This window comes from Chrysemys picta, chromosome 8 (genome assembly GCF_011386835.1).
Source record: "Chrysemys picta bellii isolate R12L10 chromosome 8, ASM1138683v2, whole genome shotgun sequence".
Taxonomy (NCBI): Eukaryota; Metazoa; Chordata; order Testudines; family Emydidae; genus Chrysemys; species Chrysemys picta.
Genome location: NC_088798.1, coordinates 29,031,306 through 29,086,600, shown reverse-complemented (window position 1 = coordinate 29,086,600; position 55,295 = coordinate 29,031,306). Strand labels below are relative to the sequence as shown.

The 55,295-nt window shown below is 44.9% G+C and overlaps 1 protein-coding gene across 2 annotated transcripts; it reads left to right on the top strand.

The window, feature by feature from the left end:
• Positions 1-12,753: 12,753 nt before the first annotated feature.
• On the top strand, positions 12,754-49,941 carry LPAR3 (lysophosphatidic acid receptor 3). 2 transcript variants are annotated; one of them, XM_005294453.4, is made up of 3 exons: positions 12,754-13,244; positions 28,305-29,061; positions 47,087-49,941. In XM_005294453.4, the coding sequence occupies exons 2-3, from the start codon at positions 28,326-28,328 to the stop codon at positions 47,416-47,418; spliced, it is 1,068 nt and encodes a 355-aa protein (XP_005294510.1). In that variant the 5' UTR covers positions 12,754-13,244; positions 28,305-28,325; the 3' UTR covers positions 47,419-49,941. The 2 variants fall into 2 exon arrangements, with proteins under 2 accessions (XP_005294510.1, XP_023959592.1); XM_024103824.3 differs by lacking the exon at positions 12,754-13,244 and adding an exon at positions 13,568-13,725.
• Positions 49,942-55,295: the final 5,354 nt, after the last annotated feature.

The following is a 55,295-nucleotide window of genomic DNA, read 5'->3' as shown; positions in this document are numbered from 1 at the left end:
CACAAGAGATAACTTTTTAATGAAAACCCAGCTAAGTTCTGCCTGGTTTACCCTTCAGGTTTGACATGGTAGTTCCATACTGAATAAATCCCTTTTAAAAGTACATTACTTGGGGCACTGACTTACTTATGTTTCTGTTCCAATCACATGTTGAAAGAAGGAGAATATATAGTGTCACATTCAAAGATGGTTCATACAGGCCAAGATTTTCAAATGGTTAGTGATTTTGTGTTTATATGAGTGCCCATCCTGAGACACCTTAAAGCAGCCTGATTTTTCCGAGGGGAGGGTTCTCAGCACTTTCTGCAAATCAGGTTTCTGAAGGTGTTTCAAGTTTGGTACCTAAAAATTGAGGCATTCAGAATCACTATTCCTGAAAATCTTGACTCTAACAGCTGTCCCCAGATGAGATGGATTACTGCTTCAAGCATCTTGATTAATCTGAGCAAGCATACACTGCCTAATGGCAAAGGTGGTTAGTCACCAGTTAGGAAGACAGTATGTTCTGATGATCAGAGCAACAAACTGGGACTTGAATTTTCTGCATTCTGTTCTTGGCTCTGCTATTGAGCTTAGGTCCTCTTTCCCAGTGGAAAGGAAAGTGCTTACATCTGATGTAACGGGAGTATTGAGACCCCCAAAAGCATTTGTAAAACACTCTTTGAGAGCCTCGGATAAAAGATGCTATTAAAAAATGAAATGTTTTATAGGCAATGGGCACTTTACTATGAAGCTGTCTCCCCCCAGTTAGACATACCATCCTCTTTGCATTAAAAAGCTTTGTTACTAAAATAGCTTCATAAAGAAGTGCTAAAATCAATATTCAGTGTATGGAACTTCTAGTTACTGTTAAAGTTCTCAAAAACAATGTTTATCCATATATTGTTTGACTATAACTCCATGTCTTGGTGAGAGCCTTTAAATATGGTCTAGCGAGTTAAGAGGAAATTTTGGCTTTGATTTATTTACAAATAGTTGTCAGACGAAGGGTGAAACTGCTGAGACTGTTAAATGGTGAATACATTAATTCTGGGGCTGGGCAGCCTAGACACCACATTTTCCATCAGAAGCACCTTGATTAAATAATCCCTGAAAATATGTGTTCCTTTGTACAAAGATGGTGTTACTGCAGGATGTGTTGCCAAAAAATCAAACCAAACCTGTTTTTATATTTTTTGAATTACTGGTAACTTGCACAGCACTTTATGAACATACCAGGTGAGGCGATACAGGATAAATTCTACGCTCAGTTATGCTGTGTAACTGGAGTGAACTCCCTTGATGTCAACGGAGTTGCACTGGATTTACTCCTGTAAACTGGATTTGAGCTACTGCCCCTCCTGGAAATAGCTTACAATCTACTGTTGGTAGAAAATGAATGGTAGCCGTGATGGTCTGAACCCAGGTCCTAACTGACGGATGCTCCTACGGCAAACCCATTACGGGAATTAGAAAAATAGCTTGATTTATTAACTTTACTCCTCACTCTGCAAAGCACCTTATGGAAATAGCTTTATGTAGCACATTCCATATTCACTAAGTTCTGTTCCTCCTAAACTGCAGGCTGGCACTCTGATCACAGCCCTGAAAGAATTCCGCTCAGGCTGTGGGAGCTAACCCTGTTGCAGCAGCATTCGCAGCTGGACCTTCCACTGAGCTACATTATCCATAAGTGCTGTGGATGCTGGTTGTGGGGAGGAAGGAGAGCGAGGCGGGGAGGGTTTGAAAATGAGCATAACCAAAATCCTGAATGCTTTGCTGGCCTATTCCCTATAGGCTCATCACCATAGAACAGAGAATTTCATTGCACCACGCATGGCCAGCTCCAGGCACCAGCCACCAAGCGTGCTTGGGGCGGCACCTGGAGGGGGGCGGCGCGGCGGGGCGCTCTGGCCCGAGAGCGGGACCCCGGCCGGGCTTGCCGCCCTCCTCCCGGCGCTCTGGCCGCCAGGGAGAGTGGAGAGCCCCGGCCGGGCTCGCCACCCTGCTCCCGGCACTCCGGCCATTCGGGGATTGCGGGCCTGCGGCCAGGCTCGGCGCCCTCCCCGGCCGCGGGGGGCCGGCGGGTGGCTTTTTTGCCTAGGGCGGCAAAAAAGCCAGAGCTGGCCCTGGCACCACGACCCCCTTTTGATAACAAAAATTACTACATGGCCCCAGGAGAGGGACCGAAGCCTAAGCCTGCCTGCACCCTGCCACCCTGGGCAGGGGAGCAAAGCCCAAGGGCTTCAGCCCCGAGTGGAAGGCCTGTAACCTGAGCCCCACCACCCAGGGCCAAAGCCGAAGCTCTAGCCCTGCTGCCCGGGGCTGAAGCCCTTGGGCTTCAGCTTTAGCCCTGGGCCTCAGCAAGTCTAACACCAGCCCTGGCGACCCCATTAAAACTGGGTTGCAACCCACTTTGGAGTCCCGACCCACAGTTTGAGAACCGCTGCCATAGAATGAGGGCATTGCAGTAGAGCATTAAGTAACATGCCAAGTGTCTGTCATGTAGTGGTGGTGGTTTTCTCATCCTTTCCAAATGGGGAGCAGAATGTGTGGTGGAGTTTTTTGTTTTTTGTAGGGTTTTTGGTTTTTTAAATATATATGTTGCTATGAATTTGTTAGGGAAGGCAAGGTCAAATTATATACAACTTTCTAACATGTCTTCGGCATTTAAAGACTGAATTAAAAAAAAAAGATCCATTTGTTGTACTACTGATGACAGTTGTTGCCATATAAAGTGGGTAAAATGATCCTAATGTGTGATAGTTCTGGCCTCCAAGCCCCATCTTATCACTCCTGCTACTTACCTGCTTGTGCTCCTCAACTCATCTGCCACACCAAACCCTTCTCGTATTCCTGACTCTAGACCTTTTCCCACCATGCTCCTGATACTTGGATTGCCCTGGGTGATTGGCTGCCTTCTGTGCATCTCTTATAAGTACAGAAATATAACAAACAAAGGTGGGTTGTTGGGTTTTTTTTGTTTGTTTGTTTGTTTTTTGGCTCTGTCATGCTGGATTGGGAAGACACGTAGGCTGGTTCTGGACATATTCCTGCCTTTGAGAGAGAAATTATCCAAATTAATAGGATTTCATACCTTACTTTTAAAGTGTCCTGAAAAGGAACAAAAAAACTGGGCTTGTGCCTGATTGCTGTACGTCTTAAGGCATCAAGAAGTAGCAAAGGGTGAGTTTTTAAAAAATAAATCCTTTTTTCTGCTTGCTTTTTATATTAGAAATTCAGATCCTGGCTTTGGCAGACTCTGATGGCTAGAACAGTAGTGCAAGAGTTGCAGCACAAGAGCCATGAGAGTGTAAACTAAACTACTGGGGGGGGGGGATTATTAGCCATACCGTGTCAAACTTCATTTTAACACCTATTTGCCATGATTAGCACATTAAATATAGGAAGCGTTACACATGCAGCCCTTCAATGACAGTGTTCCGAGCCCTCAATAAACATCGTTTCTACCTTCCAGTAGTCTGCTAGCAAAGACCAGACTTCACATTCCTGAGTTTAAGGTAAGAAAGCCACACAGAATCATAATTTTGTTGTTTTGTTATTTTTGGGCCTTCTTTATACATCAGAAAGATGTATACAAACGCCACAAGGCCAATATTTAAAGCAGTCCTTTACAGGCTGAGTGTGTGTTACACCACTACTGTTAATTGCAGGACAGTAGCCCTCATGATAATCTTACCAAGGCCAGCCCTATGCTTAGAAGGCTTTGCCTGGATACGGATATTGGTGTACTATGCCAGCAAAGTGCTTCCAGTGTAGACCTGGCCTAAGGGTGTCAACAGAGGGTTATACCAGAATAACTGTCCATTTAAATTCAAACCTGTAGATTATACTGAAAAAATTTCCTTTGCAGACAAGGTCTTATTCTCCAGCAATGGTTGGGTAAATATTGAAGAGGTGTTAACAGTAACTTCTGCAGTCTCCAGTGGCCTTGGCTGGCAGGTGAGTACAATGATGGTTGCGAAGCAGGATGAAGTGATGGGTTTCTCTAGAGGTCTGTGGGTGGGGTGACAAGGTGTAGGTATCCATATTTAATTGCCCCTAGTTGGGGAGGGATTGCTGGGCAGTGTATAGCTAAGAAGAACGGCAGCTTTCTAAATTCCTGGTTTAGTAAGAGTCTGCATTTGACATTTGATGATGTAGTTTAGCATTATTGGGGCTTTTTTTGGTTTTGTTTTTTAAGTGTACTTCTAGGATTAAAATATAATGGATGAAGTCATCATAATGTAGAAGTAAAATGCCGATGATCCTGAAACAGCAAGCAAGTTACTCTCATCCAAGCAAGGTAACATTATCCCAAAGCTACTTAGGATGTTACTTAGAAAAACAATAAATAATTAAAGTTAAAGAAATGCATAAGGTTTGGCACACACTCCAAAGCAAGGAAGGGCAGTGGTAGGACTGAAAGCTAGCACCTAGATATCATGGTGATTGGTGATCTACAAATATCAGCAAGAGATAAACTTTTTAGCTCACTGCATCATGCCCAGGTATGACACTATCTACAATGAAGTGTTACATTGAGCTGGTGGACAAGGAATCCATGTGCTCGGATTTAGAGTCTTTATGTGGTGTTTGCTGTATTACCTCATGTTCTATGCTGATGGCACAGGTGTAAATGGGACCTTTTATTTAGAATTAACCTATATTCATGTCTCAGTGGTGGTCGGTCATGAATCATGACATTTTTGGAAGCAGAGCACAATTTATATGGGCTGTAAACAATCTTTTTCATGAAAATCTCCCTATTCCTCACCTTTCTGGGAAGGAAGATGCCTTCATGCTGCAAATGAATGGTCTGCTCTTTTGTTTTGGCTTCAGCAGGGTGGACTATAGAACTGGCAGCTTTTGTGTAAACTTCCCCATTCATCTTATGTCTTGCATTAGCAAACTCCCAGATTTCTTTGGCCCCCAAGCCTCTGCTTGCTGTGCAAAGGGGGGAAGAGGGGTGCTAATGTCAGGGTGCCCCCTCTCCCCGCTTCTTTACCCCATCTCCACAGAGCGAGGGGGGATATGACACGACAGGGCTCAGGACAGAGGGCGCTTGCTGGCAACAGATGCTGTCTCAACTTGCTAATCTACTTAAAAAGTCAGTGTACTTAGAGTGGGGTCAGCATACTTAAAGGGGCAATGCGCGTCTCTCTCACACACACTCTGTGTTTGTGTGTGTCTCTCTCTCTCTCACTCACACACACCACTCCCCCTGGCACTTTGGAAAGTGGAGGGAATGGTGCGCGCCAGTGGGATGGCGTGGATTCATCATGTTCAGTTTCCACAGGGAATGTTTGCAGCCACTGCCATGCTGTGTCTCCTCCCTCCATTCATGCTGCCTTGTAGAGTGTGAGGTTACATTAACAACAATGTGTTAACCCTTGAGGACTCAGCTGAGTGCTAGTTCATCGTTTAGCAGTAAGGCATTCCCAGGAAATATCCCACCCTCTAACTTCACCATCTCAACCAAGCTTCACAATCGCTGTGTACAGTATTAAATTGTTTGTTTAAAACTTATATACACACACACACACACACACACACACACAGTACATCTGTCTGTCTGGCAAAAAAAAAAAAATTCCCTGGAACCTAAATCCCCATCCCCCCCCCCCCATTTACATTAATTCTTATGGGAAAATTGGATTCGCTTAACATCATTTCGCTTAAAGAAGCATTTTTCAGGAACGTAACTACAAAGTTACACGAGGAGTTCCTGTAATTTAAGGCCAGAAGGGACTGTTAGATCATCTAATCTGACCACCTGTATATCACAGGCAATTACATTTCACCCAGTTACCCCTGTATGGAGCCCAATAACTTGTCTGGCTAAAGCATATTTTCCAGAAAAGCATTCAGTCTTGATGTGAAGACATCAAGAGACAGACAGTCCACCACTTCCCTTGGTAGTTTGAAGGCGATTAAACATCGAAACAATATTAATTATTTGTGCCAGTGAATTTGTCTGGCTTCAGCTTCCAGCCATTGGTATTTGTTAGGCCTTTAACTGATAGTACTAAAGGCTCTTTAGTCTTGATATTTTTTTCCTCTGAAGGTACTTGTACATGGTAATCTAGTCACCTCTCAATTTTCTGTTTGATAAACTAAGCATACCGATCTCTTTATGTCTCTTACTGTAAGACATTTTTCTCCAGCCCTTGAAACATTTTTGTGGCTCCATGCTGCACCCTCTCCAATTTTTTCAACATCCTTTTTAGTGTGTGGACACGAGCACTGTACATAGTACTCCGGCATCAGTCTCACCAGTGCCCATATATAGAGGGAAGGTCTACACTTAAAACCTGTAGCTGCGCCAATGCTCTTCTTGCCCATTTTATTCCCAAAAGCCAACAGCTAGTGTCTGGCATCAGATCTGCTGCCAGGATGATAATTTATCAGTTATACTGGACTATGCTGTGACTAAATGAATTGGGCAAAAAGAGGGAGGATAACTCTGAGAGAAAGCAGTTTGTTGCTGCGCATGGGGTCAGGAATGAAAGGTTTTCCCAATTTTCTATCTTGTGTGTGGATTTTAAAACTTACTCTTTGTCAAGTCTCTTTTAAATATATTCTTTTGCTCATTAAAAATAAAACTCTGGAGAAGCAATGGCAAAAAAGGGGACGAGAAACAAAGTTTGTGGTTCCCAGTATAAATTTAGTCAGTGAGAAAAGAAAGACTAGGCACTTATAAAACAAATACCCTTCTCAGTGTCAACAAACATGCTTATTATTTTATGGCATTTGATCTGCCAGCTATGTACCAGGGAGGAGTTTTTATACCTGTGGCATGAGCATACAAAACCCTTTGCAAACAGATAATTGGCCAAGGTGGTTTAAGGTGGACCGAAATAGTCATGCTCATGGTTCTATGAAAATGTGAAGATGTGGTTTTCAAAGCTAACAACTAATGGAGATTTTGGTTCCTCATAACTGTAGCTGATATCCTTGTGAAAAATATCTGCATCACTGAGTTTTTTGGGAACCAGAGTGATGCTTCTGTGTATTTCATATTACCTCAGCTTCCTGTATGAGTTTCTACTGCTTCCTCTTCTGTGTTGTGCAGGTATTTTCTGTTGCTGGAGTTATTTTCTTCTGCATCGTTCCTGTGTGCACTGCTTTGGAGAACCTCTCTGCTCTATTACTGGTAAGTTTAACATTCACCATCTTTAGTGTTCCTGATAATTTTGGCTTGATGCATTGTCACTAACTGCCATATGGAATCAGACCAGTGGTTTGGTAACTTGTCTTTGACAGAGACCAGTACCAGATGGCTTCAGTAGTGTATTGTGGCAATGAGTTCCACAGGTTAATTATAAGCCAGGTCTAAATAATAATGATTTCTTAATCTTGAAGTACCCACATCCAAAGTGTCTCAGGCCTCAAAACTTAAAGAAGGCAGCATTTTTGAAAGTATTCCTGCAATTCAGCCACTACCCCACACTTCACAATTCATAAACCGTGCTGCCTCCTCTGAGCAGGCAGAGCCGCCTCCTGTTTTGAATCAAATACGTTCTGATCATTACCTGCTGCTGTAAACTGGCTCAGAGTGCACACCTAAGTGTCAGTTTCACCGAACAATTCAGATCACTTTAGCCTCCACTGCACATACACAATAGCAAATGGAACAGAAAAGAAACTCAGTAAAATAGAAACCTACCTCCTCATGCCCCAATGTGCCTCCATTTGGGGAATTACACAACATTTTAGGGAAAAAAGCCATGTACTTTGTTGCCAGAGTGAAGCCAATGTTTATCAGATGTTTGAGAAATTGGGCAGGGGGAGGGACAATCAAGCTTCTGACATTTTTTTTTATTATTCCGTATTATTTTGAAATTACAAGTATAGGCAGAAAGGGTTGACATTCTAACAAAGAGAGCTCTCCTGCGCACACTCCACCAGGATGTACTGTTACGCTGGGTGATGCACAGGGAATTCATTCAGACAGGAGCCCTTTAATAATAATATTTTGGAAAAAATATAAGATGCCCTTATGTCCACATTCAGAATAGTCATCTGATGTCACTAGAAGGTCACTTACACTTCTAAATGCAAACACTTAACAACAGTAGGTGCATCACAGATCCTTTGGCTGGATTAATTTTTGCCTTGTCCTCTGAAAGCATGAAAACAGCACAATTTTAAACATACCATTTAGCTGCTGCCTGCCTTAGTCAAGTCAGTTTATGCCTGAAGTGTTTGTTTAAGTCAAGGAGAAATGATTAGAGAACAATGAATTACCTAATATTGTGGGTAAAGCTAAGTAGATAACATGATAAATGTGATTCAACAACTACAATAAGTGGCTACTTAAAGGTTTACTTTCCCACTTACATACTGCCACTGTGTTCTGGGAGATAGGCAATGGCACCACCATTTATCAGCAGTCCCTTAATTTGGACTCCGTGATTCTGACCTCTCTTGTGCTCAATCCCATTGATATTAATGGCTGTTCCAAGCAAACGTCCAAAGGCAGAATGTGGCCCTCAGTGTTATTTTCCATAGGCCAAATCCTGGAGTCTTTACTGAGGCAAATGTCAATTGACTTCAGTGGGATTTTGCTTGAGAAAGGTCCTGGGACATTGACTCCTTTTGCAATTTGGCCAGAGTTAGTAGCTGTAGAATCAATTGCTGTTTTTGTGGAGAGTCTATTTAAAAGACACTTTGAGGTCAATTTCAGGCTTCTACACACATGTGCATTCTTTTTTGCAAAACCCAAGGACAAGTGAAAAGTTTCCATTAAATTGTATGTACGTATTTTTTTTTAAGAGACACTGCCAGCTCCATCTAGTTTTAAACAGACTGATGTTCTGAGGCCACTTGGAAAACCAGCCTATCATGCACGTACACATGGAACATGGTCCACTGGAATGCTCCAGACTTGGACTGTTGTTCATGCTGGATTTCCCACTGTGAACAAGAGAAGCAGCTCCAGCAGAAGCCAGGAGGATTAGGACACCACCTGATCTGAAGTAAACCCTAAGGATAACCTCTGTGTCTGTGGCATCTTTGCTACTTTGACTTTTGGACCTGAGTGAGGGGAGAAATCCAAGGTTTGGATTTGGAAGAGGGTCTTGAGCTGCCTTTTCCCCCAAATGGCCACCATCTAGAGTTTAGATGATTACTCAAACATTGGGTACAAATAGGCAGTTGTAGGATTTTCATCCTCCTCTTGTATTGTATGAGTAGATGCGTTTTTCTTTGCATATACCCTACTCTGTGTGCTTTAGCAGCAGCCACCGCACCACTCATCAACATTTGAGGCCTAGAAAGGTGATAGCATCTGTTGATTCTGTAGTCAATAGAAGACACACAATGAAAAACTGTAACCCAGTATGTTGTCTGCCATGGCGAGAGAACCTGAGGTCTGCCTCAATCTCCATTTTCCATGTTGTAGCACATTGATTGCTACCTGCCAAATCTTTGGCCTAGATAAATATTTATTTCCTTTTAAAGGTCAAGAAATGTGGGACTGGATTGACCTAAGGAATGCAGAACATTCTAATGGTTCTTTTCAGAACTTGATTTCTATAATGTGGTAATAAAGCTTTTTCCTCCAGTATTGATTTTTTTATTGTATTTGTTACTAGCTAGATTATTGTTTGACCCATAACACATTAGAGCAGGTCACTAATGTATTGCAGAAACCAATTTGTGCCTTTTACCACCTGCCCTTTTTTGTTTTAAGGAAAATATGGAATAGTCCTTTATCAATTGAGCTACATTACTGAAGCTCATCATCAGCTTTTTCATTTTGTGAAGTTAGAAACTGAACTCAGAACTTGGCACATGCCAGCTCTTAATTCTATACTTTAATATTAAAACTTTAAATCAGAAGCTGTACTATAAGTAAGTGCTCAGGCTGAATGCTGCGGAGGTGATGCACAGTATTGGTGGAGGGTGGGCGGGGCGACATTAATATAACCATTTGCTAGGGGCCTGGGAATGAGCTTTCATTTCCAGTTGTCTTTGTATGCTCTGGAAATAATGGATTCTGTTTATCACAGGTAGGAATTGGACAGGAGTGGGGAGGGAGAAAAATGGAAAGGAAGTGAGAAGATGGGCAAAGTGTAGAGAATTGGAAAGTAGAGAATAGTGGAAAGAGGGGGAGATTGAGGAAGGTGAGAGGAAGAGATGAGCATGGGAAAATGAGGGGAAAAAAAGACATGGGAAGTTGTGTGTGGTGGGGAGATAATGAGGGAAGATGAAGAGTCTGATGGATTAGCTCTTGATTTCCTCTAATGATGGGTAGAACTTGAAACAGGTTGCTTAAGGTTCAAGCATGATAGCTTTCATTGTGACCATCTGCTCTCAAGCTTCCACCAGATCTTTAACAAACTCTAGGTTTTTATAGTGTGCCCATCACCATCATGTCTGAGCACCTGAATTTAGAAAAGACATTCTACAAGACTTCCTTCTCTTCCCATGGGTGCTGAATAATTGAGAATTAAGGTCCCAATCCTGCAAATGTGCACGTGAGTAGCCCCATTGAGCTCACTGGGACTGTTCATGTATGAAGTTATTCACATGCATAAATGTTTGCAGGATGGGGGGTTATGTTGCTAACCTCTTAGTTAAATCAGATCTCCTTTCACCATTATGTCTCTGACGTATCCTGTTGGTAGATGCTTCCATTTTAGAATGCCAAAGCTTGTTTCTGTATTCATTTTAGCTGCAGGACTACTGTGGTTTGGATCTGATGGCTTCTCTAATTAGGTTTCTATGGTGTCATTTTCTCTTGCTTTCCTTCAATGTAATGGTGTTACAGAGGGAAGGAAGCTGTAAATCCAGCCCTTGGTATTCTAGCTTAGCTGCTCACAAGGTTTTCTTTTAAGTTAACTGTAACTTCTGTTTCCATGGATCTAATGATGTTTTCTGGAGGTGAACCTGTGGATTCCAGCTCTGGTGTCCGGTTAGGTTTCTTGTTTAAATACAAGGTCTTACTTATTTTTTTGTATCTTCTGAGTCCTGAGCAATAGCAAAGAGTAAAAACAAAAACAATGAACAAAGTTTGTCTTTCTTATGCAGACTTCAGTCATTGTTTCTTGTGGCTATATTGTTAGTGTTTTGATTTTTACAAGGTGGTATAAGCCTATGCTATGCTACTGCATTCCTCCTGCTGTCCTAGCCTGATGTTCAGAAAGGATTTCCAAGAGACACAACTTCAGTTATGTTGGGAGAGGTGTGGGGGTAGAAGGACTCTATCACGGTGCCCTTAAAAACCGTTTATATCCTAGATGCCAATGCAGGACCTACCCTGAATTCTTATTGCCTTAGAATCAATAGTCTCAGAAAAGCTTGGTTTATAACTGGATTGTTCTCTAGGGATGAAATTGAACCCAGGGCAGTAAGCTTATGTAAGAACCTTCCACCCTTTGAGCCCTTAACCTTGGGTTTGAGTGATGGATAGGGCCTTGCATGCCACCCTTGTTGTCATCACTCAAATTAAATGCAGAGTAGTAGTGAGCTAAGGGGTGAAAACATTATCTACATGGTAGTTTTATATTGCACAATAAGGTGACAATTCTTAGCCCTTCATCTCTGCCAAGTGCTTTGTTATGTTTGTAATCACTAACTAATTAAAAACAATACAAGTATCTTTTACAGCAGGGGATCCCACAACTTTTCATAGGGTGTACCACACCTTGATAGCAAGATTGCTGTGCATGCACCTCCCCTCCTACTGGAGATCACGTAACATCCCTGTGACAACCACAGCCATTGCTGACAGGGAAAGTAATATTAGCAAAGTGTTGAATGTAATTGTAGCATCTTTAAATGCAATTTAGCAGTGGGAAACAAGGAGCAGGGCCAGCACCATGTGAGCAGCCACCTCCTCACTGCAGACTACCACCTACTGTTTCAAAGGATAAATAACAGATCTCAAAGTAAGCCAGAACATTTTGATGTATAGTTTTTATTTTTCTAGTTGTTTAATTTCCAGGGAGTATGCATTTTCTCAGTCCCTCCTCTCCCCCACCCCCGTGTCAGGGCAGTAATCATGCCCCATCCATTTTAGAAATGGACTGGAGAATATAATGAAGGGAACAATCCTATAGGAGCTGGGGGGTAATGGACTTTTTCATCTCTGCCCTATGTTCTCCGGGTCAGGGCTAAGGCTTACAAATTAGCAGATCACTTTGGAAAACATAGGCTTTTATCCCATTTGTAAAATTAGTTGCTGCTAGGTACCCACCTTAAAGATCTACACAGGACTGTTCTGGAGTGGAAAGTATCTTCTTCCCTCCTCCTAGGTCCATAGATGGAGACCAATTGTTCAGTATTTCAATGAGAAGTCTTAGGCTGCCTCTACATACTGGAGAGACAAGGTGGGCGAGGTAACCTCTTTTATTGAACCAACTTCTGTTGGCGAAAGAGACAAGCTGTGGTGTTTACACAGGTCTCTTTCTTTACATGCCATTCCTTTGTGGTTCATCTCCCTGCAGTGGGAGACCTCCTTCACTACAGGCTCTTGCTGTCTTGTATTTTAGCAAAAAGTAAATTCCCTCTCATCCTAACTCTGGAGAATATTGATGGCTTTGAGTTTATGGAGCCAGCTCCCCCGACCTTACACCTCACATAGGACAGTGCTAGGAGCTCTGGGTAGGAGAGAGCTAGACCTGTTCCACTTTCCTGCTCTGCTCTATCTGACTCCAGCTGCCCCTGGCAAAGCCTGATGTCCCTCACTACCTTCACCACCCCCTGCAAGGAAGGCTGGGCTTTGGATACTTGGGCAGGGACTGAAAAGCATCACAGAAGCTGGCTGTGGGGGTGTCAGGGAACCTGCTGCCGGGGGAGGCCCATTTAACCTAGGGGCGCCAGGCTTGGCTTGGAACACCCTGGTGAGGGGGCATCTGCCCCGTGCAATGCCCTTGGCCACTAGAGAAGGTGCAGCGTTTCCCGCCCTCTCCGAGCTGGGTAGAACGCCCCGCGCTTCCACGGGCCAGGCAGCCCCAGCTCCCTGAGCGCTCCCAGAGAGCCGGCGTGGGCAGCGCCGCGAGGGTTAACTCCCCCGCCTGGGCAGTCAGCCCCGCCGGCGGGGCCGGGCTGCGAGGGGTGAGCGCAGCCAGCTCACGCCCCCGGCCGGAGCCGGGCGCTGCTGCCAAACGCGCCTGGCTCTGCAAAGGCAGGCGGCCCCCGCCCGTCCTGCCCCCGCCCCCTTCGCGGGATGCCCGGGCCGGCAAGGGGCGGGCAGATGCCGGGCTCCCACCAGCGGGGCACGCGGGACGGCGACTGAACCCAGCAGGTGGCCGGCGGTGAGTAGCGGCGGTGGCAGGGGGGTGCCGGGGCCGGGCCGGGCTGTAGGATCCGCTAGCACAGCTGCGGAAAGTCCCTCTGGGCAGGGGCCGCGCGGCGTCCAGCTGGGGCGTTGCCTGGCCTGGGGGCCACAGCCGGCCGGCGGGCGCTGCTCCGCGGGGACTTGCCGTGGGCAGGCGGGCGGGGGGTGCTCGGGGAGTGGGATGTGCTGTGCACCTCTCCGGGGCAAGTCACAGCGCGCCGTGTAGAAAGGTGTAAGGGGGGGGGGGGAGTCGTGCCCCCAGTGAAGTCACTGGCAAAACACCCACTGGCGTCGGTGGGGCCCCAAATCCCCTGTCACTGGCTGAAACTTTCAAATCCAGGCATGGGGGCTAACCCTCCTCCGGTATTACATTGGAACGGAGCTGTGAACCTAGATCCCCCCGGCACTGCTTTGAAAAGCCCAACCTTTGCCTATTGTGCCTTGGCTGTCGAACACAGGTACTGGCTGATCTGTCCGCGGAAAATTGACCACCAAAATCTCTCCTGCTGCAAAATGCAGTTTGTTATTAGTTATTGTAGTCCAGTTGTGATACCACAGTGATGGGTGCAGTATAAGAACCTGGATAGCTAGAACAAATAGCTCAAGCAATGCAATGGGTAATCAATACCTGCTCTCAGATAGCTTTAATATCTGTGCTCTGATATCTAATCACCTGTAATTCTAGACACATTGTTCTGCAGTGTTTTGCCTATTGTCAAGTTAGATAAGCATTATCTCACTAGGAGGAGCAAGTATTTTGCACCTTACTTCAAACCTATCTTTCTGAAAAGCCTGTCCTGATACTGGCAGCAGGGGTGGCACATTACAAGAGTACCTTTGTGATTAAATTTATTAATGCTATGACTATGAAATAAACTACTTAGTGTAAGCACTCGATTAAGCCATATTAGCAAAATGTGTGCTTCCTGTGTTGACCTGTTGTTAAGAATAAATGAATAATTTAAAATGATGATGTGAACTAATGTACTGTGAAATCTATACCACTTACTGGTGAATGGAAGGGCAAGTCACTTATGGGACTCATTGTTTTAAAGACTTATACTCACTAGCATCAGTGTGAAATTGCAGTTCTTTGTTTACAAATTATTGCATGATTTGGCGCAAATAACTGTTGCAACACTCTCACCATCACTGGTGACTGATTAGTTTACACAACGTAACGTAAATATGACCATGTATTTTTCGGTTGTCTATTATGCAAATATTTGAATTTACAGGTATCACATTTCCACAATTCATGCATCAACAGACTAGTCACTACAATATTATGTTAATTAAAATGTTATTTTACTCCAAATAAAATGTTTTAGCTGTTTTAGATAAATTGCTGCTTCAGGTTTGGGCTTCATAAAAGAATGTGGCAACTTTCCACAAATGAAAAGTAAATTGAAGAAAAGCAATGACATTAATTTACTATATGTGTTTGTCAAGGGTGTACTTGAGAAAACATTGCTTCTTCATATTTTATTTTTCCCTGCAATGGAGGGTCAGGCAGGTAGGCATATTTTCCATCCTGCTGGAATGAAAATTTAGAAGAGAACATTGTAAGGGCTGTAATACATTGCTTCTTACACTTGGAACGCTGTTTAATCCAGAATGGCCATTTGTAGCCAGATGTGTAACTTTTGTGCTGTAGCACTGAGAAAACTGGCACGCATTTTGGTTTTTGTCCTCCTTTATGCAGTTCTCAGAAGTATGACAGAAAATACAGCAAAACAAACCCTGTGATATGGTACAAAAATGAGAGTTGGCTAGGTCACCCTCAATGTTTTTTATTTTAATTTCAGTGCAATTTAATCAGGACCATTCAGCAACAATGAGACAGCTGCTATCAGCATGAAGGGATCATATTTATTGTTTTTTTTTTCAGTAATGCGAGAAGGGGTGTTGGAATAATTTGTACAGTGGGGGTGCCGAGAGCCACTGAACCAAACTGTAAATGCTGTATCTGATGGAAACCACTTCAAGCTACAGTAGCACCCCTAGTTCTAGCATCTATGAATGTGAGAGACCTGTGTGTTTAAAAACCAGACTAGGCATGCCTGCCCTCTTGATGCTATTGTGAAGTCCAGTCATTTCTGTGTCTTCCCCCCCCACCCCCGTGCAAACAATTGTACATTATCAGCTACGCAAATACAGCTTCTGAGTTCGATGGATCAGTGCTGCACAGGACACAAATCCGTGTTTTCCCTTGCATGTATGTGATGTAGCAGAAGATAGACACAGTAAGACAAAATCTACAGGGAGTTGTTTTGGAAAATGATTTGCATATTTTTATCGTCCTTTTGTTTTTTTTGTCTTTTGGCATGTAAGGAAAAGTTATCTGTTTCTCCCTGAGCTATAGTTATTCTCATAATAAGTCAGATTTATGGTCATATATCTTCTGATTTCAAATGACATGATTCTGAGCAAAAGCCAGAGCTGAGGAGACATGCATGTTTTGTCACCTACAATTATGTACCTACCATAGATCAGAGTCAGCTCCTTGAGGGATGATAAAAAGCAACCCTATCCAAAGAATCACATTCGCTTAATTGTACTGATTACATTTTCTTTTAAGGGAGGCTTTGTTTCTGGCTGGGTTGGGTGTTCATTGTACATTAGTTATGCACAAAACAGTAAATAATTAATTTAAAAAAGTAGAATTGTTGATCATCAGTAAGCTGGGCAGAAAGTTCTGAAGGACAGAAGAACAGAATGGTATGTGAGCTCTACAGCTTGAAAGCCAGAGGACAGGTATTTGTAAAACATGCCTGAAAAAAATTAACAAAATATAAAAGCTGTCTGATTGGCTTTTAAATATTTAAAATGCTGTGATTGTTTCCACATTTAAAGGATAGCCTGCCAGCTCCTTTCAAAGCCCCATTCGGGAAGACTTTAAATGAAAGCTTTGCTATGAAGTTTTTATTTTGGACTCCATATGGAGTCTTCCTAAACCATAATTTCAGAAGATCTTAAATTACCAAAGCCTGGAACCTAATCTTGTGGTAACTAGTGAGTTACTGGGTATCTGCCCTTAACAGCTTTCCGTAGTGGATCCGGGCATTGCAAATGACTCTGATAAGGTAGCTTTAAACTAGACAGTAATAAAGTTTAAAGGCTCAAAGAGCCTAAACTTCAGACTAGCTCTGCCCTGGTAACACTATTTTAAATGTGCCTTGCAGCTCTAGACCTTCCATCGTCTGCAACTTCCCATAAAGGAACAGAAGTATCATAAGCACTTTCCACTTGAGTCCCAATAATGTTGCTACCCGAATTAATGATTTATATCTATCAGTCTTCTGCACAAATTTCTGTGGGTGGCTGGTAGCATTGCTTTGACGACCCATGCAATTACATATTTAGTTTTAGATCTTTAATCTCTCTTGGGAGAGAATAGGGTATGGAAACCGAATAGCCTTTTCTTAAGGCTCTTTGTTGACTCGCCATATCTTGGGTACAATACAAGGCTGTTTGGTAAATAATAAAACCTCAGATGTTAGGCACCAAAGGCAATAACTCAGGGACAAGTGACTTATGCTGCTCATACATACAAATCCATATGGCATCACAATTTGAACTATAAAAAAAAAGTATCCTTTAAAAAACTGCATTACCCCAGAAATGCATAGGGCTGTCACAGGAATCTAGGGCTCTCTAATTAGAAAATAATTCCAAATTAATATTACATAGGTGAAACATTTTAATGGAAACAGCAATAAAGCTATTCAAAATTGGGCATAAAAAGGTTAGCTGCTCATGCAGTAAGAGCTTAAAATATTATCTGGTAGGTAATATTATAAAATTTTACAGCCCTTTTGTTTTCCAATTTGTGCAAGCTGGGTTTTTAAAATAATGCTTTTTAAAAAGTATATTCCCAGTTGCATGAAAAATGGACTGAGTATCACAAAATCCCAACCACAGGGAATTCTAAGGACATCAACTTAGATGCTAAAAATGATCTTCTGAGATCCTGTGCTTCTCTCTAGATTCTTCCATAAAAAGGTCTTGTCAACTCCCAAGGATAGTAACAGAAAAGCCGTTATTGTAGCTTCTGAGACATTCCTGGATGAATTTACATGTGTTTTTTTAGTTCCAAATAGATAGGTCATGATTTTTGTAAATTGAAACTTGGGTTTTGAGACTTTCTCTCTCCGTTGTACTTGTAATCTATTGATTGCTTTTTAAATTAACTTGATCTTTTAAAAATAATCAAACAAACCCCAAAGTGTTTACCTCTTTAAATTCCCTGTTATGGTTACACATTAACATTTTTGGCTTCTGCTGCATTACACACCCTTCTTTGTTCTTTTTGAGCTGAATGCATTTCTTGGGTTATTGGTGCAATCATACTGCTGGGTTATTTCATATGCAATTTCAGACGTGTGCAGGTGGAGTTTAGAAAATGCATTAGCTCACACTTAGGTAAATGGATATTGTTTTTATATGTAGATTGAACAGCGTGGTTCCTACCAGTCTTCATTTATCCAAACTTCAAAGAAATTGGTTTTTGAAACCAATCTCAGGAGGAGGGCATTCTATAATGTATTTACAACATGGGAAATTAAAGGAGCCATGGCATCAATTTTCTAACCAGAAAAATAAAGGGCAGCTTGCAGACTGAAAGCACATTATATATTTGTGAAGTAGAAGAGGCAGAAAGCTCCTTTTTCTGGGAATGACTATGCAAGCCAGATCTCTCATTGAGGGAGCACTCCCTAAGGCATAACCTGAAGTTGTGACAATAACAATTTGGACAATGATTGCCTAGGGTAGGGGTCGGCAATGTTCGGCACGCAGCTCGCCAGGGTAAGCACCCTAGCGAGCCGGGACAGTTTATTTGCCCATTGACGCAGCAGGTTCGGCTGATTGTGTCCCCCACTGGCCGCGGTTCGCCGTCCCGGGCCAATGGGAGCGGCGGGAAGTGGTGCGGGCCGAGGGATGTGCTGGCTGCGGCTTCCCGCCACCCCCATTGGCCCGGGATGGCGAACCGCGGCCAGTGGGGGCCGCGATCGGCCGAACCTGCCGCGTCAACAGGTAAATAAACTGGCCTGGCCCGCTAGGGTGCTTACCCTGGCGAGCCACGTGCCGAATGTTGCCGACCCCTGGCCTAGGGAATCTCTTCAGTAATAATGTTCTGAGCTCCATCTGCATCACCCTTTTAACATTTTTCTCAGTTTTACTTTTACCCACATATGTGGCTGGATATCATTGGTGCTCAGCACTGCTTTGCAAGCTCCAATGACAGCTTAATTAGAAGGACCATGAGGTATGAGAGTGCAGGAGACTTATCCCAGCTATTGGGCCAAAATAGAGAGACAACTAGGTGCCATAAATAATAGTTTCTATTTGTGAAGCACATTTCTTTATTGGATTTCAAAGTGCTTTATATATGACTCTATTTTATATAGATATCCCCATTTTACTGATGGTGAAACAGAGGCACAGAGAGGTTAAGGATTTGATGGAGGACACATAGTGAGTCTGTCACAATTGGGAATAAAACACTGTCTCCCAGCTCCTACTCTGGTGTTCTAACCACTTAACCACACTGAAACCTTACAACAGCTCTTAAACATACTGGGATAATTTCCCCCCCCATATATTCTGGTGATTTTAAATGGGATTAGGCTGGTGTAAATGGAATGAGAATTTGGCTAAATGTGCGTGAGAAGCTGATTTGGGCACTCTGTGTTTATCCAAACTATTATTGTAATGAGATTATCCAGAGTTACATTACATAGGTAAAAGAAAAGAGCTAGAAAACCCTCATGCTTCTGCTCATAAACCAAGGTCCAGCTGATGGGGGTTAGGAAGAAACCTCCTCGAGGGGCTGGTTATTACATGACTGTGTCCGGTGAGGTTTCTTGCACTTTCCTCCAAAGCATCTGGCATTAGTCTCCATCAGAAACAGGATTCCTTTGCTCTAATCTGGTATAGCAATTCCTGTGTTCCTGTTAGATAATTGAAAGTGCATAGTTCTTTTTTGTCTTGCTGTATTGCTGTGTTATGGTCCTTCCAATAAGGAAAAAAATCCTATTGAGCAACATGTACTACTGCTGAAGGTAATGCTCAATCCGGGAAAAAAAACACTGAAGGTATTGAGCTCTAGAAATTGGTGGTTTGACCTCAGGATATGATATGCTGTAATGATCTTCCTATTTCCAACCTTTTTCTGAGCTAGCTGCCATGGAACGAGGGAATAGGGATGACATAATTTTCAACTCATGACTGCGGTGTAGACCTAGTGCAGGCTTCCTCTTGCCAAAAATTGAGAACATCCTCAAATTAAGAACTGTAGGAAGGAGACCCTTTATTTTGAGAAGTTGTGAGAGAGAGAGAGAGAGAGAGAGAGAGACTGATTCAGAACTAGCATAAGAAGGCAGATTTCTAGGCACATAAACATGACCTTTTGCACTTTTTTTATGTGTTACGGTGGATGGAAAATGCTCCATCCTTCTTGAGATTTTTTTTTATTTTTAAAAAGAAGCTGTAAAATATCAAATACTCAAAGGGCATAAATGTGCAATAACTTCTTAAAGCATTGTTGTCATGTTAAACCAGCCTTGTCAAAAATTACTTGCAACTAGACAAGCCATAGCCACAACATCTCCCTTCATCAGCCTCTTTTTGGTCTCCCACCACCTAAATATCTTCCAATCTTATCTGGTAACAGTGCTAAGCAAGTAAATTAGAGGTCACATCTACACTAGGTAAAAAGGTGCATTTTAAACAGGTTAACTAACGTGTTTAATATGTATTAAATACTGTGAAGACAAGTACGTTGTTGTTGTTAGCTGGTCAGAGTAAACCCTAGTGGGGAATCAGCCAGTGGGAGTCAAAGGATTGAGTTTTCTTTGTATTCACCCAGCTCCTGGGCTGGGTGTTCCTTTTCTCTACCCATTCTTCCCAGTTGGCCATCCTACCATGTTATTCAGCATGGAAGGGCAGTTGAGATGTTCCCCCAACTCATCCATTGTTCATTCTCAATTTCCTCTGGTTAACAAGGTTCCCTGCTTTTCAATTCTTCAGCCTCTCCCTCACATTGAGCTCTTTTTCTCCTGATTCCTGCTTGTGATTTTTGTGTGTGCGGGGGGAAGTAATGTGTAGGGAGGACAGAACCAGACTGGCAGTGTTACAGTAGCATGCATATGGCTCCTGTGACCATGTCAATAATAGGCAGAGAGGAAGGGGGGGTAAGAGGAGAAGAGGTATAAAAGCATAAAGGTGTGCTTTGGTGAAAGGGGCAAGGGCAGGCCTTAGTTTGAATTTTCTTTTTTTTTTCTTTGGGTACCCTGGAAAGTGGTAATCTAGCCTATTCCACTAGTTTACAGCCTGGGCGTATGGCACCTTTACTTACAAACTGTTGAATAAACCACAAAGTTGCGAGTGCTGTGGAATGACAGTCGGCACTGTGCCCTGGTGAGCTCTGCAAAGTTCCATTCCCCTCACACTCTTCATGCCTGACTTCTCTGGAGGTTTTAACCTGAGTCCAGTCTGGAGCATTGGTCTCCAGCTCTGCTGCATGGCAGTGAATTATTGCATTGATATTTAGTTTAGGGCAGTGTTTATAAAGCGGATGGTGATCAGAAGAGGTGGGGCGGGGCCTTGGGAGAAGGGGTGGAGTGGGGGCGGGGCCTGGGTCTGAGCGGCTTGGGGGGTCCATGAAAAGATTTAAATCAAAATGTAGGTTCTCGGGTTGCTAAAGTTTGAGAAACGCTGATCTAGTTTGACCTGCACATCACAGGCCACAGACCATCACCCACCCACTTATGTAATAGGTCCATAACCTCTGGCTGAGTTACTGAAGTCCTCAAAGTTACTGAAGTCCTCTTGACTATAAAGGCTTCAAGGACAGCGAATCCATCATTTACTGTAGTTCAAATCAACAAGTGACCCGTGCCCCGTGCTGCAGAGGAAGGTGAAAAAGCTCCAGGGTCTCTGCCTATATGACCTGGGGGAAAATTCTTTCCCAACCCCAAATGTGGTGATCAGTTAGGTCCTGACCATATGGGCAAGATCCACCTGCCAGACACCTGGGAAAGAATTCTCTATAGTAACTCAGACTCCTCCCCTCTAATGTCCCATCTCCGGCCGTTAGCAATATTTGTTAATAGCAGTCACAGATGAGCCATAGGCAATTGTAGGCAACCTCATCATACCAACCCTTCCATAAATTTTCCAAACTCCGTCTTGAAACAAGTTCAGTTTTTTGTCCCCACTACTCCCCTTGGAAGGATGTTCCAGATTTCGCTCCTCTGATGGTTAGATATCTGTGTCAAATTTAATACCTAAACTTATTGATGACCAGCTTATATTCATTTGTTCTTCTTTGAGTGATTCCTCATATCGATTCCAATTAGGTGTGCACGCACTGTATGCACAGTCGTTGGAAAGTTTTTCCCCTAGCAGCACCCGTCGGGTCGGCTGTGGAGCCCTCTGGAGTAGCGCCTCCATAGTGTTCTATATATGACCCTGCCAACCTGGCGCCTCCTCAGTTCCTTCTTACCGCCAGTGACGGTCGTTGGAACTTTGGCGTCTTGCTCAGCAAGTTCTTCACGTTTCCCTATTAAAGCTCTGTTTATGTTAGTGTTCGTTTCCTTAGTTAGTTTAGTTAGTTATTAGTTAGTGTAGTGTTAATAGTTCATTGTTGGGAGTTGGGGGGGTTCCCTTTCACCCCAACCACACTCTCCCGGGGCATGCCTAAGTCCCAGGGGTTCAAACCCTGCAAGTCCTACTACAAGCCTATGCCAATGGGCGACCCCCATGACGCTTGCTTAAAGTGTCTGCAGAAAACCCATCAGGTGGATAAGTGCAGGATTTGCAAAGGGTTTTGCCCGAGAACAAAGGAGGAGCAGGACTTTAGACTGAAGCAGCTCCTCATGGAGGTGGCACTTAGACCGCAACCAGCATCAGTGCGGCGGGACCCGGCACCAAGTTCATCAGTGCGTAGTGTCCCGGCAGCGGCAGAGACGGCACCGCAGAAACATTCTGGACAAGACCCGCAGCACCTCCGCTCTGCAGTGCAGAAGCAATCGGAGGCAACTCGGCACCGGTCCCATTCCCCGGGTCAGAAGCGGCACCGGAAACAAGTGAGGAGTGGTTCCCCAACTTGAGGACCCAACCCCTTGGAACTGGCCAATGGGGCATGTGCCAGGGAAGAGCCCCCAATGCAGAAAACTTCGGAGCCAGCACCATCAACTTCGGTCCTGCAAGGGGGGCAGTTGAGTCTGGTGCAATTGGACTCACCGTGTCAGGTGGTGGAGGAGGTACAACTGCCTTCCACCCCAGACACATTTGAGGCCACAAAAGACCTCGTAGACATGATGGCACCACGGTTCCCTGCCCTTTGCACCAAGCTCCCGATGCCACAGCATGCGGCACCATCCTGCAGAAAGCCTGCAATGCTCCTCCCCTCATCGCCATTGGGGACAAGATACTGCTTGGACTCGTGGCGCCGATCAGTCTCGCGGCACTGGGTGCACTCATGGTGCCAATGTGACTTGTGGCACTGCTCCAGGTCTCACCAGCGCTCCTGTTCATGGCGTCGATCACTGTCATGCAGCAGTTCCCGGTCCCGACGGAGTCTGTCTCGGGACCGTTCCAGGTGATCGTGCAGGCCCCACTCGCGGCACCACTCTCCAGCCTTGCGGCACCACTCACTAGCCCAACTACACTCAGCACCGCCCTGGCTCTCATGGTCTCGGTCCACGTCTTCAGGCTCGGAGACGGGATCTAAAGTCTTGGAGCAGGCCCGATGCAAGCCGGCAAAGGGCAGACCAGATGGGCGTGTGGCACCATGGCCCACACTATGGCAGGGGCCAGCAGAGTGGCCATTTTGAACTCCTTGGGTGTACCACCAGGCTCAGGGCACCCAGTCCAGGGGCTCCCGCTCGGTGGCGTCCGAGGCAAGGGTCCCGGAGGCAGCAGCCAGCCATCCCACCCCGAGGGATGCGGAGGAGCTACCAGCCATACCACCTCCCCCAGAACCCATCTCCGTTCCTCACCCTGACCCTGGGGTGGCTGACCCTGGATTAGAGGCAGGACAGGAGGTACCGGAGGACCAGGAAGGTCAGGAAGGTTCCCCCTCTGGCCTCCTCGTCTTCCTCCCTAGATGAGGCTGTGGCGGGCACCTCCACGCCTCCCCCTATAGATAGCTGTGCTACCAGGAGCTCCTATGGAGGGTGGCACGGACTATGAACCTGCAGGCGAGGAGGTGGTAGAGTCTGAGGATCCTATGGTGGATATCCTGGCACCAGAGGGACCATCTAGGATCGCTTTACCACTCATCAAAACTATCCAGGCAAATGCAAAGACCATTTATCAGACTCCGGCCTCCATCCCTCCCTCTGCCAAGGGGGTGGAGAGGAAATATTTCGTCCCCTCTAAAGGGTACGAATACCTATTCACACATCCACAGCCCTGTTCCCTGGTGGTGGCTGCAGTGAATGAGGAGGAGAGGCAGGGGCAGCAAGCCGCAGCACTTGAGTCCAAGGATGCCAAGCGCCTGGATTTATTTGGACGCAAAGTATACTCCACAGGGGGCTTGCAACTCAGGATTGCCAGTCAGCAGGCAATCTTGAGTAGATACAACTTCAACTCCTGGAACTCTATGCTGAAGTTTAATAAATTCATACCATTAGAGTCCAAAGAGGAGTTTGGGGCTATTGTCGAGGAGGGCAAGGCAGTGACATGGACCTCTTTACAGGCCTCACGGGATGCTGCAGACTTGGCGGCATGCATCTTGTCCTCAGGAATTGCCATGAGGCGTAGCTCATGGCTACAGGCCTCAGGGCTTCTGCCCAAGGTTCAACAAACTATGCAGGACCTGCCTTTCGATGGGGTGGGTCTGTTTGTTGAACAGACTGACTCCAGGCTGCATAGCCTAAAGCAGGGGTCGGCAGCCTTTCAGAAGTGGTTTGCCGAGTCTTCATTTAATCACTCTAATTTAAGGTTTCGTGTGCCAGTAATACATTTTAACGTTTTCAGAAGGTCCCTTTCTATAAGTCTATAATATATAACTAAACTATTGTATGTAAAGTAAATAAGGTTTTTAAAATGTTTTAAGAAGCATCATTTAAAATTAAATTAAAATGCAGAGCCCCCCGGACCGGTGGCCAAGACCCGGGCAGCGTGAGTGCCACAGAAAATCAGCTTGCGTGTGCCGCAGGTTACCTACCCCTGGCCTAAAGGATTCCAGGGCTACAATTAAATCCTTGGATATGCACCCCCCGGCAACCCAAAGAAAGCCCTTTAAGCCCCAACAGCAACAGCGGTCATATCCTCCTCGGCCATGGCAGGGTCCCTACAGACGCAGGAGCAGGAATGGCAGGTGCAAGCCCTCCCACCCTCAGTCTGGGCACCAGGCCCTGACTTTACTTTCATCGGGCTCAAAGCAGTCATTTTCAAGGTACACCCGAGGACGGAGCACCAGTCTCCATACCGGATCCTTCCCTGTGTTTTCTGAATAATCTATCCCTCTTCTACCGTGCTTGGTCCCAAATAACATCGGACCGCTGGGTCCTTCGCATGGTAGAAATGGGATATTCTCTCCAAATTTGCTCCTCCCCTCCCTCCTACCCCCCTTCCCTGTCCCTCTTCAGGGACCCCTCTCACAAGCAACTCCTTATCCGGGGGTGCAATTGCTCCTCGCCACAGGGGCAGCAGATGAGGTTCCTCAGGAGCTAAGGGGAAAGGGATTCTACTCCCGCTATTTCCTAATCCCCAAGGCAAAGGGGGGTCTCCAACCCATTCTAGACTTGCGAGGACTCAACGAATTCCTGGTGAAGTTGAAATTCCATATAGCCTCCCTGAGCATGATTATCCCTTCCCTGGATCTGGGAGACTGGTACGCCACCCTCGACATGAAAGACACGTACTTTCACATAGCCATTCGCCCCGCGCACAGGCAATTTCGAAGGATCATGGTCAAACACTATCAGTTCACAGTCCTCCCACTCGGTTTGACGACAGCCCCCTGAGTTTTTCACTAAGGGGATGTCAGTCGTAGTAGCCTTCCTTCGCAAGAGATAGGGATATCCCTATCTCGATGACTGGCTGCTCAGGGGGCGCACCAGGGAGCAGGTGGAATCTCCGGTCCGGTTCGTCAGATCTACTTTTGAGAGACTGGAATGGAGTGGGCTATGCAGAACTCACAGAGCCTGAGGGCTTCTCGACACAGGGGGAGGAACGGGCTCCACCCTGCTTGTTGATGTAAAACATGGCAGTGGTGTTGTCTGTCCTCACTACCACACACTGGCCTTGCAGCCGGGCCCAAAAATCTTGGCATGCTAGATGTACCGCCCTGAGCAACTTGATGTTGATAGGAAGGCAGAGCTCGTCCCAAGATCATAGGTCCTGCATTTGTAGATGTCCCAAATGCGCATCCCAATCCAGAGCTGATGCATCTATTACCAGGGACAAGAAGGGCTGGGGGCTATTGAAGGGGACTCCTTCACACACTATCTGAGGGTCGAGCCACCATTGGAGGGACTCGAGTATGTGCTCTGGTACCGTCACTACTAAGTCCAGGTTGTCGTGTCCCGGGCGATAGGCCGACGCAAGCCACGCTTGCAGAGGTCTGAGCCTCAGCCGGGCATGCCAGACCAGTGCAGGCTGCCACGTGGCCGAGGAGATGTAGGCAACCCCTTGCAGTAGTGATCAGGAATCGCCTGAGGCCATGAATGATGTTTGACATGACTTGGAATCGTGTCTCCGGCAGAAATGCTTGTGCCTGCACAGAGTCCAGCACTGCTCCGATGAACTCTGTTCTCTGGGTCGGAGACAAGGTTGACTTGTTCACGTTGAGGAGGAGGCCCAGTCTCTCAAAAGTAGATCTGACGAACCGGACCGGAGATTCCACCTGCTCCCTGGTGCGCCCCCTGAGCAGCCAGTCATCGAGATAGGGATATCCCTATCTCTTGCGAACAACATCTCCAAGAACAACAGTTACGAGAAGGTGAGCAACTGTTCTCTCTTCTTCAAGAGATTGCTCATATTGATTCCAGTTAGGTGACTCCCAAGCCTTACCCTAGGTGGTGGGGTCAGAATTATGGAATCGCTGATTGGAGCACTGCTCTGCCGAAAGTTGCATCATCTCTGGCATGCTGGACAATGGTGTAATGAGAGGTGAACGTATGCACCGAGGACCAAGTTGTTGCCCTGCAGATTTCTTGGATTGGTACTTGGGCCAGGAATGCCTCCGATAAGGCTTGTGCCTGTGTGGAGTGTGCCATAAGAGCTGATGCTGGGATTTTGGCTAACTCATAGCATGTGCAGATGAAGGACGTGATCCAGGAAGATATTCTTTGTGATGATACCAGGAGCCCTCTCATCCGGTCTGCCACCGCTATGAATAGCTGGTTCGACTTTCTGAATGGCTTAGTGCATTTGATGTAGAAGGCTAGTGCCTGCCTAACATCCAGAGAGTGCAGCCTCTGCTCGCAGTTACTGGCATGAAGCTTCCAAGCCGTGAGATGGAGAGACTTGAGGTCTGGGTGGAGCAGGCGACCGTGGTTCTGAGTGAGCAGGTCGGGGTGCAGTGGCAACACAATCGGGGAAGAAAACGGGCAGGTATATGCCTTGACTCGTGTGAAAATGTGACACGACCTTAGGAAGAAAGGCTGGATGAGGCCTAAGTTGCACCTTATTCTTGTGGAAGACTGTGTAAGGTGAGTGAGAGGTGAGGGCCTTCAACTCAGACACCCTGCATGTTGAGATCACGGCGACCAGAAAAGCTACCTTGTATGATAGATAGAGGAGGGAGCAAGTAACTAGCAGTTCAAACGGGGGACCCATTAGTTTGGAAACGACCACGTTAAGGTTCCACGCAGGGTCTGGCTGTCTAATCTGGGGATGGAGGCGTTCCAGGCCCTTGAAAAAAATGTCCCACCATGGGGTTGGCAAATACTCCTGGGTGGAAGGCTGAGATAGCAGTGAGGTGTGCCTTGATGGATGACATTCCCAGGCCTTGCTGTTTCAGGTGCAGAAGGTAGTCTAGGATGAATGGTATAGGCACCTGGATTGGAGGTGTGTGATCCTGGGCACACCAGCAAGTGAACCTCTTCCACTTAGTTAGATAAGTGGCCCTGGTGGATGGTTTCCTCCTGCAAAGTAGGACCACCCTTACAGGTTCCGAGCACAGACGTTCCATGGAGTTTAACCAAAACAGTGTTGACACAGTGTATGAAAGCTCATGCCACTGCTGCTACCTATGCTTCACCTTCCTTGTGGATGAATAGGAGACTTTATTCTACAGGGCTATCAATCCAGAACCCATGGCCAACACTTCACTTCTATTTTCACAAACTCCCCCACCAGTTTTCTATCCTCTGCACCCTTTGGACCTAGTTATTCTAAAATGTAATATAATATATTTTCACTTTTAAATCCATTCATTTAAACTAATTTACTCCTGATAGGAGTTATGTGCATGCATTGAGAATATATGCCTTAAATAGTGTATATTTACATATTATATCTATTAACATGCTTCAGAAACAGGAAAATACTTCACAAATAAAAGTTTTATGTTGCTAGGTTAGTAAACTGGAAAAGATGTGGGATTTCTGTGTTTTGCTGTTTTAGCTGGGTATTGGGAGAAATGATGGGCTTGTGGTTCAAACATAGGACTGGGAGTAAGATGATCAGGGTTCTGTTTTTGGCTCTCCACATATTTTCAAGCAAATCACTAAAACTCTGAGCTTCAGCTTCATCATCTGCAAAAGCGTTAACTAGTTAATGTTTAAGTCCCTGATTCAGCAAAGCACTTTAGCACTTGCTTAACTTTAAGCTTCTGCTCAAGTCCCATTTGACATCAAGCTCAAGTTAAGCATATGATTAATTTTTTTTAATTGGGGCCTAATCAGAGAGACTATATTAGAGCAGTTTTTCCTTCAGGCAGCATTTCTTTTTGCACTAGTTCTACCTGATGTGAAAATTATTCTCTGGGAACATTTACACTCAAAGTATTTGCAGCACAGTGCTTCAAGCAAAGACAAGGTATGAAATCTAATTCATGTTTTTTTTCCCCCCCTAGGATGTAAGGCCCTGATCCAGGATGAACGAATGCCACTATGATAAACGTATGGACTTTTTTTATAACATGAGCAACACTGACACAGTAGATGAGTGGTCAGGGACAAACCTTGTTATTGTTTTATGTTTTGGGACCTTCTTCTGCCTGTTTATTTTTATTTCAAATTCACTGGTCATAGCAGCTGTGGTCAAAAACAAAAGATTTCATTTCCCCTTCTACTATCTGCTAGCCAATCTAGCTGCTGCAGACTTTTTTGCTGGCATTGCCTATGTATACTTGATGTTCAACACTGGCCCTGTGTCCAAAACGCTAACTGTTAACCGATGGTTTTTGCGTCAGGGGCTTCTGGACACCAGCCTGACAGCTTCTCTGGCTAATTTATTTGTGATAGCTGTTGAGCGACACATGTCAGTAGTGCGGATGAGGGTTCACAGTAACCTCACAAAGAAAAGAGTCACTTTTTTAATTTTATTGATCTGGGCCATTGCTATTTTTATGGGGGCTGTGCCTACTTTGGGTTGGAACTGCCTTTGCAATATCTCAACCTGTTCTTCCCTGGCTCCTATTTATAGCAGAAGTTATCTGATATTCTGGACTGTCTCCAATCTAGTTGTTTTCTTCATTATGGTGGTGGTTTACCTAAGAATCTACATGTACGTCCAGAGGAAAACTAATGTCTTATCTCCACACACTAGTGGATCCATCAGCCGTAGGAGGACACCAATGAAGCTTATGAAGACAGTCATGACCGTCTTAGGTAAGACAATATTGAAAATTATGTATAAGAATCCACGTGCCTGTCAAAAATAACTTAAAATCTCTTGGATATTGACATGCCAGTGCTTGCTTGCCCACTTAGGCGATAGAAGATGTCACACCATGAAAAATTACGAAGCATAGGGTCAATCAAGTTGTAGACCAAATATCTCCTCATCTGGTAGCTGGTTAGACAGTTTGGTTGTAGGCAGAATGCTACAAAATGTATGTGTGGTTTTTTTTTTTCTGTAGTTTTAAAAAAAAAATTCAGAAAGGTCTCTGGAAGGAGAAGGTTTGACAAAATTCACAGCAACGTTACCAGCGCATTTGTCTGGATTAAAATAATAAAAACTGGGAGTTGCAAAGGAGTCTAAGGGAGTTAGGTGCCTAAATCACATTGAATTTGAAAATCCCAGCCAGAGAGTAAGTTTTGTGGGTATTTAACCTGTAGGTGTAGGATTTGGCCAATGAAACTCTAAAATTGCTTGAGACCTGCCTATCTCACTGTGCCATATTTCTATAGCTATAGCCCACAGAGGTGTTTCAACTGGAACTTCCCTCCATATCAGAGAGAGAGCTGTCAATGTGGGGTGCTCAACCTTGGATTAATTTCCCCACTGTTAATCTGTAAAAGTTCAGTTTTGCTGACTTTCCGGACACACAGATGGCCCATCTTCTTGCCCAAGCTTTTGGAGAGGGGGAGTTGTGATAAGGGCTCGTGCTGGAGTGCATGTTGAGGGGATGTTTGCTGATTGGTTGTTCCCTTTTTGGGAAAGCTGCTGAGTTTTATGCTGTATTTTAATGATGCTGTTATAGTCATCTAGAGCCCTGGATGGGCACTTTATTTAGATAATGAAAGTTTGCAACATTGAACAGGGCACCAAATATTACAATACTCCTATTATGGGTGTATTGTTCTATTGTCTGTAACTCTGAAATGGTCTGGAACTCTGAATAAGACGTTACAGACTTCAGCCACGGAGAAGTTGGGGCTGCGGGACTCTGGGGGAGGCGGGCTACTGATCCTAGGGGCTGCCAGGGAGAACTGGGGCTTGGCACTTTAAACCTGCGGGAGAGCGCTGGGGCTTCAGCCCTGCGGCTCCACTCCCAGCTTCTGCCCCATGTGGGGCACCAGGGATTGGGGCTTCAGCCCTGTGGCTCCTCTCCTGGTTTCAACTGGGTGCGGGGCTTGGGGCTTCAGTTACGGAGAGAGCGCTGTGGCTGAAACCAGTGCTCCCCTTGTAGCTAAAGCCCCAAGCCCCGGCACCCCCCATCGGGCTGAAGCCGGGAACAGAGCCACAGGGCTGAAGCTCTGAGCCCCAGTGCTGCCCCCCAGTCTAAACCCCTGAGCCCTGGTACTCCTGAGAGTCAGAAGACCTGAGCTGTCCTTCTGCCAGGACCCCTGGACCCCTCCCACCCTCTGGCTGCAGCACGAACCCCCCCGTGGCTGAAGCCCTGAGGCAATACAGTATTTGCTTTTTTATTTTTTTGGTGGTTGCACTGCTGTCTGATTGAGGACTTCTGGTTTCACAGGGTGTCTGGTTAAGGTGATTTTAGCCTCTGCTGCAGGGGCTTTCACCCCCTACATCTGCCTGTCCACCCTCCCACCTGGCCCCACATTTGCCCAGTTCCCACACCAGTTCTTCTCCTGAAGCTTGTGAGGGTCTTCACCACCCCCCTGGGGTGTGATGGGGGTGCTGCACCACCTTTTCCCCCTTCCCAAGCTGGGTGTTGTGGGGAGGGAGGAACAGAGCTGACTGACCCACTGTTCACAGGGAGGGAGGATGGAGCAGGGCTTCCCTGAGCTGCTCATCTCTTTCTGCTTCCCCTTCCCCTCCTGTGAGACTGGTGTCTCCCTTCTTCTATCCCAGAACTCCATTCAGTTCTTGAGCGGTAGGAGAGGAGAACTCTGCATACCTCCAACAGTAGTCCTCATTGGTTGCTCATCCCCAGGCAAGTGGTGAAGGCAGCCAATCAGAGTGGGTTCCTCCCCCTAGGCAGGGTTGAAATTCACAAGAGTGCTGGAGCTGCTGGCATCCTGGCGAGACGACTCCAGCTCTAGCTGGACACATGGAGAAATCAGGAGAGTTGGCGACACTGCATCCACTTGGCCACAAGGGACTGACAGAGGGTGCCGGTATTATCAGCACCCCCCATCCCACCAATGTACCTGGACCCTGTTCCATTTCTGGGGATGAGAAAAAGAGACTCTGCCCATTGGGATCTCTGCCTCTGTAATTTCACTGTTCAGGGGCCAAACAGCTTCAGTGGTGATGGTGCTTTCGCAGTGTAATTAGGAAGTGGTAGGAGAAGCTGCATATGGAGGGAGTGAAGGATTTGGGGGCATTGTAGGGAGCCAGTTGCAGTTCTTGGAGTCAGGGCTGCCCATCCCATTGCAGTCTGAGCTACACAGGTGCTGTGCTGATCTTGTACCCAGTGGAGGATACAGCTCAGCGCTCCCGCCTCTAATGCAACCCTTTATCCACTGGGGAAGGAAGATTGCAATTGGTGCAGGCGGTGGAATCACTTTCTGCAGCTTTCCACTGGCTGAGATTGCCAGTTATCTCCTTACACAATGCAAAGTGGCCTTCGCAGAGTGGGGAATCCAGTCTGAGATCTCTAACTCATTTCAAATACTCCACTAACCCCATTAATTTTTAACAACTTTTAGTTCCTACAGAGTGGGGCCAGATTTTATCTAGTGACCCTGAAACAAAAAGCCTCAGAATTTCATTATGAATCCCCTGTATCATCCAGTTTCTGTGTCACTTAATCAACAATTGTTTTTTCTAAAAGGATATTGAAAATATCCATTCTGTTTTCATAGCTCAGTCATCTTCTATTCACCAGTAATTAAATCATAACCAGCTGATAAGAAGCTGTCCGTTAAAGCCAGATAAATTCAAATCAGAAATAAGGCACACATTTTTAACAGTAAGGGTGATTAACCATTAGAAGAAACTATGGAGGGAAGTGGTAGATTCTTTATCTTCTTGAAGACTTCAGATTCAGACTGGATGCCTCCTGGAAGATATGCTTTAGTCAAATGAAAGTTATGGGGATCAATGCAGGAGTAACTGGAGGAAATTCTGTGGTCTGTATTATATAGGAGGTCAGAGTAGGTGATCTAATGGTCTCTTCTAGACTTAAAAATCTATGAATAACCCTTTCTGTTTCTTTGGGGCTGACTTAGTAAAGACTTTGTCCAGCTCTGATGCCATAAAAGACTGCACAGGAACATTTGGTTTTGAGGCTTGAGGGGCATGGGAGGTGGTTCCATGATTCTGCAGTGGCTGTAGCAGTGCAAAAGCCAGATTTATGTTTTGTTTAACTGGACTCCTCAGTTTTCAAATATAAATCTGCTCCCAGGATTTTAAAAGTTGCAGATACAAGCTTTGCAGTAAGTGCTTAAGAATGCTAAGGAAAACAAGATGACCCTGAGCATCCTGCTTTAGCAACTGGTAGAGATATATCTTATCTGTCCGACAATGACTAGCTTCTTTCATAACCATCCTGCACATATAATGGTATTTAGTGCATTTGTCTTGTAGCAGCTATTAAGAAGGAATAGCTTTGTTGTAAAGAAGACAGTTTCTGTCTGTACTATATAATTCTCAGATAGCAATGCTATGGAGGAGGCATGTGTCTCCAGCACAAGAAGTTTACAAACTAAGAACAGTTATCTTTCTTAGGCTGTGCCCAAGGGCATTGTTTACAGAGTCTGGCAGTCTGATTTGCGCTAGAATCTCTGGTCCTAGTGGAAGCACAAGTGGGAGGTTGTAGTGTTAAAGGACCATTTTGTGGTAAATATCATGGATTATGCATATATGGAATTATACCTAAATAACACCTGATTTTCAGATCTACCACTAGTCCTTCAAGGGAATTTCTAGAATACAGTGCTTTTGTCATCTGTGTCAAATATTTTATTGCTCCAAACCTGTTGTTAAAATTAATTCATCCCTTCCTAGTTTAGGTTAATCAGTAATTAATACACTGTTGCCATCCTAATAATGTGTTGATGATTTGTGTTTGGGCTTTGAAAAATCATAACACTGGGCTATAAATGGCATGGCGACAAAGCTTTCAACCTCTTAATGTTATGCACACACATAGTAACTCTTCAGAGGGAGATCTTTTTCACCAGAAACTACTCAGCATCTGCTCACAGTCACTTTTAATATATTTTCCCCACTTACTCAGATGGGTAACATCAGTTTAAAAAAATACAAGAGGTTTAAATGAACTGACCTACTGGTTTGAAAGGGAGTGGGGAAAACTGCATTGTTGTCTCAGTGAAGCTCTAAACAGGTCTGTGCTGCTTTTTTTCCGGCCTGCGAGAGATCGCATGCGACACGAAGGTATTGCGTTTAGCTTTAAACACCCTGTGTTGCAAGCAGCTGTCTCCTTTTATTGTCATCTCCTTGGCTAGGTAGAAAACAGCATCACTGCAAGCTGCAGACACAAACTGCTGTCCTTTCTAGGGATAGGCATGCAGATGGGGGTAGCCAGCCTTTAAGATAAACAGAGGGGAAGAATTTAGATATTTGAGAATGAATGACTGCAAAATAAAGAATCCTCTGATTCCACCCTTATGCCCTGCAGCTCACTTTATCTGTTTAACGTTTAACCAAAAATCAAGCAATATTTATCTATAAAACCATGTCAGATTAGAAAAGAAGTTAAGATATAAATGTTTAACTTCCCTTGTATCCATCTGAAAATTCCTGAACCATTGTAATCTTTTGTCATCCTTGTAATCCAACTCGTCTCTATACATGTTGGGGTAAAAACCATCAGGAATGCTTCTTCTTTCTTTACACACTGAACTCCTAAAGTAACACCCTAACACTCTGATCCAGCACTAAGAACCACAAGGGTGTAGGGATCACACTGTGCAGCTCACAGTACCTGCAGGAGTCACTTGGCTACTGATTTGTCTTGGCATTTTTAGGCAAATTCACCTGGTGATCATGGCGAAAATGACAAAATAATATTGAGCACTTCTGTGTACAGCACCTTCCATCAAACGACATCAAAGTGCTTTAGAAACTCTAAGTAAGCTTAACAACACAGGCTTTGTCAGGACGCGCATGGACTAGTGGTTAAAGCAAAGAATAATGTCTTATTGATGTGAAAGTTCATGTTTTTTCAAAGACTCACTCGTTCATTGTTTGACCATTTTTTCCTCTGTTACTTTCCCATGTCTCTTTCACGTTACATGATGTTGGGAGAGATGGTGTGAAATGCTGGATCCAATCCTGCTTCGATGAAAGTCCATGGGACTGTTTTTGAGGGAGCAGCGTGAAGTCTTTTCTCCTTTGTTCTCTGTGGGACGTTTATGAAATGAAGCTCAACTTAGAAAACCCTCCCATTTGGAAGGAGAAAATTGCCATTGCAAGGTTCTCAAACATGTGCCAAACATGATCTTGACTAGATGCTTAATTGTGCAGTAGACTGTAAATAAGTGCTGCTTTTAAAAAACACTCCTCATAAGCAATTCTCCAAACCTTTCTGCCCAAGCCATAGTTGCACATTTCATTCTGGGAAGCCACACATAAATAAACACGCACTAAAAAGGCTTGTCATTTATATTAATATTCTCTTGACATCACAAAAACAAAATACATCAGTGTGTGCTTAATCCTGAAATTATGACTCTTAGGTTTTGATGCTTCCTGTCTGCTGGGTAGTACACAGCAAAAAATATAGGGCCAGATTCTTCATAGCTCAGACTGATTGCTTGGTACAAGACTTGGGAGAAGGGGCACAGTTGCCCTCCCACCACCAGTCCTCAGCTGGCATTGGGCAGGGGTCCTGGTACAGATTACTGCCAAAGGAGATCATAATTTGAAGTGGATAGGGGACTGGCCTGGGACTCAGGAGATCTAGGTTCAATAACTGTCTCTACCACATGCTTCCTGTGCGACACTGGGTAAATCACTTCATCTACCCGGTACCTCAATTCCACCTCCATAGTGTTAACAAACCTCGGGGGTTTTATGAGGATAAAAATCCATTAACGGTTGTGAGATGCTCATATACTGTGGTGACAACCATGTAAAATAGGTAATTAGATAGACATGTGCACCCTGTAGGATCAGGCCCAAGGCCCAGAAGAAAGGGACATATAAAATGTGTTTAAATTTCTGTTTTTTGTGTCAGGGTGAATCCCATTGATTGTTTTAGCATCTCACCTTTTCTTTAAAACACACTGCAAATTGTACTGCACAGTGAAACACTCCTTCACATCAGCAATTAACAAATAACTTCATAAGTTAAAATTTTATGGACTCGCTTGGAAATAATTTTTTAGGATGCTTTCAAATGTGCACTCTCTGGAATGGGGAAAGCACCAGCCACTTTGTTTCTAGCCAGGGCCAGCTCCAGCTTTTTTGCCGCCCCAAGCGGCGAAGCAGGGGGGGCGAAAGAAAGCCGATCGGCGGCATTTCGGCGGCGGCTCAGTCGTGTCACTTCATTCTTTAGTGGCAATTCATCGGTGGGTCTTTCGCTCCCTCTCTTCCTTTTCGGCGGCACTTCGGTGGCAGCTCAAAGAGGAAGAGAGGGACCCGTCGCCGAAGACCCGGACGTGCCGTCCCTTTCCATTGGCTGCCCCAAGCTTCCTTCGCTGGTGCCTGGAGCCGGCCCTATTTCTAGCACAAAAAAGCATTGGGGTGGGGGAGGGAAGGCAGTGAGTATATGGCCTTAATTTTCTGTAGCTAAGATCACTCATAAGATATGGTCCTACTGCTGTCCGTTTGAACTGTAACGATGGATCATATTTGTCTGATCCAGCACAGACTATTCCTGAAATGTCAGAAAGACTACACAATAATTGTAAAGAGTGTCATTCACAGTTTGCTTCACTAATCACTTAAGTAAAACAGATCCTGCTCCCATTGAAATAGAAAGCAAGTTGGGCATTAACTTCATTGGGTGCACCATCAGCCCCAACTGATGTCATAGGAAATATACATCAGCATGTTGTAGTGAGCATATCATACTGCATGGTGAAACACTCCTTCAAATCAGCAATTAAAATTTTAGTTCACAACAAATAGCTTTTTAAGCTATCTTGGAAAGAATTTTTTAGGATGCTCTAAAACAGGGGTCGGTAACGTTTGGCACACGGCTCGCCAGGGTAAGCACCCTGGCGGGCCGGGCCAGTTTATTTACCTGCTGACGCGGCAGGTTCGGCCGATCGCGGCCCCCACTGGCCACGGTTCGCTGTCCGGGCCAATGGGGGTGACGGGAAGCCGCGGCCAGCACATCGCTCGCCCGCGCTGCTTCTCGCCGCCCCCATTGGCCCGGGACGGCGAACCGCGGCCAGTGGGGGCCGCAATCGGCCAAACCTGCCGCGTCAGCAGGTAAATAATCTGGCCCGGCCCTGGTGCTTACCCTGGCGAGCCGCGTGCCAAACGTTGCCGACCCCTGCTCTAAAACATGCAGTCATGACCAGGCAGGCTATTTTTTAAATGTGCTATGCAAAAAGTATTGGAAACTAAATCACTAACTTCTTTCCTGTTTTTTTTTTTTTAGGTGCAAAATAATCTACCAAACTAATAGTTTAAATATTGCTATTTTGTACATTGTGGAACCAACACGTCACCGTGCTTAGTGCTGATTTTAGCCCAGGGGAGTTATTTTTAATGCCATGTGATTAAATCCTTGAAGATATTCTGAAATAGAAAGAGTGCCTGACACAGCCTTAACTAGAAGTGGTTCGAGCAAGCACTGTGTATAATAATTACATTCTATGTATCATCTCCATAAAACTAATTGTTCTGGCTAAGGCTCTACTGCATGTCTTTGCATTCTTTACAGAGTGTTGCATTACCTCACAAAAACAGATAATTCCTAGCATGCTACGTTTTGTGTTTGCTGGTACAAATTACTTGAACTAGATGGAGTATAATGGCTTGGTCCAGCTCCGCCTGAAGCCAATGGCAGAACTGCCATTGATTTGAGTGTGAGCAGGATCAAAGCTCTAAGTCAAGATTGTTTGGCAAAATAAGGAGAGTGGATTTCTTATTAATGAAGGACTCTTCTGCTGGAGAAACTTCAGGCATATTTGACTTAGATCTAATAAACCCTCTTAACTTTCATGTTTTCTGATTTCTTTGCTTACTCTGCTTGCCATTTACAAAGCTGCTTGTGTTTTTAAACACTGATTTCCACTCACAGGCCCCCTGCTCTCTTTGACCCCTCAGCGAAACCATAATGCTGCACGTGTGACATCACAGTGCTGCTAGCTGTGATATCTCAGACACGCTTTGCTGCAGGAGGAAGCATAATAAGCAGCTGTCAGTATCAGCTGGGAGGCTGCGGTGAAATCCTGCTGGTCAGCTCAGCTCTTCTGCATAGAAGAGTACCAGAGAGCAGAAGATATGCAGAGGGAAGATGGCTTGTGGTCGTGTTACTCCTGAGGACATTCTGTGCCAAAAAATTAAAAATTCTGTGCACACTACACCTCTACCCGGATATAATGCTGTCCTCGGGAGCCAAAAAATCTTACCGCGTTATAGGTGAAACCGTGTTATATCGAACTTGCTTTGATCCACCGGAGTGCGCAGCCCCAGCCCCTCGGAGCGCTGCTTTACCGCATTCTATCCGAATTCGTGTTATATCAGGTCGTATTATATCGGGGTAGAGGTGTATTTTTAAATTCTGCAAATTTTATTTGTCAAAATAACACTGCATAATCACACCAGTTTCAATTATTTTGGTAATTTATTTCAAAATACCTGTCAGCAAGTATGTCTGTAACAATACAGACACACACAAAATGTCCCCCAGGAGTGGAGAGTTAAAGACAACCCAGAGTAAAGAGTTATGATAACCCAGTTCCTGTTTCTCTGCCCTCTCCCCAAGTCCTGCTGGGGGGGCCAGACACCCACAATCTCTCCACCCCCACCCTCCCGAGCCCACATGCAGGGCCCTCCCAGCTAATACACTCAACCCACCCCCTTAGCCCAGGGATCCAGAGGAAGAAACAGCCTGATGCTCGGTCCCAAGCTTGCATGGAGTTTCCCATGCATCATCCTCTCCTTCCCTCAGGGTGTGCTGGGAAATGCAGCTGTCAGGAACCCTTTAGCTCCCTCCCTCTCCCCCTGGCAGTATTTTCTATGTGTGAGCTGGGCTCTGCTGGGTCATTTCTGTGGGGGAAAGGAAATTCTGCACGCACAATGTTAATTTCTGCAAAATTCTGCATTGCGCAGTGGCGCAGAATTGCCCCGGGAGTAACAATGTCACGTGTGCCATTGGCACTCTGGTCTACCTCTCCTGCCTCGGTCTCAGTTCTCTGCTTCCCCTTCTCTAGGCTGTGGAATAAGGCGGCCTCTGCTGTCCTTTTTGTGTTGAGTTATGTGGGATGGATCCTTTAGTGTAAAGTAGAATAGGTTGGGCTTTGAACTGGCTGTGTGGCTGCTGGATCCACAGTAGTCTGAACAGCAGGCCCTTCTCCCTCAAGGCATCAAACTGCCCCCTTCCCAAAACCCTCCCACCCTGTTTCCTTCCTGTTCCGTTGCTCCCACTACTCAGCACTCTTTTCCTGCAGCCCCCACTCTGACACTGGCCATCAGCACTTGTCCCTATCCTATGGTGAAAATCCCTCTCCCTGCTTATGGGAAAAGAGCTTCCCTCCACATCCCAGTTCCTGCTCCTCTCCCAGCTCAGTTAGACACCTAATCTGTACTCCTACTTCAGTGCAGGCTAGTGTCCCTCAGCTTGACCAAATCCCACAGGCAGATGGACGTGGGCAGACAGACTTGTCCTTTAAAGACAGGACTGTTGGGCTACATTCACATCTTCCACACAGGCAGACACTCCATGTAGGCAACTCCAGTTCTTTTCTCCAGCGAGCAGTTTCACTCTGCAGCTCAGATCGGTGCCTGGGACCTGGCCAGGAGGGTGATTGCACCCTCTATGTGTAAATCAATAGCAGGACATGGCTCTTGTTTTTCATTTAAGAGGAAACAATATTTTTTCAGGCCTTGTGAAGAGTTTGTATTTTTATGACATTTGATTATAGCTGCTCACTGTTTAATGGTTAATTTAAAGATTCATTTTTCATCTGAGTCACATATTGTACGACTGTTTTCAGTGTGTGTGTGTGTGTGTTTGGGTTTCATGTGAGAGCCCAGATTTGTAAAGCTTCAAGGCACTAGATTTTTTTTTTTTTTTTTTTTTTTGCAATTGACCCTATCTCTTGTGAAAGAGGAATAATACTGGGTATAATTTGAGTTGACCAGGACCGGCTCCAGCTTTTTTGCCACCCCAAGCGGCGAAAAAAAATAAAATAAAAACCCCAATTGAACTACCGCCGAAGTGCCGCCAAAGAGGAAGACCGTGAGTGAAGGATCCGCCGCCGAATTGCCACAAAAGACAGAAGTGGGCCGATTGAGCTGCCGCCGAAGTGCCGCCGCCGCTGCCCCGGACGTGCCGCCCCAACAACTAACAGAGTGCCTCCTCTTTCTATTGGCCGCCCCAGGCACCTGCTTCCTTCGCTGGTGCCTGGAGCCAGCCCTGGAGATGACTGAGGCTGATCTGTTCAGTGGTGATGTACGGTACAGGGAGTTTGATAGGAGCAGCTGACATGATTCTATCTCAGACCTACCGAGCTCTGAAAAGTGCCTGGTTTATGTAGACTGGAAGATGGAAGGTCTGTGAAAAAGGCTTAATCTCGCACTGATTCATTTTGTGGCATTATCCCAGTACATATCATACATATGTTGAAAGGAAAGGGCATGACTGCCATGCAAGTCTATACATGATTTTCAGTTTGTTCAGGCAAATGCATGCAGTGTTCATCCTAGCTTACCAGTATTTCAGCAGAAACATTCATTACTTTGAGGTTCAGGGTTTTCAATCTAATACATTTAGAATTTAAATTTATAACTTCTACCATTTTAACCAAAAGTGTACATCTGGTTAAGGCAGTTGTTTAAAAAGCTATCACCTTTTCCTTGCCCTAAACATAGGTCCTGAAAGGCCGTGCTAGTATATGGAGAGCTTTATGGCAGGGCACAGCAGAAGCATAAAAAATGCAGATCTTCCAGATGTATAGGAATTCAGTCCAACTGAAGTGATGCAATATACAGGAAACTCACTGTAGGCTTAGTGGAAAAACCCCAAATTGACCTGGTAGCACAATTAATGGCACAATATACAGGAAACTCACTGTAGGCTTAGTGGAAAATCCCCAGATTGACCTGGGAGCACAATTAATGGCACGTTGTGACCAGGTGTTTGGCCTGGTCTACACTACCGGGGTAAGTCAACCTAAGATATGCTACTCCAGCTATGTGAATAATGTATCTGGAGTCGATATAGGTTAGGTGGACTTACTGCGGTGTCTATGCTCCACTGCATCGACGGGAGACACTCTCTCGTCAACTTACCTTAATCTTCTAGTTTTGGTGGAGTTCCAGAGTCAACCGGAGAGCTAGATCCACTAAATCGACCCCACTGCATCGATCACAGCAACGTCGATTCCTGGTAAGTGTAGACATGGCCCTAGTCTTGCATATCCTATGTGAGATGCAGAGCTATTCTTCTAACTCACCCTGCCATCCAGACCAGCTGGCTCTCTTAAGTCCTACTAAAAAGTATGAAAAGCTGAAAGTTTCTCTGAGGCATATTAGACCTTGTGATAAATGAAGCGGGGGGTAGCTCCCTTTTATGGACACCCAACCAGCCAGTTAGCTGTAAAATCCCTCTTGGTAGCTGTTCTCTGCTTGCTTTACCTGTAAAGGGTTAAAAGTCCCCCAGGTAAAGAAAAGGAAGTGGGCACCTGACCAAAAGAGCCAATGGGAAGGCTAGAACTTTAAAAAAGGGGGAAAGAAACTTTCCCTTTCTCTGTTGTGCTCTGGGTTGCAGGGACATGGAGCAGCAATGCTATAGGCAAAAATGCTGTGTAAGGTTTGCTGTGTAAGTATTTTCCATACCTAGAAGAAATAATTTGTGTAGGGAATGTTTAGTTAGACACTATCAGGTTTATTTCTTATTTTGGCTTGTGGATCTCCTCTTTGTTAACCCCAGATGCTTTTGTTTGCTTGTAACCTTTAAGCTGAACCCCCAAGAAAGCTATTTTGGGTGCTTAATTTTTGTAATTGTTTCTTTTAAGATCAAGCAAAAAGCCTAAGTTCCAGATGTATTTTTTCCCTTTTTGTTTTTAATAAAATTTACCTTTTTTAAGAACAGGATTGGATTTTTGGTGTCCTAAGAGGTTTGTGCATGTTGTTTGATTAGCTGATAGCCACAGCTAATCTCCTTTGTTTTCTTTCTCAGCTCTTCCCCGGAGGGTGGGTGAAAGGGCTCAAGGGTACCCCACAGGGAGGAATTCCCAAGTGCTCCTTCCTGGGTTCAAGGGTTTTTTTTGCATTTGGTGGTGGAAGTGTTTACCAAGGCAAGGTCAGAGAGAAGCTGTAACCTTGGGAGTTTAATACAATCCTGGAGTGACAAGTATTAATTTTTAAAATCCTTGCGGGCCCCCACCTTCTGCACTTGAAGTGACAGAGTGGGGATTCAGCCTTGGCAGACCTAGAGTGAATAACAAGAGATCCTGCAGGGTGAAAATCCTAGGAACAGACAAATTAATAGGGAGCCACGGCTGCAGTTTAAGTACAGTCTGCCTGAAAGCTTTGTTGCATAAGGTAAAAATAGAGGCAGATCCTAGAAAAGAAACAAGTTTGGACCATAACCCATTGTGTGTGCAATGTTAAGGATAGGGTGTGACACTAACCTTGTTTGTACACATGATTAAATGTATTTTGGTGGCAGCGGATCCAAAGTAAGACAATCCCTTGAAAGAGCTGCCCAGTAATTGTAATGGTGTTCCTGACCGTGTACGGCACTACAGCCTTTATTTCATTAGCTGTGTAAGGCTATATCTACACTATGAGCTAGGGGTGTGATTCCGCTTCTTGCATGCACATGGCTATCATCAAGCTAATGCAAGTATAAACAGCAGTGTGGCTACGGTAGTACGGGCAGCAGCAGCAGAGACACCGGCTTAGGCATGCCAAGTACGAACCTGGCCGAAACTGAGGGGTACGTACTTGGCACAGCTGCTGTAGTTACGCTGCTATTTATACTCCTGCTATGAGAGTTAGCACGAATGTGGGCAGGGTAATCACACCCCTAGCTCACAGTTTAGACCTTGCCTAAATGTCTGGAGTTCCAACTTTCCATTGGGAAGTGAGGGGATGTTGTACATCACACAGATACTAGAGAAATTTCTGCAAAAGGACGTTTTTTTGATGTCCAGTGGTTGCCATTACACTCTTTACAATGTTGTTTGTGCAAGTAGATGTATTTCCTAGAGTTTGTCATATGTTTAGTCTGCAAAAAATTACTAGCTGACACTTTTTAAAAAACACATTTATACACTAATTTGGGGCCTGCTCCTGCTCCCATTGACGTCAGTGGAAGCAGGATGGGGTCCTGCAGTGTGGTAAAGAGTAAATAATGTGGTAAACTGCTTCCCCTTTTTTTACTTGTATGCAGAGATGGTTCACACGCTGAACTATTTCTTTGCAAGGAGCTGGAGAGTTGGCAATAAAAGGTTGCACTGAGACCCTAGAGGCCCAGAAATATTCAATGACAGTTGATGTCAATGTAGAGTGTGGTCTCTTCCTAATTGGGGCCTATTCTAATGCCCATTGAAGTCAAAGGGGGCTTTCCATTGACATCAGTGGGCTTTGGGTAAGACTCAGTGCAATAAATCTCTGTTTATGCAATGTTCTGGTTCTGAACCATAATCCATGCTGCAAAATTGATTACCAGAATTGCTGTTTTGAGCTACAGCTCTGAACACACTGCTTAGAGATAACCCTCTTGCATCAGAATTCACAAATAACTGCTACTGACCACTAAATCAAAATTAGCCTATAAAATTGGTATTTAGGGACACAAAAATCCAGACTCAAGCTACAGTAGAGTTAAATGCATCTTTTATGAAAGCTCCAGCCTTTAATCTTTCCATTTCATGGTATGGTCTCCAAAAAGGAATATAAATCTGGTGGGTGAATTTTCTTTCTTTACTTTAGGAAGTGGTTTCTAGTGGAAGGACAGTTTAGGAAGTATTTTGCAGTCTCCTAACAACTATTACAACATTTTTACCTCATGCATGGTTTTTCATAAATTGTAACACTTATTAAAGCTTTCGAATTCATGTCTTTGTTCTTCCTGCCTGCTCCTGAGAGGTGCTGAGCAATCTCAGTTACCCTTAAAAACAATGGGAGCGATGGCTGCTCATCATTTCTGAAATCAGGCCATGGACTTCTTTGTGTAGCTTGTTGGGAGTGTGTGTGTGTGTGTGTGTATTGTATGTACAATGCAGTATTTTGATGTTACTGTTAGAATCATAACTCTTGCATTTCCCAGTTTGTTGATATGAACTGTGCACTACGGCCTCAGTGTTGTTTTCACACAGTGTAACGGGATTGGCACCCACCTCTCTCACGAGTGCCCCGTTCTGGTTGGGTGTGTGTGCGTTCTTTAGGTCTGGAGACCCCTTTCGGTGGTTCTCAGGTGGGTTTTCAGTGACTCAGCCCTCTGACTGAGACACACACACACACTCTATCTGCATGTGAACCAGAACAAACCCCTTCTGGGGTATACAGTCCACCATGGTTTATCTCAGTACCCCTCTGGTGGTGTTTCTCTAGCCCTCTCTGAGCTGAGTCTTTAAGTAGTCCTGGCCCTGGTATGGGGCCATATCCCCAGGGCTTCCTCCCTGGAGACACTATCTTCCTGTGGCCCTTTCCGGGCTCACTCCCTTCTCAATTAGTAGCCAGCCAAGAGCTCCTTCATTGCTCCCTTGGTCTCTGCTAGCAAACAGTCTTTGGCTCAGTCCTAGCAGCCAGCCAGAAGCCTCTTGCTCCCTGGTCCCTGCCAGAAGACTGCCTGTGGTCCTCCTGCTCTTCCAGCCAGGCATGCAGTCCTTTCGTGTCCAGCTCCAAGTAGCAACTAACTACTGCTCTGTTCTGCAGCTCTTTTTAGATGGCCCTCCTGGGCCCTGATTGGCTGCTTTTCCGGCAGCAGGGGTCAGTACCACAATGTTGCACAATGGACACTTGACAAAATTACCGGACATAGTGAAAGACATTGGCGGGGAGCAGGAGGGGGCTCTGGGGTGAGGCAGGGGGTTGGGCTGTGGGAGGTGGTTGGGGCTCTGGGGTGGGGATGCAGGTTATGGGGTGGGGCCAGAAATGAGGGGTTCAGGGTGCAGGAGGGGGCTCCAGGCTGGAGCAGGGGGTTGGAGTGTGGGGGTATGTGAGGGCTCCAGCTAGGGGTGCAGGCTCTGAGGTGAGGCTGGGGATGAGGGGTTTGGGGTGTAGGAGGTTGCTCCGGGCTGGGACCAAGGGGTTGGAGGGCGGGAGGGGGATCAGGGCTGGGGCAGGAGGGTGGGATGCAGGCTCCGTCCAGCGCTTACCTCAAGCAGCTCCTGGAAGCAGCAGCATGTTTTGGCTCCTATGCAGAAGCGCGGCCAGGCGGCTCTGCGCACTGCCCTGTCCGCCCCCGCAGCTCCCATTGACTGTGGTTCCCGGCCAATGGGCTGGGAGCTCAGGAGTCAGCGCTCAGGGAGGGGGGACGGAGGCAGCGTGCAGAGCCGCCTGGCTGCGCCTCCACCAGCAACAGCAGGGATGGGGAGCCGCTTGTAGGGACGCTCATCTTGGGTGGCTCCCCGTCCCTGCTGTTGCTGGTGGAGACACGTGCGGCCTCCATCTTCAGGCACCACCCCCCGCAGTTCCCATTGGCTGCAGTTCCCGGCCAATGGGCTGGGAGTCGTGGCGTCAGGGCTGGGGGATGGAGGCAGGTTGCCTGCAGAGCCGCCTGGCCGCGCCTCCGCCAGCAACAGCAGGGACAGGGAGCTGCCCGAGGTGAGTGCCCCCACAGACCTCAAATTTTTTACCATGGACAGTTGTGTCCATGTATGGATACATTGCTGACTCCTGCCCTGCAGCCACTCTAGCCTGCTTGGAGGACCTCTCTACTGCTCCTTTCCTGGGATGCGTGTGGCAGAACCCTGAGGTGTGCCAGAACTCTGAGGCCTCCAGCAGGGGGCCTTTGGGCTTAGTCCACCCCATCACCCACAGTTCATATCTAGGAAAACTAGCAGTATTATGAAAATGAAGGTGGCTCCTTTTTAATATCAAAGCTGTTGAATGGATACCAAGACCATCCAGAGAGCATTTCAACAGGGATGTGCATAAATTCTAAAAGTGTTCTTATTTGTTTGCTGATTTTTAAAGCCCAAAAAAGGGAAACTATATCTTTATACATAAGCAGAGTTTCCTTACTGTGTCATCCAAAAGTGACTTGTGCAGAGTTGTAATTTTCTATTTTTGCAAGTCAGGCAGCAATTGTGGCTTGTGCTAGGTTAGTATTATGGTACACATGGCTGCTTTTCCTTGGGCTTGAAAGCAAAGAATGACAAGCTGGCAGTGTGCATGTTGGGGTGGAGGGAGATCGCTGGTTTGATGCCACAATCGCTCTGAAGATTCTTCTCCTCTTGCACCTTCTCCTGTGGAAGTGTGATTTTTTCCCCCCCTGTCCCTTCTGACAAGGATAGCAGTAACATGTAGGGATGTAAATAAGTCTTACATCTTAATTTCTCTTTCTCTCCCATTTTCATCCTTCCTGGATGTTTCCACTTTTCTTCTTTTCTCCTCCTTTCTGTGTAATGTCTCCCCCCCTGTACTGGCTTTGCATATTTGTGTAGAGGACGGGTGGCCATTGCATTGGGTGTGGGTGTGTGGTTTCTTCACTCCTCACTCAGTCCCATCACTTTGGCTGCCGAGGAGATGCCTGGCACGAGCTCTCTGTCATTCACTTCCTTTTGTTGCCTTTTTCTCTTTAATAAAATAACTCTCATCCTCCCCCCTTTTCTCATATAATTTCCCATTCCCTCTCTTGTCCTTCCCCTCTCTCTCTCTCTCTCTCTCTCTCTTCCCTCCCCCCCCCCCCATGTTGGGATCTAGCTGCATTTCTTCCTCTGCTACTCCTGATTTGTCCTCTTTCTGGTGACCTTTGTCTCCTGGCCAGCCCATTTCTCACCTCCCTTTATATCTTCTATCTCTTCTGTTTTTTCCCCTTCCCCCACTTTAGATCTTAATTCCTCCCCTCACAACCCTCATCTCTCCACTCAACCCCCAGGATCCCTTTCTCAAAATCTCCTCCGTAACTCCCTCTTGGCTCAGTTGCTCCCTGGTCCCTCTACCTCAGTGTGCTGAGCCCTGTGGAGAAGGATAGGTAGGGAGATGAGGGAGGTACTTGGCATGCACCTCATCCTGCAGGGAAATATGCCCGTAGCCTTGGCACCCATAGACAAGATCATAGAGTGGGCTGCGAAGAGAGAGGAGAGACAGTTCCCAGTATGGAATGGTGTGGCAGGGTACCAAAAAAGTTCTGGGGTTCAATACTGCTTCCACCACAGTGAGCACTGCAGCCTGGGGTAGCTGGGCCATTTTGAACCTGCACATATTTAAAGTACGTGCTTTCCTATTGGATGAAATTAGCAGCATACTTTGCAAACACAATCAGCTGTAGTCTGTTTAACAGGCAGTAGATTTGCCATCTCTTTGGGGTGTAGCATGACGGTCTCTTTCCCTCCAGCATACAGAGTAGAGATGCGATTAATAGAGGAGTTCCTTCTACCTGCCAAAGCACCAGTTGCATCAACTCAATTTTATTGTGCCAAAGAATTCTTTGCCCCATTTGTGTCTTCTAGTCAGAAGTCAAATTAGTGTTGTAAGGGCCGTTCACTGCCTGTTGTAAAAGGCAATGGACTCTTAGCATCCCAGTTCATGCTCTCTGTAATCTTTCAAATGCTAAGCTCTTACATTTTAAGTGCTTTCCGGGGGAAATTAATAGACGTAATTTTTGTTGTTGTTTTTCCCTGTACAATTTTGTGTATATTGTTCTTCATGAATCTGATGCTCTTGGAGGGGGAAAAATACTTGTGTGCCCAAAGCCAGGATTTATTCAAGTCTGAACCCCTTTTTCTTTTTTTCTTTCTCTAGGTGCATTTGTTGTCTGTTGGACCCCTGGGTTGGTGGTTCTGCTGCTTGATGGTCTGAACTGCACTCATTGTGGGGTTCAGCATGTGAAAAGATGGTTCCTTCTCCTGGCCTTGCTCAACTCTGTCATGAATCCAGTCATTTACTCTTACAAAGATGATGAAATGTCCAACACCATGAGACGGATCATGTGCTGCTCTTCTGATGATAAAAACCAGGAGAGACGATCTTCAAGGATTCCTTCAACAGTGCTCAGCAGGAGCACAGATACTACCGGTCAATATATTGAAGACAGCATTATTCAAGGGACTATCAGTGGCAAAGGAAACTCATGAGCTAACCTGGGATATACTTTTCCTAAGAGATATGGGGTAGGAGGGGAGTGGCTTGTAACAGAAGATCATTGAATATGTTCACTCTGTTCCAAAGCCCAAACTCCTCAGTGTTACGTGAAGTCCTTGTAAATAATTACCCAAAGGGAAAATACATTGTATTGAAGAAAAAAACTTTCTGTGCTTTTTTTTTTTTCTTTTTTCAAGTACAAGAGATTGTTTTCCCTATAAGAGGAATAAACTTGTTGAGAGAGACTTTCTATGCATGGAAACAAAATACAAACAATATAATGGAACTCTCCTTGCTAGACACCTGCAGGATACTTTTGGGGCTGGTAGGCCAGAAATGTGCCCTGTTTGCTCCCTCTGTTTACAAAATGTATATACCAATTCATACATACCCCTCCCCCCACTTCAGCACAAATAATTCTATACGCCCTTAAAACAAGTTAATGCCAGCAACTTGGCAGTCAAGGGCAAGTCTATAATAGCAATCCATGGTGTGCATGTGCAACTGCCCCCACCATGGGTTGTTGGCAGAGGTAGAACACTACCAAAAGCACAAGCCACTACTACTTGAGTAGCAGGAGTGATTGCACTAGCTGGAAGTAATAAGTCCTTTTCCCACCTTCTGGGCCAATGGGCAAGATCACATGCACATGTGAATTCTGGACATTATTGGGTGGGAAATGTGGCTGAAAATAGATTTCAGTTTCAAATTTTTACAACAAAAATGCCATGAACAAAGCCTGTTTAATATGAATGAATTTATATTTTTGCTGGGTTTTTTTTTTTAAAGCCAGGTGTGTTGGAACGATACAAGCCAGAATATGAATGGATCTCTCATACACTGTATAAAAATCAGACTGGACCACATTTAATCCTCTGATTTAGAGCTGAGGATCTTGGGGGAGAGGCCATGAGACTGCAGACAATGAAGACTTAGATTAAAAATAAGAATTTGTTATTAGTGACTAATCACATTTAATGTGTGGAATAACTTCCATTCTTTGTGTTTTTAAAAGTGGCTGTATTACCTGTGGATTGTGTTTAGATCAGGGACATATTTAAAGTTCTAGGGCAACTATTTCAGAAATGGTCCCTAATTTTTGCATGTCTCAGTGTTTGGGAGCCCAACTTTTGAAGCCCCTTCGGCCTGAGTTTCAGAAGTACTGAGCCCTGCAAATCCTTTTAAGGTCAACGGAGCTGTGGGCGCTCAGCACTACAGAAAGGCAGGCCCAAAGAATCTTAAGCTGATCAATCAAGATCAGAGTGCCTTCAGAGAACAAACGCAATAGCAGATGATGTAATGTTGAAAGATAATGTAACCTATTAATCATAGAACTGGAAGGGACCTCGAGAGGTCATCTAGTCCAGTCCCTTGCACTCAAGATAGGACTAAGTATTATCTAGACCATCCCTGACAGGTGTTTGTCCAACCTGCTCTTAAAAATCCCCAATGATGGAGATTCCACAACCTCCCTAGGCAATTTATTCCAGTGCTTAACAGTTAGGAAGTTTTTCCTAATGTCCAACCTAAACCTCCCTCGCTGCAATTTAAGCCTATTGCTTCTTGTCCTGTTGTCAGAGGTTAAGAAGAACAATTTTTCTCCCTCCTCCTTGTAACAGCCTTTTAGGTACTTGAAAATGGTGATCATGTCCCCTCTCAGTCTTCTCTTCTCCAAACTAAACAAACCCAATTTTTTAAATCTTCCTTCACAGGTCATGTTTTCTAGATCTTTAATCATTTTTGTTGCTCTTTCTCTAGACTTTCTCCAATTTGGCCACATCTTTCCTGAAATGTAGGGCCCAGAACTGGACATAATATTCCAGTTGAGGCCTAATAAGGCTGGAGTAGAGTGGAAAAATTACTTCTCGTGTCTTGCTTACAGTACTCCTGCTAATACATCCCAGAATGATGTTTGCTTTTTTTGCAACAGCATTACACTGTTGACTCATATTTATCTTGTGATCCACTATGACCCCCAGATCCCTTTCTGCAGTACTTCTGTGGTCAGGATGTGGTCAGATTCTGCTTTTGATTCCACCCATGCATTGACATCAGTGGGTTGTATTGGTGGAAGTGAGACTAGAATTTGGATCAGAGGATATAGTAACAAGGCTATGTAAGCTATTAAGGATCTTTATGTTAAATAAGGACCAGATTCCAAAAACCCTGTGTAGTATGGGCAGTTCTTTGTCACTTAGGTAGTCCTATTACTGGGTTGTAGGTGTGGCCCCTAACATTTCAAAGTAAATATTGTATTTATATAATTCGCTAAAAAGGTTTACACTTGTATTTTTGCCATTGTAATGAAAGCTTTTGTGCAAAGACTACTTCTGTGGTTTGGTAGTTGTGAAGTTTTGAAAAGCGTTTTTTGGTTTTTTTTAAGCGGTGATGGCACTATAAAGACATGAGATGCAAATATTAACGCCTATAGACTTACTTTTTACACACGGTTTATAATACTAGGCTGAAGCTCATACACAAAGCTACCCAAAAATAAAATGCTTCTTTAAAATAAAGTATGCATTTTGTTTCATGTTTGGTTAGCTTTCCTACTACAGCAAAAATGAATACTCTCGATATTTTATATTCCTATAGGTCCTTCAGAGTAGTCAAAGCTTGACATAAGAGTGGAAAATGGAAATTAATTCCTGCCCCTGAATAACCACAAGGAATATTTGTTTTATTTCAGTAGAATTATCATATTTATTAACAGAAGTGTCTACAATCATAGCTGGGTCACCCCTAAAAAAGGATTCGATTTAAACACCAGAAAATCCCTGTGTGTTGATCAGGGCCATATTTAAAGCTCTAGGCTGGGATTTTCAAAAATAGTCTAACTTTGGGTGACTCACTTCTTGCAAATCCAACTTTTGAAGCATCTTGAGGAAAAATTCATCTAAGGGACTAAAATAGCCTTACAGAGTTTCCTCTCTCTTCCATTGGGAACATGGGAGTTGGTGTTCAAAACCTCCATATCTGGACACTTTTTTAGGTAAGCAGGACTAGATTGCAAGCTCTTTGGGGAAGGAGCTGTCTTATTTTATATTTGTACAGCATCTAGCAAAATGCACTCCCAAGAAGGATCAAGCTCTGAGAGCTATCATAATGCAAATAATAAATAATACCCTTAGTGGAAGGAGTCCAAAGGTGGTATTTCCACTCTCCCAACCAAGAAAAAAGTGGCTTGAAAACTGTAATATCAAAAGTCCTCTCAGTTATATGGTGTACCCTCCATTTTACCATTACATTTCCCAGACAGAGCTGCTGTTATTCTGTTACTCTTCTTTACTTTAAAAAATATTTACATTAGATTCCCTGGGACTGTAAACTAACATTATACAAACCTTCTAGTCCCATTTGAAGACTTGTCCTCTATACCCTTTTGCTTTTCTTCTTTCTGGGCTTCACCATACTCCAAGCTCTGAGGTTATTCAATATTCATGGAATCATAGAAATGTAGGGTTAGAAGGTGACCTTGAGAGGTCATCAAGTCCATCCGCCTGCACCGAAGCAGGACTAAGTAAACCAAATAGACTATCGCTGACAGGGGTGTCCAACTCTAACCTATTCTTAAAAACCTCCAATGTTGGAGATTCCGCAACCTCCCTTGGAAGCCTGTTCCAGAGCTTAACTAACTTTATAGTTAGAAAGCTTTTCCTAGTATGTAACCTAAATCTCTCTTGTTGCAGATTAATCTGATTACTTCATGTCCTGCCTTCAGAGGACGTGGCAAACAACTAAATAACTCCTCGTTATGACAGCCCTTAAGATATTTGAAGACTATTATTAGGCCAGCCCCACAGTTGTCTATTCTCAAGCCTAAACAGGCCAAGTTTTTTTTTAACCTGTTTTGTATGTTAGGTTTTCTAAACTTTTTATCATTTTTGTTGCTCTCCAGTTGGGGGCGCTCCACTTTGTCTACATTTTTCCTGAAGTGTGGTGCCCAGAATTGGATACAGTGCTCCAGCTGAGGCCTCACCACTGCTGAGTAGAGTGAGACAATTACCTCCCATGTCTTACATATGACTGATGTTCCCCTGGTGTTATCTGGACCAGTGATCTGCCAGGTCACTCCAATCCTCGACTCTGGGAACCAGCCTTACCCTGCTCTGCTGTGAGAACCCCCACTCCCGGGTTGTTCATGCACAGCCTCTAGCATGTGAGTTGCTCCCAGCTACGTCAGTGAGCACTTTTGTCCAGCTGCTGCTTGGATTGTGCAACTGAATGACACTAGCCAATATCTCCGGTCCCAGGCACAACCCTAGGAACCTCCGTCGTGCAGTGTCCAGTTATACCTGCTGGATGCTGCAAGCTTATGAGAGTTTGTCAATTTAACAAAGAAATTGATATGTACCAGGCTTGTTATCCCAAGGGGAGCCTCTGACGTGGTTCAAACCAAATGCACTGCTTCAGTAGAATGAACACACAGATTTATTAACTACAAAGATAGATTTTAAGTGATTATAAGTTAAAGCACAAGAAGTCAGATTTGGTCAAATGAAATAAAAGGAAAATACATTTTAAGCTGATCTTAACACTTTCAGTGCCCTTATAAACTTAGATGCTTCTCACCATAGGCTGGCTGGTTGCCCATCAGCCAGGCTCTCCCCTTTGATCAGCACTTCAGTTCCTTGATGCTGGTGTCTGTAGATGGAGGTGGGAGAGAGAGGAAGAGCATGGCAAACATCTCTCCCTTTTATCATGTTCTTTCTTCCTTCTTGGCTTTTCCCCCCACCACCCCTTCAGGGTCAGGAGAGCATTACCTCATCGTAGTCCCAAACTAACCAAGAGAAGGGGGGTGACACTCCAGAGTCCAACAGATCCTTTGTTGCTGCCTAGGCCAATGTCTTTTGTTCCTGTGAGGCTGGCTGGGTGTAGGCACACCTGATGAGGTGTGAACTGCCCCTCTGTTCCTGGAGAGTTTTGCCTGGGTTTGTTTTAAGCCACGAGGACACATTTTCAGCCTCATAACTATATACATGAAATTACAACCTATAACATTACCATAACAATGCTCAGTGCATCATGAGCCTTCTGAAGACATCCATCATAGACTCATAGACTTTAAGGTCAGAAGGGACCATTATGATCATCTGGTCTGACCCCCTGCATGTTGCAGGCCACAAAGCCGTCCCTACCCTTTCCCTTGACTCTGCTGTTGAAGTCCCCAAATCCTGTGGCTTAGTGACTTCAATTGGCAGAGAACCCTCCTGCTAGTGATCCCTGCCCCATGCTGCGGAGGAAGGCGAAAAACCTCCAGGGCCTCTGCCAATCTACCCTGGAGGAAAATTCCTTCCCGACCCCAAATATGGCGATCAGTAAAACCCCGAGCATGTAGGCAAGAGTCTCCAGCCTGACCCTCGTTGGCCATTATAGTATTTACCTATCAAGGCACGGTATTCATTTGGCTAAAATCATGTTTTTCCATTAAGCCATTCCCTCCATAAACTTATCTAACTTAATCTTGAAACCAGACAGGTCCTTCGCCCCCACCGTTTCCCTCGGAAGGCTGTTCCAATATTTCACCCCTCTGACCGTCAGAAACATGACAAACTTTGCAATGGATACCACACAATCATATTATAAGGATGAACATGGGGGTGCAGGGTGGTCCCTCAAGATACAGAGTGTCACAATGACACTCCTGTTACACCCCAGAATGTTAGCCTTTTTCACAGCTGCATTACATTGGTGAGAGACAAGGTGGGTGAGGTGTAATATCTTTTAATTTACCAAATTCTGTTTGAGAGAGAGAAGCTTTTGAGCTAGACAGAGGAAGAACTCTGCATTACATTGTTGACTCATATTCAATGTGTGATCCACTATAATCCCCAGATCCTTTTCAGCAGTACTACCACCTAGACAGTTAGTCCCTATTTTGTAGTTATGTATTTGAGTTTTCCTTCCTAAGTAATATATTTTGCACTTGAAATTCAATAAAACATCTTGTTGATTTCAGACCAAGTCTCTAAGTTGTCATGATTCTGTCCTCCAAAGTGCTAGCAACCTCTCCCATCTTGGTGTCATCCACAGATGTTATAAGGATACTCTCCACTCCATTGTACAAATCATTAACGAAACTATTTAATAGTACTGGACCCAGGAAAGAGCCCCTTGGTACCCCAGGAGATATACACTCCCAGTTTGACGGCAAACCATTGATAACTATTAACATTTACTTTCAAAATGAAACAAACAGTAGTGTTTCTGGTACACTAAGATGCTGACCTCTGGTGGAGAGGATATTTCTGAGCATTTCAGATGAGAATTGATCTGAAGTCTGATTTTATCTTTTTTTTTTTTTTTGTATGTAAGGTTGAAATGCAAGAAAAGCAATTCAGAGAAGTCAGGGATCAAATACTAATTTATTGGTATTCCTTGTGGGTTCCTCCCTACAAATTGTAAAGTGTTTTCTACATGCTAATATTTAACATTGAGGTTGTTCATTCAGAAGCTGTCTTATTCCATTTAGCGCCACAAATACTGCAGCAGGTCAGTAAAATTTGCCCCAAGGACCATGTATTAAAGCAGTCTCTGTATTCAAGTAAGAGGAACCTTTGGAATGATAAGTTCTGCAAATGTTTTCCCACGGGGTCCTAGCAACATTAAGTATGTGCCCCGAAATGTGTATGCCAGCAGTGTTCTACCTCCTTACAGGGTGAAATTCACCCTTTTGGGAAGGCCCTTGGATGAACCTCCATGCCATGGAAGCCCCATGATTCACATTCATGCGGGTTGGGGAAGGCACAGGCAGAGTGACAATGCACGGGTGGCCCTCTACATTTCCTGAGCATCAGGAGGGCCAATCTGGGAAACTACTGGAGGAGCAGCTATAAGATCCCATTTATGCAGACCTAGTGGCTAGAAGAAGGAGCAGAATGCTATATGAAATTTCTCACTCAATATTTATTTGTCATTAGATGTCGGCTATAAAAGATAGAGGCTATGTAGCAAGAGATAGGATAGGCCAGTGGATAGGGGACAAATTTGGGAGACCTAGGTTTGATTCCCTGCTTTGCCACTGACTTCCTGTGTGATCTTGGCAAGTCAGTCTCAGTTTTCTTTCTTTCTTTCTCCCACAGATGTGTTGTCAGGAAAAAATAAGTTGAGGAAGCCACTGCTATTCCAGCCTATGACTGGCCATGGAAGGATTGGCACTGTAGCTCTGCAGCCTGCTTGAGGGCGGGAGCTGTATATTCTGCTAGTTCCCATATAAAGTCTATATGGCCATGATTTTCACCGATGTCTTTTAAAAAATCCAGGATTATGATGACCTCTGAAGAACAATGGGCTGTTGTTATTTTAAGTGCTAGATCTTGCATAAGCAAGTAGAGTAATTGATGTTCCTAGTAACTTTGTGTCTTTTCCCCTCCCTAATAGGATGTGTATTGTTGGTGTGACCTGGGTTAACACTGACTAGGCCTGCTTGCCAATAGAGCAGCCAGATGAATCCAACCTTAGTGCTTTTGCTTACCACTACCTTGTGCTCTTGCCTTAGTGTGTCTGTATCCCACACACTCAACTGTGTGTGAGCTGTGATTTGAAATGCAGACTGTTCAACTATGTGCACTAACATAGTGCCTTTACTTATTTGATATATGTATATAAAACATTATGGGTTTCATCCTACAACCACAGCCTATCAGGAATACTGCTTACTACCATGAAGGGTCCATGGCTTCAATCAGACTATTCATGGTAGTGTTTGCTGAACTGGGCCCTAAGGTTAAAAAGTTAAAATCACCAAAAGACCTGAATTGCAGCTGTTAATTCATTTACTACCTTGAGGATTTATATGCTCCCTACATTACCATAATAGCTGAGCACCTCACACATTTTTAATTGTCAGGATCCCATTTGTTTTTTTGGT

Excerpts from the sequence above, each read along its gene's own strand:
- LPAR3 (XM_005294453.4), top strand. The coding sequence starts at position 28,326 with ATGAACGAATGCCACTATGATAAACGTATGGACTTTTTTTATAACATG. Across the intron at positions 29,062-47,086 it reads GACAGTCATGACCGTCTTAG|GTGCATTTGTTGTCTGTTGG; the intron begins GTAAGACAATAT and ends TTCTTTCTCTAG.